Source organism: Aedes aegypti, chromosome 1, assembly GCF_002204515.2.
Source record: "Aedes aegypti strain LVP_AGWG chromosome 1, AaegL5.0 Primary Assembly, whole genome shotgun sequence".
NCBI lineage: Eukaryota > Metazoa > Arthropoda > Insecta > Diptera > Culicidae > Aedes > Aedes aegypti.
Window position 1 is genome coordinate 285230177 of NC_035107.1, and position 72089 is coordinate 285302265.

The 72089-nt window shown below is 39.9% G+C and overlaps 4 protein-coding genes across 10 annotated transcripts in view; 3 read left to right on the forward strand and 1 right to left on the reverse strand.

Annotated features, from left to right (window-relative positions):
- Positions 1-13260: 13260 nt before the first annotated feature.
- On the forward strand, positions 13261-14778 carry LOC5576518 (probable phosphoserine aminotransferase). The gene is made up of 2 exons (XM_001662660.2): positions 13261-14304; positions 14362-14778. Exons 1-2 carry the CDS (start codon positions 13586-13588, stop codon positions 14729-14731), a joined length of 1089 nt encoding a protein of 362 aa, XP_001662710.2. The 5' UTR covers positions 13261-13585; the 3' UTR covers positions 14732-14778.
- LOC5576534 (guanosine-3',5'-bis(diphosphate) 3'-pyrophosphohydrolase MESH1) lies at positions 14725-21384 on the reverse strand. 5 transcript variants are annotated; one of them, XM_021838040.1, is made up of 4 exons: positions 19963-20309; positions 19782-19890; positions 15256-15409; positions 14725-15195 (listed from the first exon to the last, which is right to left on the reverse strand). In XM_021838040.1, exons 2-4 carry the CDS (start codon positions 19782-19784, stop codon positions 14771-14773), a joined length of 582 nt encoding a protein of 193 aa, XP_021693732.1. In that variant the 5' UTR covers positions 19785-19890; positions 19963-20309; the 3' UTR covers positions 14725-14770. The 5 variants fall into 5 exon arrangements, with proteins under 5 accessions (XP_021693732.1, XP_021693731.1, XP_021693735.1 ...); XM_021838039.1 differs by having other exon boundaries at positions 15256-15427; positions 19963-20306; XM_021838043.1 differs by lacking the exons at positions 19782-19890; positions 19963-20309 and adding an exon at positions 21347-21384.
- Positions 21385-21593: 209 nt separating this feature from the next.
- LOC5565629 (pyruvate kinase) lies at positions 21594-53295 on the forward strand. Of its 3 annotated transcripts, XM_001649933.2 has the most exons (5): positions 39037-39258; positions 39362-39402; positions 50968-52348; positions 52407-52563; positions 52660-53295. In XM_001649933.2, exons 2-5 carry the CDS (start codon positions 39364-39366, stop codon positions 52670-52672), a joined length of 1590 nt encoding a protein of 529 aa, XP_001649983.1. In that variant the 5' UTR covers positions 39037-39258; positions 39362-39363; the 3' UTR covers positions 52673-53295. The 3 variants fall into 3 exon arrangements, with proteins under 3 accessions (XP_021693730.1, XP_021693729.1, XP_001649983.1); XM_021838038.1 differs by lacking the exons at positions 39037-39258; positions 39362-39402 and adding an exon at positions 21594-21808; XM_021838037.1 differs by lacking the exons at positions 39037-39258; positions 39362-39402 and adding an exon at positions 27813-28010.
- Positions 53296-72050: 18755 nt separating this feature from the next.
- The window catches only part of LOC5576522 (dimethyladenosine transferase 2, mitochondrial), a 2391-nt gene continuing 2352 nt past the window's right edge, over positions 72051-72089 (forward strand). Inside the window, exon 1 of the mRNA XM_001662665.2 lies at positions 72051-72089. This exon is cut by the window's right edge and continues 821 nt beyond it. The gene's annotated coding sequence lies outside the window, so the exon portion shown is untranslated.

The window sequence follows — 72089 nt, forward strand, 5'->3', positions numbered from 1 at the left end:
GGAATTTGAGGCTGTCCGTAATATGAATCAAAACGGTAGTTGCAAGAACATACCCAGACAACCAGAAATCGCATAACAGCTTACGAACAAAGTCGTTTACTCATACAAATTGCATCACATCCGTACTAAATGGTGGATGAAATCGTTTGTTTGATGAATTTCCTCGCATAGAACGCTATTTTCTGAGTTCATATGTACATTTTGTTTTGTCCCGTATACTAGCACAAAGTGAATCGGATAAATCCGTAGCAGCTGTCAAATAAATGTTGTTATCATAAATTAAGTCGCATAAGAGTCCTGATAAGTTCGCAATAAAATCTACACACTCGCATTGCAAGCTATTTTTCATCATATAAAATATGCACGTATATCGCCTCCACTTTTGTATGCATAATGCCTTTTGACGACATCTTATACGGAATCTTTGCACATATAAGCATCGCATTACGCAAAAAGTGATTTCATTATACGTATATTCTGGTTGTCTGGGTAATCTTTCGTGTTATTAAACAAAAACAAGAATTTTAAGTAGGCTGTAATTTAAGATTGTTGATTGAACTGTCAAGAATTTTCACTATTTACATTTGTTTGTACATTCCTTAGTAATTATAGGAGTATCATTATGTTAATTTAAAACATATTGTGTATTTTTTTCAGCACTGAACTGCGAAGTGCGGCCTCATAAGTGCAAAAGTGTGAATGAAAGTGCGGGATCGCATTGAATCCTGTTGGTGTCTTCAGAGCGCTTAATCTTTGATTTACGAAGAATAAGTCCCCTGAAGACACCTACCCGATTTGATGCAATTGCGCACTTTTATTAGCGTTTCCGCACTTGTAAAAACTTCTGCGATAGTCCAGTGGTGAAAGAAATGTGCAATATAACCAAAGACAAATTAAAGACCTCCATGTCCCTTGCAGTTGCCCAAAATTTTATGGCTCATAAGTAAATCTAGAATGCCGTGAAAAGTGTACTGCGATCTGTCAAACTTGGGTACCTTTTACACTACCGAGGGACGAAATGCAGTACTAGAAGTGGTACCCAATCTGAGCCCGAGTGTGACGGACCTGATATAACTGTCTTTATTTTTAGGAATACGAAGTGAGCAACCGTGAAAATGTTCATTCTACAGGAATACGCCAAAAGAGACGTTATTTTGTTTCTTATTTTATAGTGTCTACATGGTATGGAAATTCGGGTCCCTCCGTGGGTCCGCCCTCTTCAGGTGCAGATGAATCGAAGCCAAAGTTCAATTTTTGAAGAACAAGGATCTGGAGAACCGAACACCCGTTTGAGCTGACAACCTAATCGATTGGTCACCACCAGCTAATGATCAATCGATTAAGTTTTCAGCTTAAGGTGAAGATGAATCGAAGCCAAACGTTAAATTTTCAAGAGCACAAATCTGGAGAACTGAACAATTGTTTGATCTGAAAACTTAATCGATGGGTCACCACCAGCTAGTGACCAATCGATTAAGTTTTCAGCTTTAACATATGTTTGGTTTTCCTGATTTGTGCTCTTGAAAATTTGAGGTTTGGCTTCGATTTATCTTCACCTTAAGGCGAAGTAGGCCGTCATTGAAATTTGTACGCTTCGTTGATGATTGTTGCTAATTCACCTCACGATTTCTAATCAAAGAAAATCAGTTGGTTTTGTACTGACACAGCTGGAAAAGTATCAGCATGCTTTATGCATGTAAGCGTGTACAGTGATACTTTTATAAACTATCAAGAATGAGTTTTATCACTTTGAAATGCAAGCTGAAAAATCATCATTGGTGCCAAAACGAATGACGGGCTACTTAGCCTTAAACAGATGTTTGGTTCTTCAGATCCGTGCTCTTGAAAATTTGAAGTTTGGCTTCGATTCATCTTCACCTTCAGTTTCAGCCAGCAAAGCTCTATATTTTATACAAATTGTTTAAAATTGTAAGAAAAGTACTAGGAAATGTGATTTAAAATGTATAATGAATAAATGTCAAGTTGTACGATTTCCTTGAACCATACATGACTGGTTTGGCTATGATAAGAATCTAAATTATGCCTGATCGGAATAATATTGTAAGCTTATTAATTATCAAAGGGATGTCTATGGAAATTTAAAAGGTTGATGCGTGAATGTTCGTTCGAAGTACGAACATTAGCAGAATCCCGTAGAATGAAAGCAATCGGATTACAAAAATTGCCATGCAAACGCTATGACTGCGTCCTAATCGTCTCTCATTTTGTTTATGTTCAGATGGGACATCGACTTATAATGTCCTCTAAACTCATTACTAAAGCAACAGAACGTTCAGTACAGATGAAAAATCCGTTTGAAAGTCTCGCTGGAGAAACAATTTCCGCAGCTTGTTTAGGCCCGGTTCGTAAAGCTTTGTAAACTCTATTTAAACTTCGTTCCCAAGTTGCCATTGTTAACACTTTCCATTAACCTAAATAATAGAAATAAATTCAATTGTAAAGCTAGGTATGCTATTCCGCTCAAGAAAAGTAAAAAAATTTTGCTCAAGAAATGGCCAAGAAATTTCCTACAGTGAGCTCCATTTGAAATGACATTTCTTTTCAACTGCGTACTGCGATCAAAGAAAAATGCTTTTCTTGAGCATTAAGAATTATTTTTCAATTTTCAAAAACCAAGAGTGAGGACATCCAACGTTTTAATGTCAGCAGAAAAAAATATGAAGCTTACTTTGATCCGGCCATAACAAAATTATAGTGTAGACAAACAATGTCAGAAGGGGGTGATTCAAATGTTATGACATCCCAGCGTAAAAAGCTGGATAAAAGAACGGTAAAGCCTGATTTGCTTCTGAACAGGAATCGCTTAAGAATTTTCTCGCCGATTCCTTGCAAAAAAATTCTACAGCGACTCCCATTTGAACTGACATTTCTTTTCAACTGCGTACTGCGAACAGAAAAAAGGGCATTCTTGATCGATTCCTTACAGAAATTTTCCATGCATCAAGATAGGCCGATAAATTACTTGTCAGCAGCGAATCCGGCTTAACAGTTTGTCCTATACTGAACATTGAATCATAAGCAATGCTTAGAATTTTTAATACGTTTGGTTGTGCTACTTCTCGCCGAGTGGCAATTCACCGAATGTCGTTTCGACAAACGTCAATTAACCGAATGCAAATCCCCCGTATATCCATTTTTCTAGAATGGCCTATTCCGGATCATCTGATATTCACCCTTCTTTCTTTGGTTGGTAGTTCTTTCGAGTTCCACCAATCTTTTCAATTTTGGCAAAATGTGTTTTGTCGAAAATGAACAAAATGTTCTATTTTTGCATGCTTATTGTTCTTTCTAGTGTATTACCCTGGAATTAAATTCGGGGTACAGGCAAATAGAAACAAATTCAAAGGACAAGTAGATCTATTGAGGTTCAATATTTTGGAATCCAAAGACGGACGTCACAAAAGCCGAACGAAGAGGGGATGACGAAAATCGATGTCCGACGCCATTTTGAAATCCAAGATGGCGGCCACTGGTTTTAGAAAATCATTGAAAACCCATGCAATATGGGTATTGTCGGAACGGGAACAAAGAGGGGATGATACATTTTTCTTAAAGTTACATGTGAAATTCAACAATATATCACGTTTTTGTTTAATTTGTAAGCATTTCCGATGATTTTATTAACGAATATGCACAGATAAATGAACGTAACACTCGAATCATTTACGTCGCACAGCTGAATAGCGAACATCACAAGTTACCAGAAGCATTATAATATTGCACGTATTCTACTGCATATCAATAACATTAATGCAATATTGCTTTTGTTCGCCAAAGTTCAGAAGCTGTCAAGCAATAAAGCATTAAACCTGCATTACAAATGTATCAATGCACTAATATCACTTTATGGATTGCACTGCTGCCCTTAGACTTGAGCTTATATTATATTATGTAACTAGTGGTCCCGGCAAACTTCGTCTTGCCATCAAGTAGGCTGTTAAAAAACGCCATGGAACGCTCCGTGCAAAATGGAAGTTCTGTTAACACCTGTTTTTTCAATTTCCCCGTTAAATATCCCTTGCTTTTTTATATACACAAACATGTCGGAACACTTCAGGAACATAACTATGGAAGAATCATTCTAATCCGTCGAGCCGTTCTCAAGCCATTTCGTGACATACAAACACCACTCAATTTTTATTTATATAGATATAGGCTTCCTTGATATCAGGTATCATACATCTAGTTTTCACTGAAAATAACAAGTATATGCTTAGATTTTATTACCGAAGTCGGTAAAATTTTATTGGATTTTTGAACAGCAGTGTTATCTCAGTAATTTTTTGATCGTACCGAAAACTCCGTAATTCTAAAAGCTCCTGGAATTGTTAAAACATACCGAAATAATCAGTACATTTTAAATCGTATATATTACTGGCATTTTCAGTAAATGTTTGTTTATTAATGATTGCTGATTTTTCAGCTTCTAGGAGGGCTAACCAAATTCCGAAAATACCTTCTAATTTGTTTTACTTTTCAAATAATATCCAAAACAAAATCCAAGATTCATAAAACAGTCATTCAGTTATGGTGTATGTTACTTTCAGTAAAATTCTCCACTCTTTTTTGTCTCCATCTTGAGCATGTTGGGCAGATCTTCATGATAAGGTTCTTTACAGAATGAGAAATTGAATATTTGCGACAAATAATTTACATTAAATCAGGCCTGCCCAACCTTTTTGGCTATTTTTCGACATAATTGGTTGGTGCGTTCGCAAGAACAGACCAATATGAACAAAATTAGTCTCAATTGAAAGCTTTGTATTATATCTGTATAATCCATGCAGAAAATTTTAAATTTATATCAAACTCTTCGCTAGCGATGCAAACGAAGGTAAATATCAGTCCGGCCCACGAGCCGGTTCAATTTTTGGACTTAATTGCATCGGTAGCAAAGACGTTGATATAAATTTTAAATTTGCAGCATGGATTAGACAGATACACTACATAGCTTTCATTTGAGACTAATTTCGTTCATATTGGTTTATTCTTGCGAACGCACTAACCATCTATGTTGAAAAAGAGCCAAAAAGGTTGGGCAGGCCTGCATTAAATCAAACAATCTGGAACTGGGAAGACTTTCCTTAGCTGGTCAGCTTGTGGAGTTCCAAGTCTCAATTAACTTCTGTCTCAATATTACGTTGAACATGCAAAATGAGGTGCAACTTAACCTCAAGCATTATGCGGCACTCACTTAAGTGAGTCCAGTTCTGCTTCCAACAAATTTCACCGGACTACGTCGCAGATATTCGATTATTCCTACTTACCATGAGCAGCTGACCTGATAGGCAGTGTTGTTCAGACTCATTTCCCCGAAAATAACATGTTCCGAACTACGAAGCCACGAACTACTACAACCATGCTCTATCCTCCTAAGATAGAAAAGCAGATGGTTAAGCTTGAGTACTGCACACAAAATCGATCAATTTTGATCCCAGAGAGCCACAATTCAAGTTTCGGTGAAATGAAATGAGTGAGTGAGTGAGTGCGAATCATTTCACCGAAACTTGAATTACGGCCCACCGAGATCGAAACTGTCGGATCCCATGTGCAACACTCAAGCCCAACCACCTCCCCCTCCATCTCAGGAATACAACGCACAGTTATAATAGTTCATGGCTTCACAATTCGAATTTCGGGGAAATGAGTCTGGTCAACACTGCTGATAGGTGCTAGATTTGGGTAACAAATCTGTTACGGATCTGAAAATATTCATCACCGTTGAAGCTACGTCCGTTTTTTTCTGACATGTTTTGCAGAACAATGTTTTTATTGTATTTTAACGATATCTCAGTAGAAATTGTTTATACGGAAATCTCGTTACTCAACATTACTGGTTTTTTACTGCAAGTGAGTTAGTTTAGTAAAGTTTGAATGTTACGATGTGTTCAGTACAAGCGACTATTGTTTTTAGTAAAATACGAAAAAGCTTCGCTGAATCTCAATGATTTTCACCGAAAAAGCTGAAAACTCGGTATTTTTTGTATTTTACGGTTCGCACACCCGAAAAAATACCAAACATAGAAAGCGCGATTAAGTGTGATGGCATTTGATATCAAGTTAACCTGTATTACTAAAGCTCTAGACTGAACGTAGCATTATATTACTTTATAAATTGCTTGATTGTTTTATCGACGTTCTTGCATTACTTCAACTGTAAAAGTGCCCATTTCCACTTTAAGACTACTTTAATGGTAGCCAGCTGCATTATATATGCAATGATATAATGCTCCATGGTTACTTGGGGTGGCTAACGACACACTTGGGGTGCTCGCATCGCTTTTGTTCGAGTTTGACGTTTGCGCACTACCGCCATCTAGTCCACGTTTAGTGAAACACGATATGTCTAACGTTTGGCGTGAATGTTCGCGTGATTATGTTTTAAATTGATAAAATTCTAGCTATTACGTCTGCTTCCATACAACATAGTAAAATCATGGGGAAGCTTGGTTGCTGGCTCTTTGTTATGCAAACTAAACGGCGTTTTACCCCATCCATTCAGTCTTTTTGACCAACTTTTTTAACCAACTTTTCGACAAGATTCAAAACCGCAGAGTAGCCCAAATTTGGGAAATGTTTTCAGCTTTACAATCAATTTACTCTTCGAATGGCCTCAAAATGTGGATCTTATTACGAAAAAAAAAGACACAAGTGGCATCTTGCACCATTTTACCATATCTGCTCAAAATTGCTTTCAGGCTTTATTGAAAAGATTTCTTCGGGACATCATTCAGTGATTTAGCATTTAGGAATTTCATTTAAGATATATATTCATATTCGACTGGCCGTGGTACAGTTACCTTGAACGTCTGACAGAGGAAATCTTTTTTGGCGATCGAAACCTATGGCATGAGGACTTATCCGATGAAGCACGGAAGCCTGACGGCTTCACGGCCGAACCGTATGCTGGTCGGCGGAACCTGATTGAAGATCCGAAACAAAACAGGACAAGAGGTTCTAAAGAACAGCGAAGAGTTAAAGAAAATTCTGGTTTCGTGTAAGGTTTTCCATTTACCTCAGCTGTATCGTTCCCCAACACACACTTAGGGGAAAGTGGGGCAGTTTGGCCACCTTAAGAAAAAGTAGATAAAAGTGCTGAAAATATTATGTACTTTTCGAATGTTTACATAATTTCCAACAATTTTTAGATGAATACACTAGATCCGCATGATTTCCTTTGTCTAATAAAGTTCACGGATGAATGATTGATTTTTCAAAATTTGTAATTTTTCGAGTCGATTTTTTACTGATATGAGCACCCCATTTTTTATTGCAAAATAATCTCATGCAATCTAAAAATTCAATTATTCTGTTACCACACTTGAAAGTTATTAGTACCTATTTATAAACACTCCGTGCAAGAAGACGTAATTTTTTAAGAACATTCTAACAGTCAAACTTCATCATTCTGAAATGATGAAATTTAAAAAAGCCATTCGGGGCAATATGGGCAGTTTTTTCGAACATCATTTATTTATTTTTCTTTGAGTTTTGAACACTGACTTATAACAGGCCTATTGCTTCATTTCCTCATAGGCTTTGGGGTTGCATGTTATTTCAGATTGAATTTCAAGAATTTATGCAGTTTTCAAGGGGTGCTCATTCCACCCTATTGGCCAAACCGCCCCGACTACCCCTATGTAGCTCCTGTTGAGGGCTAAAGGTATTCAATGCATGATTTGACTCAACCATTGAACTTTAAAACCACGTCCTTAGCACAAAGACGGCTGATTGAAATCAATCAACATGTATAAGTCACTAAATGTTGAATGTTTCGGCAATTTTGAATAATGCATTGAAAACCATCCAATAAAATTACCATAACATCTATTGTTTGGTTCAGAATTTAGTATGGAATGTTTTCTAATATTGTATTGTTAAGATAGATGAGGTGCAGAGCTACTTGGGCACTTCCGTGATTCGCATTGGTATGTGGGGTTTTTCTCGGCCAAATTGTCTGAAACTTTGCAATTACATAGGAGCACTTGAATGCTACGCATATTGTGGCCAAATATGAGCTCAGTAGCTTTCGAAAAACCCCACTGCCAAAGTGAACCAAAAGTGCCAAGAATTGAATCTGACTCCCTACGATCTTTGATTTTATTGTAACAGTCATCAGTAATTAACTCATTGATTCAAATTGGAATAGATGGTAAGTGAATCGGAAAAAATACATTTCGTGTTATGATAAACCTGTTGGAATATATGGTATTGTAACAATAAAACCTATTGTATTTCAGTAACATTATTATCAAAGTGTCCACTCAAAGAGTTGAATAAAATCCTATATCAAATGGATTGGTTTCAAATTTTGGATCAAACCACAAAATTGCGAAGGATTGTTGAGGTTTTGGCCGCCTTCGAACCACTGCGCTCCGTGTGGATGGAAACTTACGGGGCTTGCCATCATCGTAGCCAAGAAGGCTGACGTCACCGATTGTATGGGGCTTGCTTATTTTTTTTTCCTCGATGAATCTTCGCCACCTCTGGCTGGCTGGAAGGCGAGATGCTGTCTGGTGCTTCGGCTCGTTTCATTTGCATTGCCAGCGACCTTCAGGGTTTCTTTTGACACGCTGCCAAATGCGGTTCGGTGATGGCGAAAGGTTAGATTTCGACGAAGAAGGGTAAGGTGATGGCTTTGGCGTTGGGTATCTATTTTTTCAACGGTTCATACATATATGCAAATACTATAGTCGAAATGTAATTCCAGATTGCGGGGAGAATAAGCTCCCGAAAATATGGAATAATTTGTTTCGAAGCGCTGATGCGTTGAGATAAGCTCCAAATCAGGCTTAGGTAAAGGTATTGGCTTGGAACGCCTGTTTTTGATGTCAATTTATTCATTACAATGGGAAATATGTAGCGGAAAGAGTAAAGTGTACAATCATTCAAACCTAATTGAAATATCAGATCTAAAGAAAATAGAGAATAAAAGTAGATTAAAAAACCAAATTTAATACGATACCATTTAATTCTACTAGAGTTTGTATCTTTTGACGCGTATTTCGACCTCAACTGTAAGGCCGTCTTCAGTGGCGTGTACTAGACTCGACTTATAGGTATTCCATTAAACAGCTCGAAGATTCATTATCAGAGAATAATAACTAATACCGTGTACGAACCATATTATGTGCTCTTTTTCTTCTTCTTATTCTTCTTCTTCTTCCTATTTTTCTTCTTATTCTTATTCTTCTTCTTCTTCTTGACATTACGTCCCCACTGGGACAGAGTCTGCTTCTCAGCTTAGTGTTATTATGAGCACTTCCACAGTTATTGACTTAGAGTTTTCTTTGCCATTTTCTCAACTGTTTATCTGTGGCAGGTACGATTATACTCTATTCCCAGAGAAGTCAAGGAAATTTCCATTATGAAAAGATCCCGGGACTAGACTTAGGAAGGCCGATGCACTTATCATGAGAACACAGTCAATCTTTGTTTAAGGTGAAGATGAATCGAATCCAAAGTTCAAATTTTCAAGAGCACGGATCTGGAGAACCAAACATCCATTTGAGCTGAAAACCTAATCGATTGGTCACCACCAGCTAATGACCAATCGATTAAGTTTTCAGCTCAAACGGAAGTTTGGTTCTCCAGATCCGTGCTCTTGAAAATGTTTACTTTGGCTTCGATTCATCTTCACATTAAGCTCTTTATTAATTCATTAACGCCCAAGGTATCATTCCACATGAGCCCGCAAAACTTGATACATACTTTATTCATATACTTTTGAAATATATTTTAATTGCATCAACCATTACTTGTGGTATAGGAGGTGCACGGATCCCGAGCCAAATTTGCACGAGAACGCAGTAGTCAATGAACTTACGAGCAAGAGCCTGCCGTTGCTCAAGAACGACCCGTTCGCGAAAAAACATACATCCCAAGATTATTATGCCTAGCTAAAACATAGATCTGGTATAGATTTTTGTCGTAAATTGGACAACATTTATTGGGTTCAATTTTCAGCTCGCACAAATTCATATTTTTGAACTGAACAAGCCTACTTGATCGCTGGAACTGGAACACGAACTGAACGCGTTCAAATGCATCAATGCGATGTTCGCACTGTTGAAGATTTTGTCATTTTAGCGCTCTTAATAGGGTAACGACTGTTTATTTCGTTCTTAAACGCTAAAGGTTGGCGCCAGCGGCAAAAAGGGGAGGAACAACCTTTCGAACATTCAGTTTCTTTCACTGGCCGCCGAGCGACGACACTGTTGTTTGTATTCCACTCACTGATCGCGCTACGCTGGATTCTCAAATTTCTTGTTATTTACGTGACCATGGCAACGAGTGAATTCGGCACTGTTCAAACGTCAAATTAATAAACTTGTGAATTGGTCCATGGTAGTCGGAGTTACAAACGTGTCAAAACGTATGGAAAATAATGAAAAACGTAAATTACTTGCAATTAGGAAACTGGATCAAAAAATAGTGACTAGAAATCAAATGTAAAGTAAATACATAACTTTTTGTGTTTGGTTCATCTTCCGTGGTGCTTTCTTTGCATCAGGATTTCATTTTTACTACCACTGAAAAAGATCCATCTAGATGCATCTATTTTCATTTTTGAATATCGCCCTATTGATAGCGCATCAATCTTAGTTCCTAGCGTTTTGGTGTCTTCTAGAAAGTTTTTCAGTAAGTAGCTAAACGCGTTTCTTTTGATGTATTCATTTGAAAATTTCAATATACAATGTTGGTAATTGTAGAAAATTTTGTTTTGAACAACTTTGTCGAAGACACGTTATTCGAAACATCAATAGTTTAAAGATACATATAATATATTTTTTGACAATAACCCCTTAAATAGTTATTTATGCAACAAGTTGAAAAATGAAGATTTTTCCGCACACAATACTGTTAAAATTTCAAGAATGGATTAATTGAGTCAAAAGATATGAGCAAAAGAGTACAAAAAAGTCGTCCACGTCATTTAAGGGTTAACCCAGCCATTTCTACGGTTTTATCCAGGAATTGTCCTGAAAACTTCTTCACAGATTATTCTAGGAAATCTATCAAAAATTGTAACAAAAATCCCGCAATCATTCTAACATTTCTCAAGGTAAATCTCCATGAATCCTTCAAAATTTTATTTAAGTTTTCACACCAGCAAATACAACAGCAGTTATTCCAGTATATCCACCGATCATTCTAACAAAATGCTTCATAAATTCCGTCCAATGTTTTTCAGGGAATTCTTTTAGAAAACCCAGCATGATGATATCCAGCAATAATTGTGTAAATTCAATTCAGAATTCAACAAGAATTCATGGATATTCTGCTATGAGAAATTTCTCAATGAATTTCTGCACTCCTGAAGGAATCACAAAAGAAATTTGTGATTTGAATCTAAAAGAAATCCTTAACGAAATTTTGGAAGAAATCCCAAAAAATACTTGGAGATATGGGGGGGGGGGCATGCCACTCCCAACATGGAGTACAAACGCTCTAAGTTAGCAGAAGCGAACCCCCCAAGTTCCCAAAGGGTCCATACCAGTATTTGCCAACCAAAATGATCTGAGAAATGAATATTTAAATTACAGTTAATACGACTGAGAGACTGTTAAAATACTGTCTTCACCGATCTCGTCACCTAATTTAAAAATAAATATGACTTCGTTTGATGATTATTTAACTAATTTCTCACTTTACCGATCAATTAAAGGAAGATACAGTTAGTTTTAAAACAACTTGCGGCCCACCTGGAGAATTGCTACGGCGCAACAGGGCACCGTGACGCACAGTTTGGGAAGTACTGCATAAATGTCTTGAAATTACAATTAAGTTTTATTTGTTTTAACATTCCATCTACCAGTCAATGTTCGTTATCTACAACGTCTTGAACATAATTGAAGCTATATCGTTATTTGAATACTAAGTAGTGGACCCGGCAAACGCCATCTTGCCATCTAGTAGACTGTTCAAAATTCTCATGCAACCTCCCATACAAAATGACTGATTAGTTTTCTCCCGTTTTTTCGACTATTTTGGAGACTTTCCTAAATTTTCTACGCACGAGCAAATCGCAGCCCATAACAATAATAACAGTAATAGTGAAAGAATAGTGTAAAACTGTTGACCCGTTTTCACGCCACTTCGTGACATACAAACACCATTCTATTTTTTATTTATATACATATCATGCGCTTTAAAATTATGGCAACTAAAAGGGATAAGAACGTTTTTAATTCTGTCATCTTTGATGCTATGTCATGCAAACTACAAGTCCAAGTCGAAATCACCCAACCTACCCTATTCATCTTGCATTACAATTATCGCCAATGCACCAAAATGGTGAACTCTCGTAAATCAATCCAAAACATTCCACAGTGAAGATGGCAAACACTCGAACCACTTGCGGCTTCGAAGATAATCCCACTGAAACCTGTTCTGCCTCTCTGCTGCTAGTCGATCCGATCCAGCTGACTTCCTATCAGCAGCGACAGCCTTATCGCTGTCTGCAAACAAGCAACACACTTGCACTTGGAATAAAAATAATCCAAAGATGAAAACAAAAGTAGGGTACGGGTCCTTACTGAAAATAATTATCATGAAATCTTACTCCTATAATCATGCATAAAAAACAGAGTAAAAGCTGACATGAAAAATCCGAGATGGATAAAACAGAAGATGGTGACTAAAACCGGTACATCTACCCTAAAATTGAATCGTTGCGTGTAACGCGCGGCGTGCAATGATTGGTCGCTTAATTGAATGCACTGCCGAGCATATCCAGCGATCGCTCGCCTGCTTTGTCCAATCGACCGGTTCTAGAATGACATGAATGCAAATGGGATCCGAAAGTAAGTAACTGTCTTCCTGGCGATGGTTGCTGCGCAACGCAAGACTTGTTTACCCGCCTCTACTAGTTCCCCGGCTTCAACCATGTTGATAAGCGCAAAACTTTGCGCTGCAGCACAACAAAGGGTCAACGACGTCATACTCACTAGGCCCTTTCAATTGAAAACTATTTTCCGGACAAATCCAGATCGTTGTTTGTCCCTTTCGAACTAGATTAGATAAATTCAGACAGATTTGTACTCTGGAGGCTTGTTTGTCTCGAAAAAATCCTACGTCATTCGAAGGGCTGATCACAAACAAATTTGTTTTTCGACAGCGAAACCTTACAGTCATTCCAACATTAGTTCCCTCACGCGGCACACAGTTCTCTCCATTCTACAATCGAACGAAATAGATCCAAGCAATCGTTCAATTAAAGATCACCCGCCACACCGCCTACTGCGATCTGCGGGCGTATTACACAGTTGCATCCACCGTGCATCGCGCTTTCTTCGATGTGTGCAGCAGAGTTACTTACCACAGAGAGAAGCGAACCGTCGAAGAGCCAGACAAGTTCTTGACCCACGACCACCAGCGCAACGAGCTCGACGACAGTGACGACGAGTGCAGCGCAAAATTTACAATTGGTAATTAAGCACTTGTAAGTGAATCTCCATCGGGATCAGTCGCAATCGTCCCGTTGTAACCGATAAAGCTATACGTATACTCGTTGGTAACAGTTCGATCTGAGTTAATCGAGAAGCGGTTAATCTAGTGCACAATGGTGATCAATTTTGGAGCCGGTCCGGCCAAGTTGCCCCGCGAAGTCCTGCTCGAGGTCCAGAAGGAACTCGTCGAGCAGGGATCGAGCGGAATGAGTGTGATGGAGATGTCCCATCGGGGATCTTCGTACATGAAACTGCACAACGATACGGTTGACTTGGCTCGGGAACTTCTCAAGGTTCCCGACAACTACAAAGTTCTGCTGATGCAAGGCGGTGGCACTGGATTGTTCGCCGCCGTTGCCATGAACTTGATCGGTCGAACCGGAACGGCTGACTACGTGGTGACTGGATCTTGGTCGGCCAAGGCGGCTAAGGAAGCCGCAAAATACGGAAAGGTGAACCAAGTTGTTGCCAAGCCAGACAAGTTCACACGTGTTCCCGATCAGAAGGAGTGGAAACTGGACCCGAAGGCTTCGTACGTCTACTACTGTGACAACGAAACAATCGAGGGCGTGGAGTTCAACACCGCTCCGGACACGAATGGAGTCCCTCTGGTGGTGGATATGTCTTCCAACATCATGTCCAGACCAGTTGACGTGAAGAAGTTCGGCGTTATCTTTGGTTGCGCCCAGAAGAACATCGGCCCTGCCGGAATCACTCTGGTCATCGTTCGGGAAGACCTTATCGGACATCAACTGCCTATCACCCCCACAATCCTCGACTTCTCAATCGTGGCGAAAGACAACTCCATCAACAACACTCCACCGACCTTCATGTAGGTATTCTTCGGTTAACTCAAACTCAACTTACCCCCAAGCCTTCAATCTTTCAGCATCCACGTGGTTGGCCGAGTGTTCGCCTGGATCAAACGTCACGGCGGAGTCGAGAGCATGTACAAAGCATCTCTCACCAAGTCCAACATGGTCTACGACGTGATTGCCAACTCCAAGGACTTCTACTACTGTCCGGTCGAGCGCAGCGTACGCAGCCGCATGAACGTCCCCTTCCGCGTCGGCGGACCCGGCGGCAACGAAGCGCTGGAAAAGGAGTTTCTCAAAGGAGCCGAGGCCCTCGGAATGCAGCAACTGAAAGGTCATCGCTCCGTCGGAGGCATCCGAGCGTCCCTCTACAATGCCGTCTCCGTCGAGGAAGCGAAAGCCCTCCAGAGTTACATGCTGGATTTCCTCGCGAAGAATTCGTAAAACCTAACCTCATTTATTCCAATCAATAAAGACTCAAAACTATTCTACCCCTTCCTGTTTGAATATCTCGTCAAGAATGCCCTCCAACGCTTGATTGGTCCCCCTCAGACCCTCGCAAACGCGCTTGGCCCACGTAAAGTAATCCCGACAGCGCTCCTCAGTCCACCCCTCCGGCCTACACCGCTGCAGATCCCTCAGATTATAGATCTTGTCCGCCAGCTTGACCAGCTTCGCTTGTGGACTAGTCCCAGCAGCGTGCTCGATCTGCAGCCGCTTCCGCTCGGCTTTGGGGAGCGTTTTGTCGTCCGTTACCTCTTCCACCAATCGCCGCACCGCGTATCCGAACTCACGTTCCAATTCCTCAAACGTCGTATCGGTGTCTTCCACAGTGTCGTGCAAAATGGCCGCCTGGATGACTTCGAAATCGGTGATGTCACCCTCGGCCGTTAGGATTTGTGCCACCCCTACGAGTATTGGGAAGAATTGTTCAAAGATCTACGAAGCGCTTAGACGAACGAACTTACCGATAGGATGGTTGATGTACGGTGTCTTGTCCGAATCTAGTCGGCGTTGATTGCGATGTTTGACAGCTGCGAAGTTGATGCATTTCGTGTAAGTTGTCAGTACGGAGGATACATCGTTAGAGGAGGACATTGTTTCCGGTAGTTTTTTGGTGTTCTGAAACGAGTTGTACGACTAACAAGGATTGATAGCGGGGACATAAAATCAGGTTTGTGGAAACTTCTTATGTATCACCAATGAAATCGTTTAAAATCGACTAAAATTATAAGTATTTCAAGTGATTATAATTGTCTAATACATTCTATAGACCAGTATTGACCTTCCAAGGCTCGAGAGAACACAGCTCAAAAATTTTTGAGAAAACTTTGCTTCTAAGTATTAGAAATAAAGTTTTTCATGCTTCAGAAAAAGCCTACCAAGCTTCTGAGAAAAAGTCCATCACTTTTATTTAAAAAGCTTTGCAAGCTTCTGGAGGGAAGCTTTCTTAGCTTCTGCTGAAAGTTCTCCAAGCTTCTGGGGAAAAAAAGTTTTCATGCTACTAGAACAAAGATTTCGAAGCTCTGAGAACAAACTTTGATCTTCTGGAAAGAAGCTTTCAAGCCTTTGAAAAGAAGCTGAGAAGAAGCTTCTGAGTTACTGAAAGAAAGCTTGCGAGCTACCGAGAGAAAGCTTTCGATCTTTTGAAAGGAAGCTTCTCAGCTTCTGAAAGGAAGCTTTCGAGCTTCTGAGAAGAAGTTTTCGAGCTTCTGACAGGAAAAGTTTCGACCCTCTGAGGGAAAGTTTCCGAACTTCTTGCTAAAAGAAAGCAGTCGAGCTTCTGATAGGAATCTTTCATGTTTCCGAGAAGAAACTTTTTAGCTTTTCAACATCTGAGAGAAAGCTTTCACGCTACCGGGAGGAAGCTTCCAAGTTTTGAGAGGAAGCTTTCAAGTCTCTAAGTGGATGATTTCGAGCTTCCGCAAGGAAGCTTTCGAGGTTTTGAGAAGTAGCTTTCGAGGTTCTGACAAGAAGCTTTCGAACTTCTGAGAGGAAGCTTTTCAAAAGAAGTTTCCGAGCTTCTGAGTGAAATTTTCCGATCTTCTAAGAAAAAGCCTTTAAGCTTCTGAGAGGAAGCTTCCAAGCTTCTGATAGGAAGCTTCCAAGCTTCTGAGAGGAAGCTTCCAAGCTTCTGAGAGGAAGCTTCCAAGCTTCTGAGAGGAAGCTTAGAAGCTTCTGAGAGGAAGCTTCCAAACTTCTGAGAGGAAGCTTTCAAGCTTTTAGAACGAAGCTTTCAAGCTTCTGGAACGAAGCTTTCAAGCTTCTGGAAGGAAGCTTTCAAGCTTCTGGAAAGAGGAAGCTTCCAAGCTTCTGAGAGGAAGCTTTCAAGCTTCTGAGAGGAAGCTTTCAAGCTTCTGAGAGGAAGCTTTCAAGCTTCTGAGAGGATGCTTTCAAGCTTCTGAAAGGAAGCTCCCGAGCTTCTGAGTGAAAACTTTCCAGCTTCTGAGAGGATGCTTTCCAGCTTCTGAGAGGAAGCTTTCAAGCTTTCCAGATTTTGGAGGATGCTTCTCAAGCTCTCAAGCTTTTTTTACTTATCTCGTTTATTTGGCAGGCTCGGACACCGGAGCTCTCAAGCTTCTGCGATGAAGCTTTCAAGCATCGAAAACGAAGCTTCCAAACTTCTACGATAAAGTTTTAAGGCTATTCAGGCTATTTAGAGTATGCTTTCTATGCTTCTGAAAATAAAGTTAAACCGCTGCAAAAAAAATCTTCCAAAGCTTCTGGAAGAAAACGTTTCTAAATTATTGAAGGAATCATTCAAAGCTCTATGAGGAAGCTTTACAAACTTCAGAGCGAATGTATTCTAAGTATTCTGTAGGTAGCTTTTGAATCTTCGGAGGGAAAGCTTCTGGCACAGAACTTCATGTTTCTGACGGAAGCTTCTGAGATGAATATTTTCAAGCTTTATAACAAATGCTTTTCAAAATGGTTTCGAAGCTTGTTAAAGAATGTTTCTTAAGCATCTGGGGAATTGCTTTCCAAGCTTCTGGAAGAAATCACTAAAAGCACTTAGGGTAACTGTTCCATAGTTTATCCTTTCCAAATATTGGAATGCAATTTTGGTGCTATGTTCGATTTCGATCTTTCTTTTTGTCATGCAAATCTACATTATTCCCTCAGATATCGATAACCCACATAAATATATCAGTGTTGAGTAAAACACAGATTTTGTATACAGCTTCTTAATCAATCATTATTGACTTAAAAATGTTGTTTGTCAGTTGGAAATAAAATGTTAACTCAATTCCTAGAACCTTTGAATCATAACTGCAAAGTATCTTTGACATATAAATCAAAGAAAAGGTGATTTTGACATAAGTTCCTAAACGTATGTTTTCTTTAATACACCTTTCTCTTAGGCTGTGAGCCGTTTAACCAATTTGTTTAACTTTTAGTTAAAATTTGACAGCTGGATAGTTATTTCTCCTCCGGTTAAAAATAACCCTGCTCTGGAGCATGGTTAAACTTGACAGTTCGAAAGTTATCTTCTGCTCCCGTGAATTTGAGAATAACTAACCATCTGTCAACTTTGTTCTGGAATAACAACTCGACTGTCAAAGCTTAAATGGGTCGACCGCGAGATTCAATTCAACCATTTGAGGTGAAAATAACAATCGAAATGTCAAATTTTAACTAATAGTTGAAGGAATTGGTGAAACGGTTCACAGCCTTACTTCGCCAATAAATGGCTGTTTGATTCATAATAAGTATCCTCCTCTTTCACTGATGCACATCTGGGATAGATAACTTTTGAAATGTATAACTGTGGTAGTTTGGGTTTAAACTGAGCAGGCCGAGCGTTTGATAGAATTCATTATTACTCAATCTGTCAAGTCAACAAGTACCACATTGGCGACGAGCAAGAACCCACGGTGGAAAAATTGTACCGGAATGCAGTTGAAACGGATCTCAAGTTAATCATAAACTCATCGATTAAGGGTAACTATAAGATTCCTGCATTTCCGACGGATAACATCTGATAAGATCAGGTATTAGGCTAAACGAAAAGTCTCACCTAGAAATAGGGAAAATCCGACCGGAGAAGACAAAAAATGTCTCGCCTCATGAGAGGGAGACGCCCTAACGGTTAAAAAAACTGGCGAGGCAAGAAAGTCTCGTCCTAAAAAAAGAGACGCCGAAATGGTGGATGAAAATATAACCAGAGAAGGCAATAAGAATGTTTCGCCTCATGAGAGGGAGACGCCTTAACAACGGTTGAAAAACCATCTCTTAGAAAGGAAAACTGATCGGAAAGGCAAATGGGAGGAAGACAAGTGAATTAAAATCCAAACGAAAAAAGCAAACTTCAGAAAAAGGCCTTTGTATTGAAAGAACCGATTTCAGAATACTGAACAAAATTTTCTTTTCTTTAAATTTGTTAACATTCAACAAAGACAGGCACATAAGAAAATTGTTGTTGTTTGATGAGTAGAACTTTAACCTGAGCGTCATTCGTCCCTATAAATAAGAAAGTGACGGAGTAGTCCCATCTAGGATAGGAAGGCAAGTTTAACAAACTCACATATAAACATGGAGTCATGAATGAAACAAATATTTACGCAAATACTTGTAAAAATAATTAGTTGCCGACGGCAGACGTAGCGACAGTTTTGAACTGTCAGATCTAACGGCAAAAATACGCTCGCCTAGGAAGGGAGCAGTTGTAACGACAGTTTTGAGCTATCAGATTATTTGAAGGGAACACTAAAAGCAACGGATACGATCCGTTGGGTCCAGCGGTAAAATTCAAATGCTTACTTCAAAAGGAATCAGTCGTAGTGAACCGATTAAAAAAAACTGTGAACTCTTGAGAAATTGGTCGAAATGACCGGAATGATACATAGTATAAAAAATAGAAAATGATGTTGCTACAAATTGGGAAAATGAAAAAGTATATTGCATCAGAAAGTGCTTTGATAGTAGTCAAGCAGGAAATTCATAATCATTTGTATGGTGCGTGTACCCACATATACGATCCGGTAGGGAATTTATTTATTACATCACACCAAAAGACAATGACAATTGGGACATTGGGACCTAAATATAATTTGTTAATAAAAAATATATCACTTAAGGTTATCACTTATCGCCATTTAAACTGGAAAATAATGTATAGAAATCACCACACATTCAACAATGTTTTTTTAAAATTACAATCAATCTTTCAATGATTATAAAATTAAGAAGAAACCTTGATCTTCCAACAGACTTTGTTAGAATGATCCAAAGTTATCTGTCAAACCGTATTGACAAGCCAAATGTAACAAATATGTAAAATGTCCTTATTCAAATAAAAGTTGTCTACTTAGAGCACATGCACATCTTCTGTCTTAGAAAAGGAGATGTGGTACATAGTTTGGCTTCAAACTTAGCAGGCCGAGCGTTTGATAGAATTCATTTTTACTCAATCTGTCAAGTCAACAAGTACCACAATATCTAAATCTATATTTTTCCACGAATAATGTGTCATTTTAGGCTTATTATAAAATACCATTATATTCTGCAGTGTCGGTTGTGTAGAGCATCACCATGACTTTCAACCATTTTTTCTTCTAAAAAGTTAGTCTTAGTTGATTCATAATTGTGAGATGACAGTACTTCTAACAAAAAAGAAACAAAGCAATGATATAAACAATGAAAAAGTTCTCCAACTTCACCTAATAATAGCTCACCTTGAACGGGGTCGATATAATCAGAGTCTACGGTATACAAATCCTAAAGTACAATGTTCAAGATTCCAAATTTAAATTGGAAACAGATACTAAATTAAACGATGTGCTGTAATTTTACAACAAAATTGCCGATCAATTTAATTGTAAACATCCACTATTGGAGAACTGTCTAAAAAGCCAGCTGGGTGCGTCCTCACTAGTGTTCCGGTGATAAGACCCCTCGGTTCGTGTCTCCGATAGACTGCAAAATCATAACGCTTGCACCACTACTACATCACCCTGTTAACACATCCAAATCGCCGATTTTCCTCTCACACAAACACCCTCCGAACCCACAGGTTCGAGTCCCATGTTTTCCTTCTAATCCCGAAAAGTAGGGAAAACGAACCGCACTTTCACTTTCAGTGGTAAACAATCCGCCATCAGCTGACAGTTTCGCCACTTACAGGAAAAGTTTCATCGACCCTAGCATGAATCCATAGAAGCACTGAATTTCATGAAAGATGACGGCAATTGCAGTTTACCCTTGCAAAGGTCATTTTACTATGCCGAGCATAGCAGGCCGGTTTGAGCATACCTAGAGGGTGACTGGAACGTGATGGCCTCGTGTCGTGACGCTATCCTCGCGGGGAGGTAGAAGATTGATAAATTAATATTGGTCAATGGACAGGACAGGCATCGTATAGGAAGTCTTGTGGGGTCTGTGCGTATTGGAATATCGAGGTAGATTTTTTGGGACACTGTTTTTAGGTGAGGGTGGATTAGAATTGGTTGTAATTTACTGATTTTTGAAGAAAGATGTTAATATCCTCATCAAAGCAAGTCAATCAAGTCACGCCTTTTGCTGTTGGGCGTCGAAATTAAGCTCACTTTCTAGTAGGGTTCAAACAATTTGACGTCTGGCTTATACCGTTTGACAATTGATTAATGTTCGTTTACTGTCAAATTACACATGCCGGATATCAGATATCAATAACTGAGCTTGATTTTGGACATAAGTACTTTTTGAATAGGTTCCAAAATCGTTTGATGGTCAAACGGTAAGATTGACATTCATTCTTATCGATCAAATGTCAACTTTCACAATTTTGACGTCAAATCCGTTAATTCCTACCAGATTTCGAATTTGACTGAGGAAGTTCGTGAAATAGGACATAGATGACTTCTAATGGGATTGATACGTCCAAAAAACGAACACAAATACCTTTCAAAACTCCGCGTTATGGAAATAGAAATATTAGTAGTAGAACGCTAATGGCGCTGTTGTCACAAAATTGATTTAACTAATTATTACCTTTAATTGTTATTTTTCATTAATTGATCGATCCTACGCAACAGAAAATGTTTTGTTTTGGCCTTTGACACTTTGAGGCCCGGTACTCACGCTGTCAAATCGCAGCAAACTAGATGTTGGTCACACGAACAGCAGCGACATTAGCATTCTTAGGTTAATGCTTCTACTGTCATGGACAACACAACTCTCCGTGAAGATAACATACATTGTATAGAATGTTTACAACCGTAGTCGCGTAGGATTCGTCTCCGTTTATCAATACAGACGGAGAAGTCCCACACTAAAATACGAAATAAGAAAAAAACGACTGGGGGACTCCAATTCGTTCCGTAACACTCGCACACGGTTCAGTTTGCTTGAGTCGCTGGAGTCGTGTGTACACACTTGAACAACGTTTCAGAGTTTGGTCCATAACCGTATAACGTTCCACCGAGTTGTCCCAGTGTATTAAGTGCACCGCCTGAGGAAGTATTCTACGCGCTGATATACCGTAAACAAGTGTCGTCCCTCGACGTTCATCACTATTCTGTAATCTCAACCTTCAACTAACGTGTAAGTGTTTAAAACTAAGTTATTTATAGGTTCGCTAAAAAAGCAGTATGTCATGGAAGTTACCCTGAGTGGGTTATCTAACCCAGGGCCGGAGTTGCACCGGCCGAAACGATGCCGAATCCATCTCCATTTTGAATCGTCTTGAGTTGATTGAACATTCTTCCGACTTTCATTCAAGATCGATCAAAGAAAAATCTATAAATTACCGCTCGGAAAAGCGTCAATCAATTTCCAGCACAAACTCGGTGACCTTTTGCGACCTTCAAAAGCGCGAGGCGTTATGCCACTGAGTGAGCAATCGGATGACGGTCAATATTTGTGACGTCGTTCGACTGTCTGCGCCTACTTTGCTTTGCGACGATGGCACACTTCGCTGTAGGTGATGCCCTTCTCCAGAGCAGTGCTCCATATTCCAGCCTACTAACACTGTATTCCAGTTTTCGGTTTGCCTCTCTTGTGACTCAGTGACATGATGTTATGCGGGTGCATAAGAGAAATCGGCCGGCGAAATCCCAGCATGCTGGAACAATTTTGTTTTTACTAAATTGACATTGAATCTCATCTACGACCGAGCAGGCTGTGGCACTCGGCTTCTCTGGTGTTGGTGCGTTAGCATCGATTTAGTGAAGAAAGTTTTTCTCCTTGCGAGTTATGAAATGTAACGCTTCAACTGGAGAAATGCATGAAGGGAAAAGTACCTACTTGAAATGTGAAGGGAAAAAATGGACACGATGTTTTTAACCCACGTGATAGAATCGAAATTTTGAATACAAGTTTGAAATTCCGAAGAAAAGGTAGCATTGATATTTCTGAATATTTAAACACTTTCAATTTATGTGTTTAAACAAAATAAGATAAATAATCATTTGAAAGGCTCTATGGCTGGGTGAAAAATTTGAAAATTCAATGCACCTCATATGAAGCATTTTATGCTTTTGAAGTAGCTGAGTGTCACCAAAATCTGACAAGGAACCTTTGATAAGCTATTACGAATACATGAAAGTAATTTTAAAAAGCTTCCAAAAACAATACAGTCATTATAAATGCGTTATATACAGTCATCTCTCCCTAACTCGTTATTGAAGGAGCCACCGAGTTAGGGAGGTATCGAGTTACAGAACACGAAACTAGTGCAACTGCGATCCAAGGGACCATCGAGTTAGCCATGAAAATCAATTTTTGGTTCTCTAACTCGACATCGAGATACGGAATATCGAGTAAAGGAGAGTTAACTGTATTTTAAAAATTTCTGAAAGCACTTTTCGTAGTATTAGAAACGTACATTTTGAAACCTATGACACCAAGACACTTTTATTTAAAATCTTGTCTGAAAATGTCCATTGGAAAAAGCATTTGAAGATTCTATTGGTGTTCTAACGCAAAGCTAAAATGCGTAGATGGCGCTTTTCTAGAATAGGCATTGGTGCATCTTAATCAACATTGCTAGTGATAACTTTGGAAGAAAAATCACCACAATCATATAACTAACAAGATTTTTGCAATTTAAGGCACAGGAAACGGTAAATATTCATTTCAATTTGAAAAACTTTTGCAACCTAACCTCACTTTTGACCGCCAATAGAGAAACTGTTTAAACTTCAGAAAGCAGCATTTGAAGCTTCGGAACATTGGCGAAAGATGAAAAGATGCTTTTATACTTCTGTCAATACCGTTTGAAACTTACGACAATACACTTTCGATACGTCTTGAACTTGGGTGTCGAAAAAACTTTAAAAGTTTCTGAGAAAGCTTCTGTCTCAATTCTCGACTACAAAGCTGCTGATGTTTTTAATTTTTACGAAAAAGTTTTTTTTTTTTAAAGTGCTGGACAAACAATGTTGGAAATTCATCAAATTTTTCGAATCAGTCTAAAATGTTTTAGTTGTTTGACCAAATTTAGCTACTTTTTCAACTGCACCCTTTTTCGGGGAAATGGCATTCCAAGAAACGGCATTTGGGGAAAAGTAGCACATCCTTAAGCTTCTGCAAAGAAGCATTTCATCTCCTGTAAAAAAGCTTTTCAGCTTCTAGAGGGAAGGTATTCAGTTTCTGAAAAAAAAACTTTTCAATTTCAAAAGAGAAACATTTCAGGTTTTTGTGGCTTCTGACGCGAAACTCTAGAAGCTTCTGTCCCTTTAAAACTTTAGACAAGCAGCTGTTGAAGCTTCTGAAGCTCATTATCCAATTTCTTAAAGAATTATTTCAGCTTCCGAAGAGAAACTTTCCAGCTTCTGGAGAGAAGCTTTCCAGCATCTGAAGAAAAGCTTTGCTTTTTGAAGAGAAGCTTTGCAGCTTCTGAAGAGCACCTTCACAGCTTCTGAAGAGAGGCTTTCCAGCTTCTGGAGAGGAACTTTTAAGCTTCTGATGAGATACTTTTTAACTTCTGAAAAGAAGTTTTTAAACTCCTGAAGAGAGACATTCTAGCTTCTAAAGAAAAGCTTTCCAACTGCTGAGAAGCTTTCCAGCTTCTGGAGAGAAGCTTTCCAGCTTCTGGAGAGAAGCTTTCCAGCTTCTGGAGAGAAGCTTTCCAGCTTCTGGAGAGAAGCTATCCAGCTTCTGGAGAGAAGCTTTCCAGCTTCTGGAGAGAAGCTTTCCAGCTTCTGGAGAGATGCTTTCCAGCTTCTGGAGAGAAGCTTTCCAGCTTCTGGAGAGAAGCTTTCCAGCTTCTGGAGAGAAGCTTTCCAGCTTCTGGAGAGAAGCTTTCCAGCTTCTGGAGAGAAGCTTTCCAGCTTCTGGAGAGAAGCTTTCCAGCTTCTGGAGAGAAGTTTTCCAGCTTCTGGAGAGAAGCTTTCCAGCTTTTGGAGAGAAGCTTTCCAGCTTTTGGAGAGAAGCTTTCCAGCTTCTGGGGAGAAGCTTTCCAGCTTCTGGAGAGAAGCTTTCCAGCTTCTGGAGAGAAGCTTTCCAGCTTCTGGAGAGAAGCTTTCCAGCTTCTGGAGAGAAGCTTTCCAGCTTCTGGAGAGAAGCTTTCCAGCTTCTGGAGAGGAGCTTTCCAGCTTCTGGAGAGAAGCTTTCCAGCTTCTGGAGAGAAGCTTTCCAGCTTCTGGAGAGAAGCTTTCCAGCTTCTGGAGAGAAGCTTTCCAGCTTCTGGAGAGAAGCTTTCCAGCTTCTGGAGAGAGGCTTTCCAGCCACTGAAAATAAGCTTTCTAACTTATTAAGCGGAGCTTTCTAGCTTCGCAGCTTCTAAAGAAAGGCTTTGCAGCTTCTGAAGAGAAGCCATGCAGGTTCTGAAGGGAAGCTTTACAGCTTCTGAAGAGAAGCTTTTCAGCTTAGCTTCTGGAGAGAAGCTATTAAGTTTTTTTTATCAAATTTCTTTGATTTCTCTGTGTTTTCCAAAATCGTACAGCTCCGGAAGTGCCTCTGGATTGTTTCTTTAGAAGGTTCCTTCAGGAAGTTTATTCAGAAAAATTCCTACAGAAAGTTCCTTTGGGAAGTTTGTTCAGGAAGTTCCTTCAGAAGTTTCCTTCGGGAAATTCCTGCAGAATGTTCTTTCGGGAAATTCCTTCAGAAAGTTCTTCCGAGAAGTTCCTTCAGGAAGTTCCGTCGGTGAGTTCCTTCAGGAAGCTCGTCCAGTAAGCTACTCTAGGAGTTCTTCCATTAATTCTTCTAAGAAGTTTCTTCGGGAAGTTCCTTCAGAAAGTTCCTCCCGGAAGCTACTTAGGGAAGTTTGTTCAGGAAGTTTCTTCGGGAAGTTCCTACAGAAAGTTCCTCCCGGAAGTTTCTTCGGGACATTTGTGCAGGAAGTTCCTTCAGGAGGTTACTCTAGGAGTTTTTCCAAGAATTCTTCCAGGAAGTTCCTTCGGGAAGTTCCTTCAGAAAGTTCCTCCCGGAAGTCACTTAAGAAAGTTTGTTCAGGAAGTTACTTCAGGAAATTTCTTCGGGAAGTTCCTTCAGCAAGTTCATACGGGAAGGAAGTTCGTTCACTATGTTTGTTCAGAGAAGTTCCTGCAGGAGGTTCATTCGAGAAATTCCTTCAGGAAGTTCTTATGGGAAACTCAGGAAGCTGGTGGAAAGGTTCGGGTTATTGTTAAAGTACTGCCTTATCTGTCGTGCCTTCTCTGGGTATTCTGTTTTCGATTTTCGGCCACTTCCAGTGCACTGCTCGATGGTCTTCCTCTCCTGGAACATCTTCACAACGCGGGACACGGTGAAATGGTGGAATTCAATCCTTTTGCTGATCCATCTGTGTGACTGACCAGGGTTATCGATCAACGCGCCCAGCGTAGCTCTTCTTGTTTCGAATTCATCTTGAAAACTACTTGACAGATCGAAATTTTGCACACATAAACAAAACACTCTAAACTAGGATTATCCAAAAATTTCATTAATTTTTACCCACGCGATGAAAAGTTACACCCAAAACTAAGTGCCGATTTTTTTCCGAGTCCAATCTTTACAAAGAAGTTCCTACAAAAAATCTTCCGGGAAGTTCCTACGGGAAGATGTTCTTAGAAGTTCTGAGGACATTTCCTTCTGGAAAGTTCTGCCCGGAAAATTTTCCATTACTACAAGAAGTTTTTCCAAAGTTTTTGCAGGAGGAATTTCCTGGAGGATCTTTCTGAAGAGATTTTTAGGATTTACATGCTGTAAGAACTTCCAGAAGGAACTTCTGGATTTGCGATCCAAGGGACCGTCGAGGTAGCCATGAAAACCAACTTTTATTATGATTCTCGAAATAGATATCGAGATACGAAACATCGAGTAAGGGAGAGTTGACACTCGGTTCCCAAGTTTGACAGATTGTAGTACACTTTTCGCAGCATTCTAGATTTTGCTCTATAACATCATGTGCCATAAAATTTCGAACAACTTCAAGAGACGTGAATTATTGAATTGAATGAATTATTTTGAGATTGATCGATCTGCTCGTAAACAGCCATCGAACATCAATACTTGCTTATCTTTAACGGGTTATCGCTAGAATTGCTTAAGTCTGGTTTTATTGTTATGAATCAAAGCAATAAATAAATTATTTGTCCATCAATTATGTTCTTCGCAACAGCGTGATAATTATTAGCGTACATAAGTGATAGCCAATGATTATCTGAAATTCAGGCCAATTCGATAATGAAAAGATTGTGAGATGTCAGATATTTTTCAACTTTTGTTTTACTTATTGACTGTCTCTAATTATGATTAGCAATACGCCAAACAAGTTAGGAATTTAATGTTCATCACAACGTGATCGAAACAAAGTTCAGACAATCTTCATGATAATCCATTCTCAACAGTACCGTCAACACTGATGCAGTGCTCAGTCCATATGATTGCACGATCATCAGATTCCACTATCGCAATGGATCATTAAAATAACCAAAACGGCCGCTATGAAAAGCACAGATAGCGCCACCATAGACTTGTGTGTTTGACACAACAGCAATGCTGTCACAATGTTAAATCCCATATACAGTGGCGCCTTTGTTTTGATGCGGTGAGCACTGACAAAAACTACCTTCAATGATCCATTTGCATCTAATGAAAATTCTATCGTTTGCACTCCAGTTAGAGCCGTGTTTAGTCAAACAAAACGCTAAATAAACAAATAACATATTTCTCTACCGCGAAAATAGTATGATCGTCGCCTACTTATCTGATCGCAAGAGAGTGAGTGCCGGATTTGGATGCGCCTGAGTTCATTTCAGTGCAGTGTGGTGACACACTCAATGCATTCGTCACCGCGCACACGCTAAAAGTGATGAGCTCAGCGTGAAACTTTGATTTTTACTGGGATCTAAATGTATTTAGTTCTTTGAGAAGTTTCTTCATCTTGTTGAATTTTGATAGATTTACTATGTGACCAATATGAGTAAAAGTACAAAAGATTTCTGGATCTGAATGAAAACTAATCCCTCGCTTCGAACGTTATTTTTAGCGTGTAACGTCGCTGACTTCTCTTTTCTTCGTCGGCGTCGCGACGCAATGCGCGGCGCGTTTAAACCTATATGGATACCGAACCGACCTCCGCTCGACCGAGTTTCCCACCAGTTTGCGGAGAACATCCCGAATTCATTTCAGTTGTATCGCACCCTTTGAGCAACGCATATCGTTCTCGTGTCAGCAATCGGGATTTTTTTGTTCGCAAACCCCTCCACGGTGTGACTAAGCTGTGATAAAAGCAAAGTTCCTTTTCCGAGAAGTTTATATCGTACGGGGAGAAAGTCAGTGAAAAGTGTTTTAGTTTCAATCAAATCCAAGAATGGCAGAGGTAATTTGAAAAACCTGGATGGAAAGTTCCACTCCACCGTCGATGATTGAATTACAGTCGGTCGATCGCCGTTCTGCGCCTGTGTATTCTGAGTAGAAAACAAAATTCGGGAAAAGTCTCCCACTTGGATAAGTCGAATGCGCGTGAAGTGAAAATGTCTGCGTCCGCAGCAGAGGTTACATGAATGTCATCGAAGTAACCTTGAAATCAAGTGCCATTTTCCTGATGCCTCCTCATTAGCACAGTAGGCCGATTAATGCGGCTGTCCGTATCTCTCCTAGATCGCAGGGGGGAATCACATGGTCCATGAAAGATAGCTCACCTCTAACTGTCGTCGTTGCCGTTGACGACGATGACGTCGGATTGTTGTCGAAAAAAAAAGTAACACAAAGTAGGTGATACCTAGCAGCTAGCGCGAATCGAACCGAGACCAGCCGGCAAAACTCATTCAGCGAAGCAGCAGCGCAGCGGCTGAATGCCGGTTTTGCGTCGTCGTGCGCGGCTCACCAATACCGGTTTGCGTCTGAATCAGCCGCACGCTCCAGCTGTTTTTCGGCGTTTCCAGGCTACAGCCATCCCACAGTTGTGGATCAACATTAAGGGTCATTTTTCACATTGGAATATGCTCAAAACTCATGGTGACGATGTACAAAACAGAATTACCTCCCTGACACTGCATGATATATTAGTTTTCAAGAAGATCTCAAATTTAACTCTCCTCAGTTGGCTCAGTAGTTGGTCAAAGTGCTTGTCTATTATACAAGACTCGTGGGTTGAACCCCACCTGACACGTGATATTTTTTTTAAACTGCACTCATAATTTACTTAACCAAACCGTATGAAAGTTACGTACGTCGATTTTAAAAAGTAGTTAAGAAATAGAAGCTTTAGAGACCATTTTATCTGAAAAATATACTTTAGAGGCCTTCCATTAAAAATAGACTTTTTGAAAATTTGCACTAGAAATAAAATAGAAACAAAGTCTCTAAAAGTGACTTGCTACCAGCACTATTTATTGCAAATCTACTTAATGATTTTTAATCCATTGATCCCATATCTGTAGGTTATCCATAACTGTGGTGCGACTGTGAATTGATATTGGTGCGCTGCGCACGCGGTCTCACATGGTCCCTCGAATCGAATCATATGTGCGATGACTCGTCGTCTACAGCGAGTTTTAAAGCCTTTGTCCAGCTGAGAGCTAAGGTTCGTCTCGTCGTCGTCTGGATGAGAATCGATCGCGTTTTTTTTTGATTTACGATCGATCATCGGTTCGGTGGAAGCAGAATGGAAAGTGAAATGAACGAAAAGCAGGCGCTGGGATTTCTGCTTTGGGGTCGGGTTCCCGTCGATATTCTTGCAAAGCAGTGCAATTTTATGGAACAGTAACCGTCTCTGTTTTCGGTGCGGCGGAAAAAGAAGAAGCAAATACAGCTTAAAGTGGCATGGGCTTATTTTCGGCTTACAGTTATAGCTGGTGGTGGTGTGTGCTCGTGTCGTGTTACAACGGATAGAGGTCTTTGACCTTTCGCGTTGCATTCGTTTGACATTGAAAATTACTGATGTGTTTTAAACTATCAGTACAAGATGTCAGATACATGGCTTGAAAATACATTGTTTGACATTGAAAAGGTTGAGTATCACTTGGAACTGAAGTTTGCATGTTGATTCAATCCTAGTCAAATTTTTAGGCAAAGCGTGTACTGCCCATAACTGCATATTTGTAACATTCGACAAAAGTAGGCATTGAGTAAATGGGATACCAAGTTTGCATTTTATTGCAGTATGGGAGGAAACTAATATTTCAAAAAATCACTTAGAATTCAAAAATGCTTATTTGAGGCTGAAATTTTGTACAACTCATATCGCATACTGGTGAATTGTCAGAAAATAATTCTGATAGAAATTTCGTTGCTACTGCATTATGAGGTTTTCTCAATGTGACTGTTATGCGGTTACAATTGCCAATGTGACAAAACAACTTGGTATTTTTTTCGAATTTTCTAGAACAATCTCACAGATTTCAGTAAGTTGATCGAAAGTATTTGCCATGTGATGACTCTCCCCGGTATTAACTCCATTTTTTTTTAAATGTCGAATGTGACTGTTTTGCAGTTATGGGCAGTGTACTGCTAGCTTAATATAGCTCACTCAATATTGAAGGGACCATCGAGTTAGGAAGGTATCGAGTGCCAAGGGACCATCGAGGTAGCCATGAAAACCAACTTCCACTATAGTTCTCTAACTCGATATCGAGATACAGAATAATGAGTTAAAGAGATTTGACTGGGGATATATGGCTTGGGTTTCTGTTCAATCCCAATAAGAATTTGCGATAGAGGGTTCAGATACAAAATTACTCACATTTTTAGAATTACCCTGAACCAATTTCAACAGTTTTAGCTCAAATAGACGTGTAAAACATTTCCATTGTTAGATATAGTGCAATTTGTTCTAATTTGTGAAAACGTTCCGAAGTTAGGGCAATTGTTCGATGTGTCGCAAGTTTTATAATCAGGTAGAGGAAAAGCACTAATTTTCTAATGTTGTGGGTTCTGAGAGAAGGACTAGCAAGCTTTTGAATGAAAACTTTTTAAGCATCTCGATCGAAGTATGCACAGATGAATCTTACAAAACTCTCGGTGGGAAACTTTAGTTCAATTGGAAGAAAATTAGAGCTTCTGGAATGGAAGCTTTCAGAAGCAAACTGAAAGTAACTTCCAACGTGGCTGGAACAAAACTTCCAAAGCTTCTTACAGTGGTCTTCAAAAGCTTTCGTGAGACTGCTTTTAAATCTTATGAATGGAAGCTTTAAAGCTTATGAAAAATGCATCCAAATGTTCTAAAAGGAAGCCTCAAAAGCTTAATAAGCAGTTTCATCCAGAAACCTCAAATCTACTGAACTGTCGAAAGGAAACTTCCAAATTTTCTTGAATAATGGTTCTGAAAAGATTTCAAAGCTTCTGAGAGCAATCTTATGAATATTCTGAAGTTTTTGACGGCGTCCTATCGTTCTGAAAAGAATATACAGCTTCTGAAACCATTAAAGCATCATACCAAAATCTACTAAAATGAGGCTTACTAAGCTATTGAGGAAAAAACTAAAGCTTCTGAAAGGAAGTTAGCTTCCAAAAATATGCTTCTAAGGCATAAAACAATATTTGAGAGATTTTCTACGGAATAATTTTAAGATTTCTAGTTCACAAATGTATTCCTGAAAAGTAGTTTGCTTGTCATCTGACAAATAAAAAACTGTGTGATGCTTTTGAAAGGAAACTTTCAAAGTTTCTAACAGGAAGCTGGTAAAGCATATAACATAAAAATTAATAGCTTCTAAAAGGAATCATCTTAGGTTTATTAGAGATTCTGAGGAGAATATGCAAAAGCTCCTGAAATAAAGCTTCTACAGTTCGATACAAACTCTCCAAACCTTCTGACAGAATAGTTCCTAAGCTTTTACGTATGTCCAAAAGTATATCAAAGTAAACTTCCGAAAGAAAGTTTACAAAGTTGCCAAAGAGGATGCCAAACTTCTCGAAAAAAGCTACCAAAACATGTTAGGAATGCTATCAAAAGAAGCTTCTTACAGGAATGAATCTTCTTAATCTCAAAGCTTCTTACAGGAAGCTTGTACTGTTTCTAAAAGGAAGCTTTCAAATTTTCTAAATAGAACCTTCAAAAGCTTTTGAATTGAAACTTCTAAAAGGGTGCTTGCAAAGCTTCTAAGAAAAGCCTTCCAAGGCTTCTAAAAAGAAGGTGTTCAAGCTTCTGAAAGAAAGCTTCCTTATAAATCTTAATCAGAGAAGAAGCTCACACAGCTTTCGAAAGGAAACTCTGTAAGCTTTGAAAATGAAGCTTCCACAACTCTCAGAGGCTTCAACAGCTTTTTTAAGCATGCTTCCCAGATAGCCGCATCTATTCAACAAGACCAAGCTGAGGTTCGAATCTCACCGGTCGAGGAACTTTTCGTAATAGAAATTTTCTCAGCTTCTCAGGGCAAAAGAGGCTCTCAGATAATAACTGTGGAAGTGCTCAAAAGAACACTAAGCTGAGAAGCAGGCTCTGTCCTATTTGAAACACAGCCCCAGCAAAAAGAACGTGTAATAATGTTCAAATTATTAGTGAAATTATGAGAAGAATCCACGTGCTCAGGTGGAATCGAAGCTTTTGGAAATAAGCTTGAAGAAATACTTAGAAAGCTTCTGGAGACTGTGGAAGAATTCAAAGCCTCATAACTTTCTGAAAAAATCTTCTGCGAAGAATCTTCCACTATTTGTGAAATGAAGCTTCAAAAGTTTTTGAAAGAAAAAGCTTTACGAGGTACTTCCAATATTTCTGATAGAGAGTTTCCGAGAGGAAGCTAACACAGCTTCTAAGGAGAAGCTTCGAAATTTTTTGGAGATTGCGAAAGCACGCATCATTATTTTCAGAAGCTTTGAAAATAAACATACAAAGCTTCTGTGGCTTATGAAAGCAAGCTTTCAAAGTTTCTGATAGGAAGCTTCTGAGAGAAAGATTCCAGAATTTCTAATTGGAAATCCTTCCGAGCATCCAGAACGTAACTTTCCAAAGTTATGAAAGAAAGCTTGAAAGACATATAACATGAAGCTTTTGAAGCGAAGCACTAAATGCAACGATTTAATAATAATAAATAAATAAAATAATAGAGATTTAATCTTCGAACGTTTCTAAACGTAGGTATTCATATATCTGAAACAAAGCTATTAATGTTTTCCCATGCTAAATTTAAGGTTTCGAAGCAATCTGTGAAAAGTTTCTTGGTAGATAGCTTTCCAAACCTCATGAAGAAAGCTCTCTCAACATCTGGATGGAAAATTTCTATGCTTCTAGGAGAAGGGCTTCTGAGAAGTTCTGTACGGAAGCCTCTCTAAGCAGAAGCTTTTAAAATTTCAAAAATAGGCTTCCTAAGCTTCTAAAACAAAGCTTCCAATCTGCTGAAAGGCAGGCTTCTGAAACTTCTGAAGATAACCTTCAAATGTTTCTAAAAGCACCTCATAAGATGTTCCCAAAGCTTCCAAGGAAGTATAGAAAGCTTCAACATAAGAGCATTCAAAGCTTTTGAAAGGCCTGTAAAAACATTTAAAGACCTCTGAAAGAAATCTTAAATTCCTGAAAAAATGCAAAGATTCCGAAAGGAAAGCGGGAAGAAAGCTTCTGAAAAGAAGCTTGAAAATCTTTAAAAAGCAAGTTTGCTAGGATTCGAAGGAAGGAAGCTTCTGAAATTTAGCACTTGATTTTGCCACCGAAGCTGCCAAAATTTCCGAAGAGCTTTCGAGATTTTTGAGAAGATTTAAAGCTTTTGAAAGAAAGTTCCCAAAGCATTCGAAAGTTAGCTTCCAAAATTCCTGAAAGAAAACCTGTAAAATAATTTCACCTGAAAAAAATATTAAACATCATACGCTTCTAAAGTTTCTGAGAATATGCTTTAAAAGCTTCAGAACTGAAATTTCTGGAAAGCAGTATCCAAAGCTTCCTTAAATAAGGTTCTAATCCTCCTCAAATCTTCTGAAAAGCATCTTCTAAAGATTCAGAAGACAACCTTCAAAAGTTTCTAGAAGTACCGCAAAAGATGTTTCCAAAACTATTCACAGAAAGCTTCCAATGAAGCATCCAAAGCTTAAACAAGGGAGTTTTCCAAGCTTTTAAAAGGAAACTTCTGAAGCATCTGCATAAAAATTCAAAAACCTCTGAAAGAAACCTTCATTTGTTTTAATGGAATGCTTTCAAAAGAATGCATTAAAAGCATCTCGAGGAATACTTCTGGATAGAAGTTTGAAAAGCTTTAAAAAGCAATCTTGTTAAGTTTCTGAAAGGAATTCTTCATAGCTTCTGTAATGTACCTCTTTTTTGTTTCCACCAAAGCTATCAAAAATTCCGAAAAGATTTTGAGAAAACTTTAGAGAGAAAGTTGCAAAAGTTAATACAAATAATTGAATGCTTATGTAAGAAAGCACTATAGAAAAAGCTCCCGAGCTTCTGATAGAAAGCTTCCAAAGCATCTGAAAATAAGCTTCCAAAGCTTCTGAACGAAAAGTTTTAAAAAATGTTTCCAATTACTCTTAAATGAAGCTTTCAAAACGTTTAAAAAGAAGCGTACAAGCAGAAATCATCCTAAGTTGCTGAAAAGAAGCTGTCGATGCTATTGAAATTAAGCTTCTAAAGCATCTGGAAGGAAGTTTCCTAAATTGAAATTATACTTCTACCGAAGCTTCTGAGAAGAAGTTTCCAACGCTTCCTTTAATAAGCTTCTAGATTCTAAATAAGCTTCTAATTTCCAGCTTCTACACAAACTTTCCCAAAGCTACTTGAGAAAAACTTCCAGAACTTTAGAAAAAAAAAACGATCTAAAACATCCGATAAGAAGCTTTCGATGCTTCTGAAAATAACGTTCCAAAGCATAAGCTTAAGCAGAGCTTAAGAAGATTGTGCAAGGAAACACCCAACGATTTTAAAAAGTAACATCCAAATTTTCTGAGAAATACTGTCAATGCTTCTCAGAGGTTGTTTCAAGAGCTGCTGAAAGGAAGCATCCAAAGATTCCTCGAAGCAGGCTTTCAAAGCTTCTGAGAGGAAGCTTTCAGTGCTTCCCTACGGGAGCTTTCTCAACATGTAGGAGGAAGCTTTACTGGCTTTGAAAAATAACTTATTAAGCTCTTCGAAGTAAGTTCTTCCATCTTTTAGTACCGTTTTGTCTCAAATTCCGAACAGACTCATATTCCGAACACTCGGCTTTTGTATGGCTATTTGGTTGAAATGTTTCGCTGAAATATGTCATAAAATTTCCAGGAAATGGCAGTCAATTGCAATTAATTTTCAACGTCTTCCAATCTATTTTATAGCTCAGGAGTAGTGATGATTCTCTAGTTCGAGACCAGTAGTATCAGTTCAGATAAATTTGTTTGCAAAATTATTCATTTGATTACAATTCAATCGTGCTGTTCGGAATTTGAATCAAGGTGTTCGGAATATGAGACAGAATAAACACAGTGTTCGGCATTTGATTCAAAATGTTGTTCCAAATGTTTACGTAGAAACAATACAAAACAAGGTTAAATAAACATGTTTATCAGCACACCCAACTGCTTACAGTTAGAATTTGCGAATAAATTTAAATTTTCACAAATATCAGCTAATTTAATCCCATCAGATGCATTTGACGGAATATGAGTTAAAACGGTATTAAATTTGCCAAACTTCTAGATTGAGCTTCCTCAAAAATCAAACTTATGAAAATAAAAATAAATATCTAAGCTCATAAGAAGAAGCTTCCAAACTTTTGAAAGGCACTTCCAAAGATTCTGAGCGGAAGTCACCTATCGGATTCTCGTTAATCCGTTTAACAAGGGCAAGTTAAGTTTCTGAAATGGTGTTTCCAAAACTCCCAAGCTACAGAAAATAAACTTCAATTCTCCTCAGTTATATTATAAGCTATCGATGCTTTTGATGTAAGCTCTTAAAACTTCTGCTAGAAAAATCTTAATTTTGGTAAAAATCTTTCGATGCTTCTCGAACAAAGGTTTTGAAAGGAAGCTTAAAAATGCCTGGAAGAAACTTCGGAAGCTCCTGAAAGAAATCTTTCCAATTTTCGGGAAGAATGTGCCATGGCTTCTGAAAGAAATTTTTTATAGAGCATCCATTGCAAGTCCAAAGCAAAGGTCGCATCTAAAAGAAGGTTTCAAAGCTTCTGAGCTTCTGAGAGAATTCCCCTGAATCAAAACTACTAACAAAAAACTTCAGTCAAAGCATCTAATGTTTCCGATAGAAAGCTTTCCATGCTATTAGAAAAGAGATTCCAAAGTATTTGAATGAGAGCCTCTGAAACAAAATTCCCAAAGCATCTGAAAATAAACTTTCAAAATACCTAAACATAAGCTTCCAAAGCACACGAAAAATATAATTAAAGCTTCTTAAAGTAAGCCTCCGAAGGTTGCTTCCAGAGCTTTTGAGAATTAGCTTCCAATGCTTCTGCAGAGACACTTCTAAAGTTCCAGAAAGAAAACTCCTAAAGCTTCTGAAAGAAGTATCCAATAAATTGAAGGGGAAAAGAAGTACTGAAAATAAATTTGCAATGATTTTGGAAAAAAAAACAAGAGCTTCGGCAATGAAACATTTAAGGCTTCTTAATGAATGTTTCGAAAGAAACCGAAAAAAAAAAAGTTTTTGAAGCCGACGAAAAAAAGCTTAAACAGGTTCGTAGGAGAAAGCTTTCATTTTTTTTAGAGTAACATTCAAGCTTTCGAATGAGAACTTTTAAGTTTTTGAGAGCAACATTTTAAGCATTACTAAGTGAACTTTCAAATTGGTTTTTGAGTTCTTTTGGATCTCAAATCATGTTTTGCATTTTCCATAGTTGTCAAAACGTGAAGATCAAAGCAACCCCAAAAAAGCAGTTCGGTGCGAAAGTTATTTTAAAACATTTCCATATTCAATATGCCAACTGACTTCGTAGAATGTCGTTTGCTCAAGGTGAAACTGCTTGGAATCCAACTTCCATTAATACTCCAAATCTTTAAAGGCGCTAATCTTGCGAAGTGGGCATTCATCAATAGTTCAATTCTTATTTCAGTGTTGTGCACTAGCAAATAGCTTAAAATAATAAGATCAGCAACGTTAGCCTACTATTTCTTTAGTTTAGTTCCTCTGAAACCGCGAGTCAGGGCACAAGTCGGTCATTGTGACAGCCATCTTCAGATTTCGAGATGTTTTACCTTCAAACTGTCTTCAGACGACCAATATATTGACAATATTTGTCAATACTTTTTTTGTCAATACTTTTCATCAATATTTTCACCGAGTTTGGTTCGGGTCAGCCACGTGGGATGGCTCAGCACAAAACACGCTTCACTTCAGCTGCTATCGGCTACCGTAGTCAAACTGAGAGGGTTGATGAGGGGAAATATTGAAAAACACGTTCAAACTTTTCTGATTTCACCTTAATGTTTGCATTAATAAATTTATGACACACATTTCTGATCGAATGAACAACAGTTGTTAATACTTTCTCTTAATAAATTTGCTCGCGAGAATATTTTAAACGGTGTTCGATGAAATGCAAAAAAAAAGACTGGAGAGGCATGGGATTCATCGAATGAGATTTGAACAAACGAATCGTACATTGATCGATAACTGTTACCGACATTTGGCTGGATGAGATATGAGCCTCTTGTGGTTTTCTTCATAAAATTTATAAAATAGGTGGGTAAATACAAAATAAATACAAAATTGATTACAAAATCGACAACAAAATTAACAACTGACAGCAAAACTAAAAACAATATTGACAACAAGCTAAACAACAAAACTAAATACAAGATTAACTACAAAAATTTCACTGAATTGCTAAAAAAAATCAACTATAGAATTAGTACGAGGCAACAAATTAAAGGTTGTAAAGCTTCATCACATGAGCTTGGACAGCTCCCTTACGGAAATTTGAAAATATTCTTCACAGAAGTTTGGAAATCATTTGCGCAGAATCTTGATATTCTTCCTCGTAGATTCTTGGGAAGCTTCGTCATTGAAGCTTGGAAAGCTTTCTTACATAAACTTGAAAATCTAATGCTCAAAAAGTCTGAAACTTAAATCACTTCAATTTGATGCTTTAGAAGCTTCAATCTAAAGCTCTGAATAAATTGTAAATCTATACTTAAAGAGCTTCAATGTAATAACAATCTAGGCTTGAGATGCAAAGGTTGAAGCTTTTCTCAAGCTTCAACAGAAATCAATCTTAAGCTGGCAAAAACCTCAATCTGAAGCATTGAAAGCTACAATCTCGACTAGTCGTAAAAACGATGAAATCATAATTAAAAAATACTACAATACAGCTAAGTGAGCTTAGATCTAAAGCTTTGAAGGCTATAATTTGTACCTAAATGCGATTCAATCTCAGCATGGGAAGCTTCAATCTGAAGCTTGGAATGAAGCCTAATAAAGGCTTAAATCTGTTTACTCTTATATGTCTAAAAGGTTCATGCAATAATTGTAATGATTTGAAGAACTTTTGGTGGTAATGCCAATTTTTAGGTTCGACTTGTGTCACTTTTACCTCGAGTAACTGAGTGTCCATTCATCGTCCATCTATTGCGCATGCCCTCGCTAAACTGTCAAAGTTCGTGAAATGAAGCACCCATCTGTCCATGCTCCTCACAACCATCTCTAAAATCGCACCGTTGCAGAAATTGTTCTCCCCCTCCGCCATGCGTAAACATATGATGTCCCCCAAACGTTGTTGTTGTTTTGACTGTCGAATGGGCGAAAATGTTCTGCACTTGATCATTCGGACTGTCACAGGGGGTACAACAACACCCCGTTCGGACATCTATTTTTATCTTCACATCTCACATGTCGCCCTGTGTGGTCGGATGAACCACGAATTTTCCCTCGGAAAATGGCACCCCAACTGAAGTGGAAGCACTTCAGTATCCAATGTTTCGTCAACGAACGCAAACAGCAGATCGGATCAGATCGAAATCCTAGTGCCTTCCGGAATAAGTTTGAGGACCCCAAATGGCCAACCCTTGAAGAGTGCGAGTGCGAGAGGAAAATCAGCGAGAGCAGAAGAGAAAAACTGGTTTTATGACATCGTGTCATCGAAATTTGGTCCCAATTAACCAAATGGCACTACAATTCGCTCTGCGTTCTGATTTAGTGCCATTATAGAGCTGACATACCCTAAGGTCCCAAAAAAACGAATGAGCCAATGGTTACTTGATTTCCGTCTCCATTCAATCCAAGCAAACAGCTGTTCCGAAATTTTCCACCCACCTCCCTTTCGTTGCTCTCGTGGAAACCGGCGTCGCGACGGCCGTCAAAACAACAACGCCAACTACAACATCCCCCTCGACCATCAAAGCAGCCGAGTGGAAGTGAGTGCCCACCCTTTTGAGAAATGAACGCCTGCTGGCGAGTGTTCATCCACCGCCAAATGCGCTCAGCGTCGTCGTCGTCGTCTTCGATGGGAATCCTTCGGGAAAGCTCGTTGCCGTTGGTGGTAAAAATTTTATCGATTAATCGCACCCTTTATCATTCAAGTTGGGCGCTGCACCGATACCGGTCGACGTCGTCGTTTTCTACTTCTATCCGTTCTATTGTTGCATCGTTGTGTAATCATCATCTGTGCGGTCGAAATTTTCACAAATCCTTCGCGTCGCGTTACGCCTCAACAGGTTCTGCTTCTGGTTTTGCTGACCAAGGACCACTGTTGCTTACCGGAATCAACGGAACCAGTGTACGGTCAAATCCTAGATTGGTTGGAAAATTCCCATCCTCAACCAATTGCTTCCCTCCCCATTCTTCTGCAACTCTACTGATAAGTACTTTCCATCGCACAGGGATGATGGTCTGGGTGTCCGATTACGACTGTGACCCAAAGGTGAGCGAACCAATCGGAAGTAATCGTCCTTCCGATGTCCGGTGAGGCATGCATCCATCCATGTGTAACTAACCGCGAATGGCTGAATCCGAAGGGGGAAGCCATTTAACTGAGTAGGCGAATAAAGCCATCGACGCCATCACCATCGTCGTCGTCACCTTGGCAGCGAGTTAGACAGGAAAAGCCGTCGAACTCATGGTCATGACTTCTTGAACCTGTGCGAATGAATGCTTGAGGTGGTCAGTTCCGGCGCGTGGCTGCAAGTTTGGCATTGATTTTCCTCTTTCGTCGCAGTAGGCATCAGGTGGTGGGTGGGGTGGCGAATTTTGAAGAGTGCCCAAAATGTCAGATTTGAGTGCCCTTGGCCAAGGACGGTCGGCGCACGTGATTGGGGATGCGTGTCCAAGGGGCACCAGTACGTGAACGTGACGACGGAAAATCATCGAAATGAGATTCTAAAAATAATACGATTCACCCTTCCCGGACGATATTGTTTAGCCAAAAGTGCTCGGCAGGGTTATAAAACTGACGATGGAACGGAATCAATTTTGCTGGTTTTGTGTAATTGTAACACCGCCACTTACACACGCGGCACTATTTGGATGCTATGCGATGTTTGCAAAAAAAAAAGACCGCTTTACGCTTTTGAAGTGACGAATCCAAGCAAGCGGAACAAATTTAGGGCCGGGAAAAGGTGATAATCTTTACCATCGGTAGGTAAACAACATCATCAAAGTAGGCGCGTTTGTTTATGCCGGGTTTGGGTTGTAATCATAAACTAAAAACCAGTACGAGGAATGGGATGTGATTTATTTTCCTCATTGTTACATCACTAGAGATGGGACTCATTCAGGTCTTTATAACGACCCTGAATAAAATGGGCCCATTATCTGTGAAATCTAATGTGAAGCTGATTAATACAGTCGAATTATGTGAAGAGTTTGTGCAACCACATCATAGGATTTGTGCATCACTACAATTGATTTACTGCAAAATCGTGTCATTAGTACCGTGATGCATCAATACCCGGACGCTTAAGCAGTGCAATGTGTTCTAATACTAATATCTATATATTTGAGTCAAATTTAATCAATGTACTACCGTGGCACGAATCGTTTTGACTTTTATCTTGATAAATATAACTAGTTTTCTTGTTAAAATAATGAATGTAATATAAAAATATTGATTCAATTACACATGTCTTGGTTTTAAATCCGGACATGTGAAACAAAAGGCCGGACATTTTTTAATCAATTTCCGGACACCTGCGCTTTAGCAAGCTGAATTCAAGTAAAATTAAGAAAATTATATTTAAAATTGGTTATTATAATTGTTGATGTTAAATTCAGGGAAGATAATATTAATGCTTTTAGAAATGAATCATCAAGATTATCTTGTGTTTCGGTTACTTACTTCTTTTGGTTGTAGTCACCCGCCTCATGTTCAAACACAAACTAAAGTTCGCCACAATTCACATACAACGTTATTAAAATCAATTATCTTCAATTTGATCACTTTTGTTTTGCTGGTGGACTTGAATCACGAAAACTGCACTGCAAACGAATGGTGTCAAACTGGGATTATAATTTTGTTTTTATTTTTAATAATTATTCAACAATGGCTACTAGATGAAAATTTGTGGAAAAATCATGAGTAAAGTTCAGATGGGAATCATTAAAGCCACATTATTATTAAAATTCACATTTTAATTAGTTGAACTTATCAGAGTGTCCGGATATTGGTGCCGTCCGGATTTTGATTCATCACGGTAAAGAGTGTGATCGAGTTAGGAACGATGTAAATAACTCGTGACTCGAAGCGTCTAGGCGTAATTTTGCACATTAGTATGTAAATAAGGTGGAAAGGTGAGAAATGTGTTGACTTAGCCGTTTGCTATGAGCGCAGTGAAGTTTTTTCTTCGATGTTTTTTCAATTATATGAGAAAAAATTATATCAATCCACAGACTGACTGACTAAAATCTTCCAAGCTTGATAATTTTGAACTTGTGAAAGGCAACTTAACAAATAATTTCCATATTCCTTTTCTTACAAGAGCTTCTAAACGCGAGGTTATCTGTGAGTATGGAATAAATACTTACTTTTATTTAACCTCAGCATCAAAACTAAAATATTCATGGCCAGGGATTGAATTTTGAGAAAATCCAGAGTATCTCTTACTTATCACTCACTGTAACAATCATGATTCGCAGCACATCATAAGAGTCTGTTCATCATCTTCTGTTATAGCTCTGATTAGATCGGGGTAATAATAGTGCACACTAAAACCTATCTAAACAAGTTCCAAACCTGGGGGCCAGTATTGTATCGGAAGTTTTGGGATTGTCTGTCACGCCTATAAAAGAAAACACCTACTCCCAAAGGTAAATAAGCAATAGAAATTAGTTTTTTCATCGCTCTCTCTTTAGGGCTCTCATTCGCTGTTGTTAAGTATTTATCAAGTTTGTTACAACTTGCGAAACATTGCTGATCATGGACAGTAGAAGCATTAACCTAATAATGCTAATGTCGCTACTGTACGTGTTACCAACATATAGTTTGCCACGCGCTGACAGCCTGAGTACCGGGCCTCAAAGTGTCAAATCAATTTTAAAGACCAAAACAAATCATTGGCATTTAAAAAAAAGCGAAAACTCATAAATGAAGGTAAAAAATAATTAAAATCAGTTTTGTGGTAACAGCGCCACTAGCGTTCTACTACTAATATTTCTATTTCATGGACCGATACAAACCGATACGCTTGCTTTGAAATCAAATGAGAAATAATTGTGCCATGCCTGTTTATTGCTTCCGAAAGGAAGTTTTCTAAACTTCTGAATGGAAGCTTGTAAGATTCTGAATGAAAATATTCAAAACTTTTGTACCGTAGATTTAAAAGCTTTAATGCATTAGTTTTAAATGCTTCTAAGAGTAAGCTTCGCCCTGGCCGCATTAAATATAGAGCTGGCAAATGTGGGTACAGTGAGTACCTTCCGCAGAAATGGTGCAGAATCGATCATCGACGTGACGTTTTGTAGTCCTAACCTTTTAGGTACCATGAACTGGCGCGTTGATGACGGTTATACTCATAGCGATCATCAATCGATTCGCTATAGTATAATACCAGGCGGGCAGAAGGCAGCGCGATGTAACTCGACCCAAGCCCGAGGATGGAAAACAGCGCGCTTCGACGGCGAAGTATTCACTGAAGCCCTGAGGCGCGAACGAAACACTCTGGACCTAAACGGTGAAGAGCTAGTTGCTATGATATCACGAGCGTGTGATGCTTCCATGCCGAGAAAAGCCCCTCCTAGAGAGAACAGGCCGCCAGTGTATTGGTGGTGCGAATCAATTGCAAATCTTTGAGCAATCTGCCTTCGGGCTAGACGAAGAATGCAACGCGCACGCACAGAAGCACAAAGAGAGGAACGCGGTGCAGCATTCAGAGAGGCAAAGTTGGCTCTCAAAAAGGAAATCAAGAGTCGAAAACGGGCATGCTTTGAAAGTCTATGTGAGAGTGCAAATTCTAGTCCATGGGGTGACGCCTACAGAGTGGTAATGACTAAGACCAAAGGAGCCATAGCGCCCCAAGAGAAATCGCCCGAGTTGCTGCGATCGATAATCGATGTACTCTTCCCGCACCATCCCATAAGCCCATGGCCCCCAGTGCCGTATGCGGCAGATGAAGGAGAAGAAGTGGCGAGAGTGACGAACGAAGAGCTGGCAGAAGTCGTGAAATCATTCGCGTCAAACAAGGCACCGGGACCCGATGGTATCCCGAATGTTGCCTTAAAAGCGGCAGTGAACACGGATCCGGACATGTTCAGAACCACGATGCAACGCTGCATTGATCAAGGAATCTTCCCGGATGTATGGAAGCGACAGAAATTGGTGCTACTACCAAAGGCGGGGAAACCACCAGGTGACCCGTCGGCGTGTAGACCTATCTGTCTACTAGATACGACGGGCAAGTTATTGGAGAGGTTGATTCTCAACAGACTAGTACCGTATACGGAGAGTGCGGACGGCCTGTCCAACAACCAGTTTGGATTCAGAAAAGGTAAATCTACTCTGGACGCCATCCAGTCGGTCGTTCAAACAGCTGAGGTGGCAATCGAGCATAAAAGGAGCGGCATCCGTTACTGCGCGGTTGTCACTCTGGATGTGAAGAATGCGTTCAACAGCGCAAGCTGGGAAGCAATAGCACACGCGCTTCACCGCCTCAAGGTACCGGTGCAGTTGTGTAAGCTTCTAGAAAGCTATTTTGATGGTAGGATTCTACTGTATGACACAGAGGAGGGGCAGAAAAGCGTTCGAATTACCGCGGGAGTACCTCAAGGATCAATCCTGGGCCCGCTGTTATGGAATGCGATGTACGATGACGTACTGAGGCTGCCCCTTCCGACGGGTGTTAAGATTGTTGGCTTCGCCGACGATATCACCCTAGTGGTCTATGGTGAATCGATGGAGGAAGTAGAGTTGACAGCAGCGCACTCTATTTCCATAGTTGAGGAATGGATGAAGTCTAGGAAACTAGGACTGGCCCGTCACAAGACTGAGGTGGTGGTGGTCAACAACCGCAAGTCCGAGCAACGGGCGCTTATCTCGGTAGGTGATTGCACCATAGAGTCCAAGCGATCCCTTAGGCATCTTGGGGTAATGATCGATGACAAGCTGAGCTTCGCTAGCCACGTTGAATATGCCTGTAAAAGGGCATCTACGGCTATAGCGGCGCTTTCGAGGATGATGTCTAACAGCTCTGCTGTAATTGCCAGCAAACGCAAGCTGCTGGCAAGCGTGGCGCTATCCATACTAAGGTATGGAGGACCAATCTGGTCAAAAGCGCTTAGAACGAACAGAAACCTAAAGCGGTTGGAAAGCACGTACAGGATAATGTGCTTAAGAGTAGCAAGTGCATACCGGACGGTATCTAAAGAGGCCGTGTGCATCATAGCCGGGATGACGCCCATCGGGCTCATCATCAAGGAAGATGTTCAATGCTTCAACCAAAGGGGTACCAGAGGAGTCCGCGACACGTGTAAAGAGGAAACGCTCAGAAGCTGGCAGCAGGAATGGGATAACTCCACTAAGGGTAGATGGACCCATCGACTAATACCAAATGTGGCAGATTGGTATGGTAGAAGCCATGGGGAAGTGAACTTCCACCTGACGCAGTTTCTGTCAGGACATGGTTGCTATAGACAGTACCTGCACAGGTTCGGGCACTCAGAATCTCCTGCGTGCCCCAATTGTGCTGGTGTAGAGGAAACAGCGGAGCATGTCGTGTTCGATTGCCCCCGTTTCATTGTTGTGAGAGGTCGCATGCTCACTACATGCGGAGGGGACACGTCCCCCGACAATATTATAGAGAGAATGTGTGCGGATACCGAGTGCTGGAATGCAGTAACTACGGCTGTCACTCACATTATGTTAGAATTGCAGCGTCTATGGCGCGCCGACCAAGAGTTGGCTGCAGAGGATTAGCCCTGCCGAGGCTGGTCCCTTGTAACATTGTTTAAGTCGGCTAGGAGAAGCAGTTTGCCTAGGCTACTTCTGCTACACGTGTTGTGCTATATGCACTGGTCCCTTCCCGAAGAAATACCGTAAGGTGGTTCCGGGGAGATGAGGGTCTGAGTCCAAGGGTCATGTCGATGCACTGTTCACCACTTGAGCAATTCTAAATGAATTGCTCATGCACAGTGCATAGGCTGGTTTTAGCGGGTCGTCGTTGGTGCGTCATCCCCGCATTCCCTGAGTTATCTTCTCAGGGGATCTGTTTGCAGATTTCCCCCTTGTAAAAAACAAAAAAAAAAAGAGTAAGCTTATAATTCCAGAGAAGCTTCAATACTTTTGAAAGGAAGTTTGCAAGCATCTGAATGGAAGCTTACAGAACAGCTAAAGGAAGGTCCTTACCCGAGCAGGTGGAAAAAGCTGACTAAGATCATATTTTGTTCTAAAATAATTTCTGACGATCATAATCAGCTATTGGTTTGTTGGAGATAAGAGATAAAAGATCAAAAATAATATCAAAAATTAATATGGAGAAGTATTAAACAATATCTTATTAAAATATTATAAGATCTAAGCAATATCTGGCAAGTTTATTGATTGACTAACTAGCGAAGAATAAAAATAATCAAAAAATCGACAATCAGTATCGAACCTTCGACCTTCTGATCTAAAGACATGGATGCTAACTATTTGACTATGCCTATCAGATGGAAGATCAAGGAAATAAGAGCAACATTTTCTTCACTTTCTAAGACTACTTTTTGCTTCTAGAGGTTGTCATGACGACACACAGTTCAGGGCCGCCATTTTGCTGTTGAATGTGTTTTGTTTCAAGTCAAAGAACTTATTTTGATTTTGTTTACATATTTTGAGATGTTGCGCTATAACGCTGAGATTTATAAAATTTTCGAACATCTTTTCAATATCAAATTGAGATATGCGATCATAATTTGTTCGTGTCGAGATGTGATTTTGATTTTTCCATCTGCTCGGGTATGCAAAGATTCTGAAACGATGCTTCATCATTTCGCGCCAGCTCGAACAAACGTTGGCAGCACCCTCACATATTTCAACAAAAATTGTGGATGTGTAGACTTTAACAAAATAAGCCACTAAGTATGCAATAGTTTTTCCCAAATTTATTGAGATCGTAGTAGACAGCTCACGGGAACGGGAATATTGAATAACGGGAATAACGGGAAGTTTCTTAATGGAAGCTTCAGAACAAAAGCTTTTATTGAATCTTATAAACGAAAGCCTTCCAAGCTTCTGAAAATGAACTTTTCAGCTACTGAGAGGAAGCCACCGAGCTTCTGAAAGGACTTTCCAAGCTTCTAAAAGGAAGGTTTCCAAGCTTCTGAAAGGGATCTTTCCAAGCTTCTGAGAGGAAGCTTTCCAAGCCTCTGAGAGGAAGCTTTCCAAGTTCTGAGAGGAAGCTTTCCAAGCTTCTGAGAGGTAGCTTTCCAAGCTTCTAAAAGGAAGCTTTCCAAGCTTCTGAAAGGAAGCTCTTCAAGCCTCTGAGAGGAAGCTTTCCAGGCTTCTTAAGCGAAACTTTCGAAGCTTCTGAAAGGAAGCTTTCCAAGCATCTGAAAGGAGGCTCCCTAAGCTCCTGAAAGGAAGCTTTCCAAGCTTCTAAAAAGAAGCTTTCCACGCTTCTGCAAGGAAGCTTTCCAAGCTTCTGCAAGAAAGGTGTTCAATCCTCTGAAATTAAGCTTTTTAAGCTTATGAACTGCGTTTTCAAGCTTCTACTTTTCAACTCGATAACGCTCACCAATACCACTTTCAGGTTATGCTAACACTAATCTTCCTGCTGGTAGTGTTGGGGCTCAACAGCAACGTATTTGAAAAAAAAGCTCAAGACCTCTTGGGCCCTTTTCAAATGTCCAGAAATCTGTCTGATATACACGCTAAGATCAGTCTACCCCAAATATGGGTAAAGTTTACCCATAATCGATGAAAAGTACACACACTCATTTTATGAGTAAAGTGGGCTTTATTCATAAATAGTTAAACTCCCAAAACCCATAAATGGGTAACTATGATTATGAGCAAAATTATTAGAAAAGTACCCAAATATCAGTACATTATTTTACTTTTCTGTGTAGATTTTCAATAATTATATTGAAATACATGTGCACTGATTTTATTAAACCATTCCTCAAGAACGCGGGTTCTTCCAAGTATTTTTATAAATCGTTGTGTTGCACATGATGCTGCTGTTAATTGAAAAAGGCTGCTACAGTTGAGTGATTTGACAATCACCTTCTAGAACATGAGATGAACCAGCCTAGGGCTGAAAATCTCAATAATAAAGAAAAAAAAAGAAGCATCTGTTGAACTCCAGGTTGGAAAGATTGAAGAATTTAGCAAAAGTTTGACGATCCAGACAAGTCGAGTCTAGTACACGACACTGAAGACGGCCTTACAGTTGAGGTCGAAATACGCGTATCTGTCAAAGGATACAAACTCTAGTGGAATTAAATGGTATAGTACTAAATTCGGTTTTTCATCTACTTATAGGTATTCTACTAAATAGATCGAAGATTTATTATCATACTTATCTTCTAAGTTACTCAAATTTTTCCTTCATATTGTTTCATAGTTTTGTAATTAAATGTATTTAGCCTATAAAATTCGAACAAAAATGTTTTAAATCGTTTTCATTATCAAAACTCCGCAATATTATCACATAATGCAGCTCACAATCTTCCGAACAAATCAAGCATTTCAGATGACTGATATATCGACTTTCGACGTTTCTGTGATTTGTCAAACTTGATGGAGAAGTTCAATCCCTTAAAACCCCACGAGTCCTTAACACCCCATTTCACGGTACATATTTGTGGGTAAACTGATCTTAGCGTGTAGGGGAAGATGATTTAAAAATGTCAACTTAAGCTCATTTTACAGAGCTATAACCAAGTTTTAATAGAAACTTGTAACGCACCACCGCGGCCGAATCAAATGTTTTTCCATAAATATAATTTATTAAAGTGCTTAAAAAAATCGTTTTTGCTCCACACCGCTCATTCATTACTATATCAAATTCTGAGTGTCCTTCCAAAATTGAGCACATTTGGATAAAAACTGAGACTGCACAAGCCCTTCAAAGTTTGTATTGGAATTACTATGGGAAATGCAAGCAATTCATTCAATCGGCTATAGTGTTTGCCCACGTGCTCTTGAAGCTAAAAGCAACGCTTATACTATTACATTCATCAGCTACAACTTTGCTGAAGATCGCTTTCAAATTGGACGCCTAATGAATTAGTGTATTCGACGTAAAATACAGATTTTTAAGAGGCATTCAAAAATAGTACTTGCTTAAATGGCAAATGAACGGTGTGAGGAAGTAATGAACTGTAATTGAATTGATAAGCTGGCTTAGAGATGTAAGAAATAAGCAGGCTTGGAAAAATAAGAAACAAACATACTGTCAGTTATTGGTCTAATCTTGGCTCGCAAAGATGCCTCTCAAGTTAACTAACGGACAAACGACAAACGGAACAGGACGAACCAAAATATTGGGGCAGGACTAATCAAAACATTGGGGTAGTATGCACTGTTAGATTGTCATCGTGCTGTGAGGGTGCTCTGATGTTTATAATTTTTCGATATTTGAGTTGCGGCGATCTTTTTTTTTATTATTCTCCATTTACTTAACTTATTGAGCTCTTATTCGCCAGCTTGGGCATCACCAGAGCGAATTCAATTTGACAGTTGTTCTTTTTAGTACATAGGCCTTTTCACGTGACAGGTCCGTCTATACTTTTGTTTACATCGGTGGAGGACCGATGCTAACACGGGTCTGTCATTTTCAAAGAAGAACTGTCAAAGACCTTCCAGATCAGCTGATTTGAAACGTCACTTGGAAAGGCCTATGGACCTATGCATGGGTTCACTATTTGACGTTTTAGCGGTGCCGTGTTATTTATGTTGCCATGCAAACCAGTGAATTCGGCACCGCTCAAACGTCAAATTAGTGAACTCGTGCATCGGTCCATTGTACGTATTCCTATCTGCTTTATTGATTAAATCTATTTTTGGATCTGATCCGACGTTACCTGTGATGTTACTTTTCCAGAGAGAGTCCAGAGAGAAGTCCATTATTCCTTGCCGTTGGTCGATCGTCATGCTATCCAGGTACATAAGAGCATGTTCGCTCAGAAGAGGGTCAGTTGTCAGTCCGCTTTCAGACGGCCATGGTGTTGGACGGCTGGAGCTCGTGTAGTTTTCAAACGGACAGGCGAAGAGTTTTTTTTTTGTTGGGGGGCTGGGAATCAAACCCATGACGATCCGCTTATGAAGCGAACGTGTAGCCAACTACGCCACGTTGCCCCCCATTGCGGCGATCTTACTAAAAGTCGATTTATCCTAATATTTTTCGAAAAGTTATATTTAAAAAATGAATTCTATTGTCAAAACTTTAAGGCCGCACGGGACGTCATCATAATCACCCTATCCATTTCAAGAAGCAAATCTCAAGAACCACTCCATATATCGATGCGAAAAATGTATCACTATGATTCTATATATGTAGTGCACAACCCGATACATTTTCAGCTTCATCGGTTCACTAAAACTCGAGATTTGCTTCCACAAAGTTTTGATGATAATTGTTAGAGTGAGACGAAAGATAAAGAAAATAACACGATCTCCCGTGTCCCCTTAAGGAATTATATAATCTGTTGCAGCCCCACTCCCCCCCCCTCCCCTTCCCCCTTACTCTTTCACTGGTATCTGGTACATATATCCCATATGAAAAATACCTCGAGTTTTCTAGAATTCGATTCTATTCACTTAATGTTGGATTCTGTAAATGTTAAATTTCTAAACAAACCTATCAACACTGCGGCCTATTAGGGCGAAGTAGGCCGTCATTGAAATGTGTACGCGTCGTTGATGATTGCTACTGATTCATCTCACGATTTCGAATCAAAGAAAATCAGTTGGTAGCCTTTCATAGTAGCCTTTCTGAATAGACCTTAAATGACTACCTTGTTGGACCAATGTAAATTACCACACAAAACCGAAGTTATTTGTTGGTATCTTGACTAGACTAGATAAAAAATCTAGCTAGCGAAGTGGATCAAAACTTCAAGTCCAGAGCTAGCAAACGTATTTGACTAAATGTAAATTCTGTACGATTCGGGGCTAGTTTCCAGATTGATAGTAGGTAAGCCCGGCAGGGGCCTTCCTTAGCCAAGTGGTTAGTGTCCGCGGCTACAAAGCAAAGCCATGCCAAAGGTGTCTGGGTTCGATTCCCGGTCGGTCCAGGATATTTTAGTAATGGAGATTTCCTTGACTTCCCTGGGCATAGAGTATAATCGTACCTGCCACACGATATACGAATGCGAAAATGGAAATTAGGGCAACGAAAGCTCTCAGTTAATAACTGTGGAAGTGCTCATAAGAACACTAAGCTGAGAGGCAGGCTTAACCAAAAACCAATAAGAATCCCGGCAGATAGCTCTGATCTTGTCTGGTCGATCAAAATTCTAGTCGAAACATTGTTTCGTTCAGTTAACAAAACATTATACTGTAATCCTCTTGTCATAAATATTATTCCATACTGCGCACCATGGGCCTTTGCGGAAACCAGTCCAAACGATTCCGAACGCCCTTTCCAGCAGCAGAATACGCGATTAAACATTACGTCACGGGACGCTCTACAATTGCATTGATAAGGCACGTTCAAGAGCGCGGCAATCTTATTGCGATAAGACACGAACTAAGCGGCAATTACTGACCTACTGATGACTTTCTTCCATAACCTTCGCCGCGGGGCTGTGTTTTCAATGAGGAATTTCGCTGTCGGAAGATCATGTACCGACATAATCAATCAATGCCAATCCAGAGCCGGCCGTCGGCACTGATTGGAGCCTTTTCGCGCTCACGTGATTTTCATTTTCCTGTTATTGTTTCCAATCGTTTCAGGGCAGTGCAACTCAGGCTCAGGTATCTGTTCTGCGAATGATGCTAACCATTATTCTTCTTCAAAACTACAATACGTTATTATAACACTTTGCATTTTCCTTCCATTCCATTCCTCAACAGGGTCGCAAGATGAATCCCGAATCGGTTTCCCACCTGGAGCACATGTGCTCGCTGGACATTGACTCGCAGACGGCATTCGTGCGTCTGTCCGGCATCATCTGTACCATCGGACCGGCCTCCGTTGCACCGGAGATGCTGGAGAAGATGATGGCCACCGGGATGAACATTGCCCGGTTGAACTTCTCGCACGGTTCGCACGAATACCACGCCAACACGATCAAGAACATCCGCGAGGCCGTCGATAACTACTCGAAGAAGCAGGGCAAGCCGTTCCCGCTGGCCATCGCTCTGGACACCAAGGGTCCGGAAATCCGTACTGGGCTGATCGAGGGCAGCGGCACCGGCGAGGTTGAGCTGAAGAAGGGCGAACAGATCCAGCTGACGACCGACAAGGATCATCTGGAGAAGGGAAGCAAGGACAAGATCTTCGTCGACTACGTTAACATCGTCAAGGTCGTCAAGAAGGGCGATAGGGTGTTCGTCGACGATGGTCTGATCTCGCTGGTGGTTGACAGTATTAGCGGAGACACTCTGACCTGTACGGTTGAGAACGGTGGTTTGCTGGGATCGCGCAAGGGCGTCAACCTGCCCGGAGTCCCAGTTGATCTGCCGGCCGTCTCCGAAAAGGACAAGTCCGATCTGCAGTTCGGCGTTGAACAGGGTGTTGATGTGATCTTCGCTTCGTTCATCCGTAATGCCGCGGCTCTGAAGGAAATCCGTACGATTCTCGGAGAAAAGGGTAAGAACATCAAGATCATCTCGAAGATCGAGAACCAGCAGGGTATGCAGAACTTGGATGCCATCATCGCTGCCTCGGACGGTATTATGGTTGCCCGTGGTGATCTGGGTATCGAAATCCCAGCGGAGAAGGTCTTCCTGGCCCAGAAGTCGATGATCGCTCGGTGCAACCGTGCCGGCAAGCCCGTCATCTGCGCCACCCAAATGTTGGAGTCCATGATCAAGAAGCCACGCCCAACCCGCGCCGAAATTTCCGATGTTGCCAACGCCATCATTGACGGTGCTGACTGCGTAATGCTGTCCGGTGAAACTGCCAAGGGCGAGTACCCATTGGAGTGTGTGCTGACCATGGCCAAGACCTGCAAGGAAGCCGAAGCTGCCCTATGGCATCGCAACCTGTTCAACGATCTGGTCAACACGACCCCCACTCCACTGGACACGGCCAGCTCGATTGCGATCGCTGCCTCGGAAGCGGCTGCCAAGAGCCGCGCTGCTGCCGTCATTGTCATTACGACCTCGGGCCGTTCGGCTCATCTCATCTCCAAGTACCGGCCACGCTGCCCGATCATTGCCGTTACTCGGTTTGCGCAAACCGCTCGCCAGTGCCATCTGTACCGAGGCATCCTGCCCGTGATCTATGAACGTAAGTTTCGCGATTGTTCTGTTTGCCATCCCAACTAACATCGATCATTCCGTTTCAGAACAAGCCCTGGAAGACTGGCTGAAGGATGTCGATGCTCGCGTCCAGTACGGCATGGATTTCGGAAAGGAACGCGGCTTCCTGAAGCCGGGCAATCCAGTGGTCGTCGTCACCGGCTGGAAGCAGGGCTCCGGCTTCACCAACACCATTCGCATTGTGTACGTATACGATGGGAAAATGATTGCCGTCTGATAGAAAAAAAACCTTCCCTCAAGAAACGTCTAATTTTGAATCCCTTCTCAAATGTTTTACAGGAATGTCGAATAAATTGGTAGGGGACTGCGCCCAGCCAAAAATCTTCATCTCTAAATATCAACAACCTTGTTGAACATATTAAAACAAAACAACAAAATAGTCATTAAACACCCTCACACATATACAGGCAGCGGAAGGCGAACAACACCACCTGGAAAGTTCCCAAAGGGCACTGAGCGGCTGCCGCATGTCGTCGACTGTCGGTCTAAGATTTAAGTTGGCATTCGGAACCAGCATTTCGATGCTTTCCATTTGCTGTTTTAAGATTTTGCCGCACGCGGGTTACGTTATTCTGAACAATTGGCTACGATTTAGGTTCTAATTTATTTTTTTTATTTAAAAAAGTCAATTATTTATCAAAATCGATCACAAACTGACATTTTTGGTTGATTGAACGTAATATGTTAGTGCTCTAAATTATCTCATTTGACCTTGTTAGGCACGCGTTCGTAGGATCGTAAGTAACTATATAAAAAATTAGTACGTTGGAAGGGTTCGAGCTGAATCAATGGGCTAGAACCAGGACGGTGTGTCCGATCAGAAATGATCATCGGAAGAAGGCGATATAACGACTTGTGAATGTATTGATCGTTGATGTTACTGATATCAATAAATAGTACACTACACTAAACGTTGATCAAATTGGATGTGCTTTGAGAGATATCACAAGATACCCATATGGTCGGGGTTTAGTCAGACTGAACCAAGTACTCTTTAGTGCTTCCAGGTAAACGTATTCCAACCATTCCAAATAACAAAATATTTGCATCATTTGCTGTAATCTCATAACTTATCTATTTGATGAAACATCTATATCAAAATCGCAACGGAAAATTCTGAATTGATGGAGTCGTTGACACAAAATTGAGTTGTTGATGGAAAAAATATCATCTAGTCCGGTCTGTCTGAACACCGACCATATTTCCTTCGAAAATCAATCACTTCGATACCGATTCGATTTTGATTCGGATTTAAATTTCATTGCAATTCGATTTCGACTCAATTTAAATTTGATTTAAATTCGATTTAGATTCTTTTCCGATTTTGATTCGATTTCTATTCGACTTCCAGTCGATTTTGATACGCGTACGGGAGCCCTAAAGCCTGTTCATTTAATAAAGTGGACACGTGTTTTTTACAGTAAACTGTTTATTTTCGAACAAATTCATGAGTTCACCTAAACTACATGGGAATCAACGTAATTTTGACCAAATTCACATAAATTTGAACATTTATTGAGCATTGCTGGAGAATGCTCTTACTTTTATCTTGATACCTCCCATAACGTTCTGCACAACTTTTTCCGTAACTTTTTGTTGCGCTGCTGACCACATTTTCTTGAAAAAAAAATCATGGAGCTTGCTTCTCTTCCATCTTTCTTAAGATGCCGTTTGATTATTGTCCAATATGTTTCAATGGGGCGTAGTTCTGGGCAATTTGATGGATTCGATCATTTTTCTACAAATCCGACTTTTTCCTTCTTGAGCATCTCCAAAGTAGCTGAAGCATAGTGAACCGATGCTAGGTCTGGCAAAACAATGGAGGCATGGTATGCTTTCAGTAGATGGGCAGAAGCCATTTTTTAATGCATTCAGTTCTGTAATTTTCGCCGTTGATTGAACCCGTCGTGAAATATGTAGTATTTTCATACCGCAGGAGCACATTGCTTGCCATACCAAATCCTCCTCAAATTTTTCTGTTGGGATGTATCGTACGTCGTCAGGAATATCTGTTTCCGCCACAGTCTTGAAAAAATTCAATCTAGACACTTCGCGATTTTAGCAAAATCTCGGAACGACAGTTTTTTTGAACACCATTTGTGCAGAAAAAAATTGCGTGTCGCCATGTCAATCCGACCCATCGCTTGGAATTTATATTTTTTTTGATGTCAACTTTTTTCTGCTGTCAAAATAAACACTTGAGTACACACTGAAACAAAATTTTATTTGTTTTTATGGAATTTTTATACCAAAATGTTTATATTTAGGTGTCGACTTTCTTAAATGAACAGTCCTTAGCAGTTGGGGAGAATGTCGACGAAAATGGATCTCTAGATTGCGAGAGACGTGGAGCAGACCTGCTGTTCAAATGACTAAAAAAGCTCAATGACATTTCCAAAATTTACAAATTTTAAGGTGAAACATTTGTCGGCATCGGCTGATAGGCACAATCTGGGAAACAGATACCGGAGGAGTGGAATGAAGGGATAATATGCCCCATCTACAAGAAATGCGACAAGTTAGATTGTGAGAACTTCCGAGTGATCACCATTCTAAATGCGGCCTACAAATTATTCCGAGTGATCACCATTCTAAATGCAGCCTACAAATCCCAGATCATCTTGCGTCGTCTGTCACCTGTAGTAAACGAGTTCGTGGGAAGTTATCAAGCCGGATTCGTTGACGGCCGATCAATAACAGACTAGATCTTTACTGTACGGCAAATCCTCTAAAAATGTCGTGAATACCAGGTCCCAACGCATCACTTTTTCATTGATTTCAAGGCGGCATGCGATAGTATCGACCGCGTAGAGCTATGGAAAATCATGGACGCGAGCTTTCCCGGGAAGCTAACGAGACTGATAAGAGCAACGATGGAAGGTGTGCAAAATTGTGTGAAGGTTTGAGGCAAACATTCCAGTTCGTTTGGATCCCGCCGGGTACTACGACAAGGTGATGGAATTTCGTGCCTGTTGTTCAATAAAAATTTGTTGAAATAGAGGCAGTGTCGCACCTCAGGTAGAAGATTCGAAGTTGCAGTTGCTGATTGAGGTATCAGTTAGAAGCTGTCTAGTTGCATGAAACATCTGCTGTATTGTATTTCCTTGTGATTTGTAATCGGATGTGGATGGACTAGCATTCGCTACACTGAAATCAAATCTCCATTATATTTTATGTGCAGAAAACAGATAGATGTTGATTTTTGCCTCAAATTTGATTTTATGTGCCCGCATGTAAATTCTAGTTGATAACAATAAATTACAATGTCAATGCACATAATCTTTACTTGCGTTCTAATGTATTATAAATGCCAGGTTGTTGTTTATGTTTCTTATTAAATTCTAGAACACTCGTAGAGTAACGGGAAGTAAAGATGTCACCTTTTGCATCATCCTGCTAGCACGATTTGTGTTTTTGAAATTAATTGCTCTTTTGTTTAAAAATATGATTTCAAGTTCTATTGCAACGACTGACTCGACGGGTTATGGAGTTTTGTTTGACTAGAAGAAGGTATGTTCCTTAAAGTGAAAATGTTTGAAAACAATATATTGACGAATCAGACATTAATTTCTTTCCAGAGATTCTGAATCTGACCGAGAATCTGACTGTACCGGATTCAAATTCTGTGACGGTGGACGACATAGACTGCAGTAAAAACAGTGCTACGCTCCTAGGTTCCTACGTTCAAGGATTTGCCTATTCCGACCAGATACCAGCACAAACTCCCACATGATCTAGCTCTACCCGTACTGCGGCATAAATGAAGATATTCTCTTCAACCCTACCGCTGCTCACTTCACCATAACCAAGGCTGCCGAAAATCCACTAAGTCCACCAAAATGATTTCATTGAAGTGCAAATAAACATGAGATTGAGTTCCGTTAACCGTATGAAGTGTTTTATTAGCTTTTAAATTATTGTTTTATTTGAAAAAATAAGAGAGGGAAATAAACATTTGATTGCAAATTAAATATATTGGCGAGATTTATAGAAATTACATGCAAGTGCATATAATTTATAAAGGCGCTCCATTTAAAATCTAAGGGTTACGGAGCATTTAATTTTATGTGCAGAATTAATACAGTCCAAATGCGAAGCTTGATTGCAAAAATATATGTGCGCTGCACATATAATCTAGTGGGAGATTCAGCTCAGTGTAGGACCTGAGTGGTCTTAGCGGACTAGCCTTTCAACAGGTTATGGGCCCAGGAACGTGTTCTTACAGCATGTATCGTTCGGGAGGAGGATTGGCCGCGTGGCCCAGCACGGGATCCTCAGGCTCGATGGATCGGCTGCAACGGAGGCGAGATCTATCAGGAACGTAGGCGATACAGGACACTGGATGGCAGCTGGCTGGTCAAAGGAGCTCGTGAACAGGATCGAAGTCAGGAGGAGCTCGGATGGATGACGGAGCATGTACGGAACGAGGAGGAGTTTCGAGACAGGAGGAGACGATCGTCAGTAGAGGTTGCGACCCTAAGGAGAAGTGTTGTAATAGAGGTAGTGTCGCACCTCAGGTAGAAGAATCGTCGGTTGGAAAGCATGCGTAGGTAAAAGTGTGGCAGATGCGATGAGAGAGATATAATATTTGTGTAGAATGATGAATTGTAAATACCTGGTTTGAATAAAGAGAGTCGCAGCTGCTGATTGAGGTATCAGTCAGTAGCTGTCTAGTTGAAGGAAACATCTACTGTGTAACCCGGCCGGTCGGAGGGACCTGGCTCAAATACAGAGACTCTTAGGGTCGGCGTAAGCTTGTCAAGGGTTCAAGTAAAACACAATATGTAACTTTTAATTCTTTTATTAGACTTACTGGGTGTGGGTGTGAGGTGTGTCGATGCGGCCGGCCGGAAGTGGAGCACGTGGGGGTTAATCGGCACGTTCTATACTGAACGCGAAGTCTACGGGGCTTGGATGACTTGGTGCGGTCCAACGGTATCCGAGTTGGAGTTGAGATCGGTACTCTAACGGGTTGTACCAGCTTTCTAGGGCGTCGGGGTTTCCAATGGTCGGCTTCAGGTATCCTTGGTTTGATCCTTAAACCTTAGGCGGGCCTCCAGGGCAGCTACAGGGGTTCAAAACGGGTTTAAACAGGTCGTGGGAGCCTCTGCCTAATTATTCAGGCAAACGATAACGGGACCTGGTAGTAGGGTTATGGGTAGGGCGTTAGGCTGACTATTGGGTATTCTTGATACCGTATATATCGGCAATACTCATACCTGATTCGAACAGTATATGCACTTAGGCAATGATGCACTTGAAACGGAATAACTTAACAACGGTCAACTTAACTTCTGGAAATATTATATCCGTGTATATAGTAGTATATCCGTGTGGTCTCACTGAGATCTACACAGTTCGAACAAAACGTGTAAATTTCTGAGACATATAATGCACATAATTGGAGCGTGGCAAATCATGGATATTTACATGTTATATCATGTAAACTTCAATTATATGTCATGTAATCCAGCAGGATTCTCTGTGATTACGTGACATATAACACATATTTACATGATTTCAGACTTAAATTTACATGACGTAATGTTTACATCGCATAAATAAAGTTTACATGACGTGTAATCTTCATTATTTTTAACTGTGTAATTTGGAATAGACCTTTTTTTAGCGCTATTCAACCCAGTAGTCTGCTCATCCTGTTCCCTTTTCCATACCGTTTCTGTAATTCCCTTTTTGACGTGGCATACCTTATGGCTGACGCTTTTCCCCTTTTTCGTGCATGATTATTGTTAGACGTGTTCAATGTGTGTTTCGTTTGTTAACAAATTTTGTTCCTAACAACTAATTCCGGAGTAATACATTTAATTACCAATTATTAACAACCTAATAACAACCATACAACAATTTTACTAACATTTCTTTATAATTCTAATAATTAATTTAATTTTACTAAACAACAAACTAACAACAAATACTAAAAATTATTCTGAAAAATAAATAAACAAATTAAGATCTTCGCAACGAAAACAACTGTATAGTATTTCTTTATGATTTGCAATCGGATGTGGACGGGCTAGCCTCGCTAGGATCTGCGTTGTCTTAGCGGACTAGCACTTCAACAAAAACTATCATGTTATTTACATTACCTCTCTTATTCCAAATACTTATGAAAAACTATTTTGGATAAAATAGCTGTTCGATCGTAAGTCAGAGATAAAAAGACATTTTTATGTATCCGGTAGAAATCAAGACCAACATTTATTTATAATTATTGTTTTCTCGGGCCCCATGCGTCGCAGCTAATATGTGAATAGTGCGCTGTGTTCATAAAAATCGTAAGAATGCAGCGCCACACTAAAAAACTGATTTCAAAATCGCGCGAGTTGAGGCGCGTCGCGAGTCTCACTGGCGCGATCCGGTTTGGTGGCGGTGCGACAATACAATTTCCATTGCCGGCAATTATGATATGACACATACTTAAAGAGAGGCCAGCGACTCACCGACGCCCTCATAGATGTTAAAGAGTTACACGGAGAAAAATAATTGTTAAATACAGGTCGAACTCGATTATCCGGAGTATCGATTTTTTTTTCACTTCGGATAATCGAATCCTCCGGATAATCGAATCACTAAGAAAAAAAAGAAATCTTCGATAAAAGAACTTAAATATAAGGCAATCCATGAGACTGCGATCAGCTGTTTTTTTTTTGTTTACCATGTGCTTTTGACGTTTCGCTATCGGAGTGACTTTCGATTACAAAGGAAAATGTAAAGCTTCGATAACACTCGCATGATTTGTTTACTCCTTCATTTCGGTCGCATTCACACTTTTAGTTGTCAGTCCTATCACGAAAAGTCCTCATGGACAGTGCTGGGAATGGTAATAGTAGTAGGCTTGAATTTCGCGAAAATCATGTGGCTTTCCCAATACAGTAGTTCAAAAACGTGAATCTCATCAAGTAGCCTATTTTGGGTGCATGAATTTTCTGAATCGTTAGTGTCATTGAAGGCTCTAAATGCGGGAAATGCAGCGGGAAATAGAACATTTTTCTACAGTAATTTTGGGTTGCCCTTAGCAACGGGTGTTTTGCAATTTTCAAGGCTCTTTGCCTACACTGAAACAAGCGTTGCAGTAATGAGAACCATGAACGTGTTTTTAAATTTACTATTCCAACCACGATTGTGCTATCATGAACGCTTTTTATTTGCGTTTCGTTCCCTCTCAATCCAACCGCGTCGATAGCCGAGCGGCTAGCGTTCGCGCTTGGCAATCACCAGATCCTCGGTTCGATTCTGGTCTGCTGCAAGTTTTTAACCATGATATAGTAATTTTTACTATACAAATGGTGCCATGGTAAAATTGAATGCACAAAATATTCTAAATAAATGCGAATTTAGTCTGCACAAATCAAGTGGCGTTGTGTATTTAATTTAACCCTCTGATATAGTATTTTCAACCGCAACGCTGTTCTCAGTGACAGCAGCGATAGGCGTGAGTTTCACTGGCAATACCAAAATATCTCAGATTTATGCATAAAAATTGAAAAACAAGAACATCAAAAAACAAATTCCGGATAATCGAGTCTAAAATTCCGGATAATCGAATCCCGGATAATCGACCCAAGTAACATCAATAGTTGATCAATGATTTTTTTCTTAAACTGAAATAAGCTTAAGAGTGATCTGTTCAGATCTTATTCAGCGAAAATGTTTGTTGGGGAGTCTCCGGATAATCGAGTCCGACCTGTACAACTATTTTTTTAGTTAATTTCAAACAATGTTTTGGGTTGACATTTGCACAAACAAAATAATGGTTTGAATCAATAAAATGCACCGTTTAAAACAAACTAAAATTCTATGTTGTTTTATCACGATTTTCTAGATAGGTTCAACAAATCTTACTTTGAAACTACCATAAAATTTGTTGCTGGATTTGACAGTTCTTGAAACAACCAAAAATGTAGGTTGATTTAAACTAAAAAAAAGTAGTTTGAAATAACCAAAAATTTTCAATGATGCAACCGAGTTTTTGGGTTTGATTATGGTATTATACTACCATCATAATTGTAATATGACACTATTATTTTTCAATGCAATTGAAACTATTACCCATAAAAAAATGGCATACAAAAATTCGCTCTTCGTAAAAAAAACGAATGTGATAGATATATCAAACTTCAAATTGTCGCTTTGTCGGATCAAGCATGAACTGTGTTGCAGTGATGAGCAAATATTGAACAGAAATAATAGTGTGTCGCGAGTGACCAATAAACAACTTATCTTACATTCAAATTTGGATAGGAAAATGAAGAAATGAAGGATGACGGAAATAGAATGATGAAAGAATTTTGATTATCATGTTTAAATATCATGAAAACTATAAAATGTAGTCATCTGTCCATAAGGCCTAAAATTGAGCTTAAAAAATATGAGTTTATTTGTTCGCAACACTCAAACTAAAGATTCAACTTTATCTGGATATTACGATATGTAGTAAGTGAGATGTGATCTCAGTAAATAACAAGTATGGTTCTGATGAGAATCGAAAAGATAGCAGTTGATAAATCATAAATAGTCGTTGTAGTACGAGCATGTTATAAAGAACATAAGTTCAAGTCTACTTATAAAAGAAATTGCTTCAAGGAATTATAGGAAATTCAAAGAATTTCAGTCTAATTCCTAATAAGAAACGTAGGGAACATTTCAAATGTTCTAGTCCGTTTCAGTATCCAAATATAGGGGATAGAGTTATCCTAGTCTATTTGGAGTAGAAATATAAAAGGAATGAAGAAGATTACGAATCCTAGTTCATTCTTGTTGTGAAGAGAGCCTTAGAAGGCCAGCGAAATCCAAAATGAAGGAGTACGACTCAGTTCATTTGGTATAAGATCTAGTCTATCACAAGATGAAGGAAGCAGGATGAGCTTCAGTCCATCTCAAACGGTGATAAAGAGATATGCGAAGCGAGCAGAAATGTTTCAATCTGCAATAGAAAATACCAGGTGTAGGAGATCCGTCTCAGTCCTTCTGGCAATCCAGTCAACTATGAGATGTAGGAAGAAAGTCTTCGGTCCATCTATGGTAAAGGGATATGCATAGGAAATGAAATATTTCAGTCTGCAATAAAAAAAAGACCAGATGTAGGAGATCTCAGTCCTTCTGGCAGTCCAGTCTATCATGAGATGAAGGAAGTATGTCTTCAGTTCATCTATGGTAAAGGGATACGCAAAGGAAATATAATGTTTCAGTCTGCACTATGATAGACCAAATGTTGGAGATTTGTCTCAGCCCATTTGGCAGTCCAGTCTACCACGAGATGAAAGAGAAATATATTCTACGTTTAATGCCCAACGATCCTTTTCATCTAGTGGTAAAGGGACGCATTTATTAACAATATTTCATATTATGGCTTTTAAATTGCATTTTTTTTTTTTATAAATATTTTTCATGGTTTTTGAAGTTGAATATGGTCAAGTATCCAGGACAAATTTTTTGGACCTAACGGAAAGTAACAATCAAGAAAGAAAACAGGCAATGAATATTACGACTGAAAGAAAAATAAATTGACCGATAATTAAATATTTGGACGCTAAGAGTATGTTACTATTTTTTTATAAAAAAAAAAGGAAAAAGTGAAATAGGACAAAGATAAGTATACAGTCAATAGTAATTACATATAGTGTTCATAAACAATTTCTAATAAATGATTCCATTTACATCTAGAGATCAAAAGAACACACTTCAAGATGGAAGAAAAGGGTGCTATTGTGGAAGGCAGATAAGTTTGAAACGTGCCTACAAAAAAAAATAAGATTCAATATAAGAATATCTTGACAGCGCATGTTACCCCATCGGATCACCTGGAACCTCCACAAACTTAAAAGAAGCGGGATGATATCGACCACTATGCAAACAATATTATAGTTTATTTATGAATTCTTATTTCGATACAATGTATATTGTACAAAAATATTGGTTAATGTTTTTAGGATCATACAACAAAGTACAATCTAATCAATTTAGAGAAAAGGAGAGATGTAGTAGGCTGATATTGGTCAAATCATGTGAAGTACGATCCACAATCCACTTGCGATCATTTGGGACCAAAATCATTGCAGTTTTTAAAGGCACGTCTAATCGCGCTAAAATTATCCAACAGACTGAATTTCTCTTTGAATCGCAGCGACACGATCAACTCGCTCTTTCTAGCTTCGCGAAGCAAGGGAGACGCAGTTTATGTGCTATCTTTTTTTTCTCACATTCTCGACGGTTACATGCCGCCATATTCTCACATTCACACTCCACCGACGCTAACTACCCAAAGCCGAACTACCGGATACGTTCGTGCCTATTTTCTCTCTCACTGGTAGGTAGTGCCGAAGCATTCGTCTCTCCGAATCATATTAGGACGATCGCTCCAGAGATCGGTCGACATTGAACAACCCGAATGCTATTTAAGCGGGAAATAGTTTTTATGGCATGTTTCGATTTAACGCAAGATACGGTAAACCTGTACTAGTCATACCTCATCATTTTGTTTAACAACGGGCATAGGCCTTTTCATGTGACAGGTCCGTCTATGCATTTGTTTACATCGGTGGAGGACCGGTGCTAACACGGGCCTGTCATTTTCATAGAAGAACTGTCAAAGAGCTTCCGGATCAGCTGATTTGAAACGTCATGTGAAAAGGCCTATAGTGCGCTGGACAGCGGATCTAGTGGACTACCCAGCGCACCTCGCCCGACGTAGCTCCGACGCATAGATTTGAGAAAAAATATCGCATGTCAAAAATTCCTTCTTTTTCTTCTTGTTCTTTCTTTTCCGAGCTGGTGGTTGTCAGCTCGAGTGTTTGGGCCAGTGTCTAGACTATATGTTCAGTTGTTTTTCTTCGATTATGTTTAATCGAAACGCTTTGTTGCGTGTTCACAAGTCTAATTTGCATTCTCTAACAAAATTTACTATTTCTTCGTATAACACCATGTTTTTCGTTTTAAACACTTCTTTCAAGTTTGCAAATGCACAATCAAAACTATACTGCATTCTCACGAGCCCATATCTTGGACATAGCAAGATCAAATGTTCTGCCATTTCATCCACCTCAGACCATTCGCATTCAGGACTGTCAACAATCTTCATCCGGGACAACCAGAACTTGGCGTAATTATGCCCCGTCATCAGCCGATTTAGTAGTCGAATATCTCTACCGCTGATTTCCTTTCCGAAATACCAGGGTTTCTCCAAAATATCCGGTTGAATCGCGTAAAAGTGTTTCCCCTTCTCTTCAGAGTACGCTGTGTACCAACTCGCCGTGTTTTGTCTCAATTGTATTTTCAAAATTCCAAAAACGTCCTTAACGAACAAGTTGTGGTCCAAAACTGTTGCCGTATGCTCCAGTCCCGCTCGTGCAAGCTTATCCGCCATTTCATTCCCAAAAATTCCCACATGACTGGGAATCCATTGGAACGTTGTTTTCCACTTATGTGCTGCATTTATTATCTCCGCAACAAGTGTTTCGGCCTTTTTCCTCATTATTGCGTCTTCGATCATATGACATGCAGTCATCGAATCCGTGAATACCACATAATACATAATAATAAAATACAGCTGAATCACCTGATTGGTTTCAATAATATCCATGGCAACTTTGATTGCTTGAAGTTCGGCAGATGTAATACTGGTGTTCCATTTAAGTCGAAATGACTGTTTTATGTTTTTCGTTTCAACGAAATTCATTACAAAAAGTGCGGCTTGCTTTAGTTTTACTGATGGTAAATCCTTTTTCGGCCCAATGATTCCTTCTAATGTGGAATGTATTTCCACATCTCCTGGAGTCGTTGCAACGTGCGCCATGATTTTAGCGTATACATTCCAGTTCTTACGGTAGGTCTTTTCTTGGTACGAAAATCCACCTTCGTTTTCTTCAGCTATTTCTGGTATGCTTTGCAGCTGATCGGCCACTACATTGCGCCTTTCAAAGCATCTGGCTACGTTTAATCCAGTCGATGTTCCAAGCGGTCTTGTCCTGCTATCGCCGTTAGTGCATTTATTGGTGTGGTTCGAGTGCATCCTGTAGCTCTCCTAAGACATCCCGCATAGAAAAATACAATTCGGCATGCTTTCCGCACAGTATATTTCTTGTATCTGTTAATGTTAGTGTATCACAAACAGTTGGTTGTATGTTAAACAATATGAATCCGAAAGATTTTTACCATAAAAACCGATTAGATTAATGTAATACAAATTGTGACAATACACTGAATGGTCTTTAATATGTTGAAATATATGAGAATGAAAAATCTTTAGAAATAGTAGCAACGTATGATCACCCTCTGCCAAATGATTCATGCATATTTTTAGGCAAAACAAATACACATGTATATTTTACTATATATTACCATTTTTAAACAGTTTAGTAAATAGGAACACGAATCGGTATTTGTGCGATGGATTTCTACACGTCCATAACATACATGCTGAATAATTTTCACGCAACAATAAACCCAACATAAAACATTATTTTGTCTTATTACACAACTTCATTTAAATATTATTTTGGTTCATATACACAAATTCAAAAGAATTTATTATATATTCTGGTGGAGAAACGCGAAAAAAGCGTGTATATTGTTTGAAATAAATTCAGTCGCATAGCATTTTTTTAGCGTGTTTGAATCCGCACGCCCAATCTGACTGTCACCGAAGTCTGAAAAAAAAACAGAAATTCATAAGTTAGAGAAAACAGGTGAAAACCTAGGACGTAAAAACTTTTAACGTGATCCTGTTAACTGGTTTGCTTGTGCGATTACAAATTCTTGATTGACGACAATAAGTGGAACTCGCCACCCCTGCTGCCTCCAATAGCAAGCTTTGGATTTCCTGCGGAGCGGATGGGACTGCAAATTGGAGATATGATGCAAATTGATATGATATGATGGCCGGATCCGAAGCAACCGAACTCATCTTCGCTGCCGCCTTTTCGTGCAACAAATTAGGTAGGTAAACTACAAACAATTTTGATCAAGACTCGACGTTTTTGTTCACCGTTGTGTTCCTTTGGTATCCTGTAGGTTGTACTGGTCATCCCTCCCAGAATCGTGGCAGTAAGAACGCGTATCTGAAGTGAGAAGTCGTGAAGCTACTGGGATTTAACGGATTTAATCCATCAACAGAAATGTCGACGGCGGCCCATACAGTGCAACCTTCGTAAGTCGATATTTATAGGAATTATCGGAAAATTGTGCGAAGAAAAAAACAACAATACAATTTATTTATAAACAAAAATAATTTACCTTTTGATAATGCAACACAATTGTTTTTTTTTTTATTTGTTTCTAATAAAAGAAAAGAACTATACGATTTAGGATTTGAATATCATACTGCACCGTAAATCAACAATTCAATAAACATTATTTGTTCTCTTTGTAATTTTATAGTTCAACTATTTTTTGACTGTTTCTTCTATTGTGAATTAGGCAAAAAATGGATAGTATGTCAACTGTTTTGTAAATTGTAAACGAAAAATATTGTTCGGGAAAATCAGAGCTTTTTTATGGTTACATAACTTAACCGCCTATTCCCTACATTGTTATTTTCCCAAATACAATTTATGGAACGGTCAAAACCGTTCCCGGTACGGTGGGTTTATTGTTAATTTTAATGTTAAATGAAACTGTTATGGTATTGTCGCATATTGTTGTGAATAGTACAGGAAACAGTACAGATATAGGTCACGGGTATGCGGAATTGGTTGTTCGTTATATCCAATTTAGTCCGATTTGTCTTTTTTGCATTACACGTGACCGTACATCCATATTCAATCACGCTTCGGATTAAGGCAGTGTAAATATTCATGGCCGTTTGAGGATGACTTCCGTTTTTCATCCCACATATTACTTTCAACATGTTCAATCTGTCGTTCATTTTTACTCGGGTCTCATTAATGTGCTGTCCAAAGCTCAGGTAACGGTCAATCGTCACACCTAGGTAACGATGGCTTTTGACCGTTTCAATCGGGCTAACATCTAGGTGAACAGTCAGTGAGTTGTTGTTATTTGTAAACAATATTATTTTGGTTTTATCCGAGTTGACTTTGAAGTTTAGTTCCTCCGCTTTTTCATTGAACTGATCAACTGGCGTCTGTACTTTTTCGTTCAGTTGGCCAGTACTTTTCGCCTTGACAATGATTCCAAAGTCATCAGCGAATTGCACCAGTATTACTCCGTCGCCTGATATACTGTGCAGTCCAACCGTGTACAAATTGAAGAGCGTTGGCGAGAGAACATCACCTTGTGGAAGTCCGTCGCTGATGGTTCTGGAAACCGCCCAAGTAACCACAAGCATTATAACATTGCACGTATTTTACTGCATATCAACACCATTGATGCAACATTGCTTTTATTCAACAAATTCCAAGAGCTGTCAAGCAATAAAGCATTAACCCTACATTACAAATGTATCAATGCACTAACATCACTTTATAAATTGTACTGCTGCATTAATATTACTTTATAAGTTGCTTCATTGCTTTATCGTCCTTTTTGCATTAATTTAACTGTAAAAGTGCCCTTTTCCACTTTAAAACTACTTTAATGGTAGGTTTACGGCAATGCAGCTGCATTATATATGCAATTATATAATGCTCCATGGTTACTTGGGCGATACCGTCCTCAACTGCATTGTCACCTTCCGGTTGCGCAAAAAAGCAGTGATCCATATATTGATCTCATTTGGAATCAGGTAAGAACTAAGAATTTCTTCTAACTTGTCTGTTTTTATCGCGTTGAAAGCGTTTGACAAATCGATACAGACTAATGCCGTTATAAATCCTTCCCTTTTATTTTTCTTGATGCAGTTCACCACGAACGACAGACATGTATTCGTAGACATACCTTTTCTGAACCCGAAAGAAGTTTTCGGTAGCAAACTCCGCTCTTCGATGAAATCTTGAAGTCTTCCAAGTACCGCTGTGTTGGCCACCTTTGTCAATGTAGGTACCAAAGAAATAGGGCGCTTTCCAGCCACACTGTTTTGGTCCTTTCCCGGTTTTGGGATCGGCACTACCTTTATCCTTTTCAACGGCTCCAATACATACCCACTTTTCCACATGTTCAAATCCGCAATGATATTGGATGTCGCCGTCGGACTCAGCTGCCTTAGCGTTTCGTACGTTAAGCTATCCTCGCCTGGCGCTGTGCATTTCTTCTTTTTGTTCAGGATATTATGCCAGCTTTCCATATCTAGCAAATCATAATTAGCAGCAATTCCGTAGCGTTCTTCTGGTCGGTAGTCGGGTTTTCCAAAATGCAGGTCCAAAAACTCCTCAGCCATTGCTTTTTCCTCCCACAACACATTGTTTTCTTTCCGATAGTTCTTCTTTCCCGTCAAACGTCCAATTTTACTCCAGAGTTCCTTCGATGTTGTGAATGGATTCACTTCGTTCGGGAATTCCTGTAGTTTTCTCGATATTTCCTGTCGTTTTTCTCTCTGGAAAATCGCTGCTTTCTTTTTATAGTTGAGTAACGTAACGTAACGTAACGATGTTCTGTTAAATTCTCTTCGAGTTCCGTTTTTTCCCGCCAAGCCTTGTCAACATCTTCGGACCACCAAAATTTTGGAGTCTTTTTATCCTTTCTTCTATTCCTTTTGTTAACCACTTTAGCGGTTTTAAACAGATCTGTTATATTTCGCAAATCGTCTCCATCTAGTTTGGACATTTCTTCATTAATCGCCTTCTTATCGTACACGTAGCGCACGTTCTGTTTCGGTACGTCCGCGGTGACCACTGTCTCAACCGCTAGATGATGGCTTCCAATGCTGAAGTCTAACACTCTCCATTTCAAATCCATATACATCGCTGGTGTGTATATAGTCAAGTCGATGGCAGTCGCTTTCTGATTCAGCTGCACTGGTTTATATGTGCAGGAACCGTCGTTCAACAAAAGCAAATTATGCCCATCAATCGCGTTCATCAACATCTCACCCCTTCTATCGGTCATTTCGTTGCCCCACGCAATGTGGTGGGCATTCAGGTCGCCTCCTATGACAATCTTCCTGAAGGATCGAAGAGAGCCGAAAATTTTTACAATATCGTCTTCGAAGATTGCATTCGGAATTGAAGGACTCACATATAATGATGCCACGACAAGATCGATTGTGGCAATCTTTATGGCTACTGCCTGAGTATAATCCGATACAGCAGGCAGCGTAATTGGGTAGTAGCAGGCTTGATAGAAACTCCTCTGCGAGGCAAAGAGGAGGCGATTTTGCCGTTTTTCTGAGGAGAAAAAAATAAACTCAAAATTTTCAACACAGATCCTCAAGCGATTCGAGTGAGAGTGCAGAAAAATGCGAGGATTTTTTCAGACACTCTCTCTCTCTCGTTGCGATGCTCACCATCACTCACACTTCAAACGAACTCTCGAGTCTGCCGCCCGAACAGACAGTCCTCGGGGAGTTGTGAGAGCACCCTTTTTTGATGGAATTTAACTCGGTTTTTTTTTTGTGCTGCTTCTTCCTCGCTCATTTTTCGTTGCCTCGCTGCTTAGCATTTTTTGGCTCCCTCGCAAAGAGGCACTGGCAGCACGCTGCTCTAGAGTATGTCACCGAACTCTGATGATGTTGAGGAGAATTATCAAGCCTGGGTAGTAGTTGAAACAATTTTTAAGCATAATAGCTGCTCCTCCATAGTTGTCATATCGGGAGCTGAATATTTGGTGGTATCCTGAGATACGGTATTTCGTCGTCATTTCTAGTTCTTCTTGGGTCCATGTCTCAGACAACAGCGCTACTTCGTAGCCATCTGCTGCCAGTACTCTTTGAAGTTCCGATTTATTACTCTTCAAGCTTTGTATATTGCATTGCACGATCTTCATTTCTGGATTTTGATGATCGAAGGCAATTAAGCAATAGTTTTCGATAAATCGAAGCATTGCCTCGAAATATCTTTGATTTTTTCTTTTACGCCGGCTGGTAAGTCCTGCTCGATGCACAAGGAGTAGAATTTCATGACCTGTTCCTGGAACCGCAGGTTCACGTTTTCGGTGGTTGTTTAAGCACACTCCATTACTTGACGGTTGCTTGGATTTCCTTGAAGACTCCTCTCTCACAGAGTCCTCCGCTTCAGAATCGCCGTTTGATTTTGGTCGTTTAGTTCCCTTCTTGTTTTTGTCTTTGCTCGACTCCTTTGGCTTCCATAATTTTACTGCCGGTTTGACAGGTTCTCGAGGTATGTTGGTTTGGTCCCATTGTTTTTTGAGATTGCCAACATTTGCTTCGACCGTTTGCGCCATGCTCGGGAATTCTTGCAGGTTCGATAGTATTTCGAATGGATTCTGACTCAGCATAGGTACTTGTTCACGTGCTTCGATGTAGGTGAGATTCCTTTTTGCTCGTAGCTCATGGATGTGTTGTTGCCGTTTCCTTTCTGGACAATTATTCTCCGCTGTCGTGTGCTTGGTTGATTTGCAGTTAGCGCATTTCACTGGATTTTCGCATCGCTCGTATTGCTGATCATCCTCATGTTGCTCGCTGCACTGGTGGCAACGGCGGGATCCTCTACAGTTCAGTGTGCGGTGGCCGAACCTCAAGCAGTGTTCGCAGAGGTCCACTTTTCGCACAAACGGTAAAATTCTCGCTGGACAGTCGAATAGCCTCACACGGTCCGGTAGTTGGTTAGCGCGAAAAGTTACACTGATGCGTGCCAACGGGATTCTGTCATTGTTAGCAAAACGATGTAGTCGACTTACCCGTAATACTGTGAATTCGGAGTCCAGTCCGTCTCGGATTTCGTCGTCTGTTAAATCGATCGGTACCCCTGCAATTACGCCTGTCATCGACACCAAATGACTGGGGACGTACGCTTTGTAGGTTGTACTTTGCGTGTTGATTTTTTCTACCAACAAGTTGGCTTTGAGGAAATTGTTGATGATCACCATGACTTCGAAGCGTCCCACATACTTCATATCCACGATATGTCCGCGGATTCCTTCAATTTCTCTTAGTGCAGCTCCGACAGAAAATTTGTTGATTTTTGCTGTTTTGTTGTTACCCTTCAGCTCGATGTACACTCGATATGGAGCCGCATCTGCAAACGTGTACGTGATGTTCTCCAAGGTTCTTCCAGGTATCCTCGCATCCTTCATTTGAGTATTTGTCCTTTCCCCATCTTCTGCTATGGAGCCACCAACAGCTCCTATTTCGGAACCTGGCGGTTCCGCCATTTTGTCCTGTCGCCGCAGTTTTTCCTTCACAACTATTTCTTCAGATCAATATTTCTCACTTTCTGGATGTGTTTCTTATTTCAAAGGCACAATTTCACTTTTTCCTCTGTATTTCGCTTTCCGTAATCAAATCACCAAGCTGAAAACACGTTCGAACACTCCTATCAAAATTCAATACGCCCGCACTTAGCAAAAGCCAACCGAACAATGGTCAAAAATTCCGGTTTTCAACTGTGAGAATAATAATACCACTTCAACCAAGACTTCAACACACTTATTTTCGTCAAATTCCGTGTAGAATGTGTGGTTGTTACTTGTTAGTCATATGACGCGAGCATCCGCTACCAGCAGTCTTTCTGCCGACCTGAGACGAGACTCGCGAAGACGGTCTTCTCTTTCTGTGATTGCTGAGTTTTTTTTCTTATTCCACTTTGTGTTTAGGGGCGATCCATTAATTACGTAAGACAATTCTCGGGGTTTTTCAACCCCCCTTCCCCCATGGTAATATTTTTTGTATGAAAATTAAAATTAAATTGTATGGCACGTAAGAAATCTCAAAACCCCCCTCCCCCCATAAACCCTTACATAATTAATGGACGGCCCCTTATACCAATTATGCGCATGCTGTTCAAATCCTCACATGAACCTCTCAGCAAAAATGATTGAGTTTGCATCACATCGAATCATAAATAGCCGTTTGAGTGAAATTTCATGCCAGCAAACGTAGCAGACATTAGAAATAATTAATCTTCTGCTTACATTTATCAGCAACTTTGGAAAAAAACTGCTCCACCGACTAAGGTTTTTAATAACAGCTCACTTTGAACACAATACTTTTCACAGCCATAAAAACGGTGGGCTGCATTTGACGTTTCGTGAGAGGGGAATCTGGGCTGCATATGACCACAGACAAACAGACGTAACAGCAAGAACAACTATCAATTTAAAACATGGTCACGTGAACATTTACGCCCAATGCTAAAAATACTTCATCTGGCCAACCGCGAACTAGATGGCGGTAGTGAGCAAACGTCAAACTCGAACAAAACCGATGCGAGCGCCACGAGTAGCCTGTCGGCCAACTACCAAATATTAGAATTGGGCGCTTTTCCGCTGTGCGATGAAAATAATTAGAGTGTTACGTATGTTTGTCTGTGATATGACGTTGATATTTTTCCTCTTCGCGAGTCTCTCTCAGCTGCCGACCATTGCCAATCATAAAGCAGATCGGATTCTATGATATAAAATAATTAATAAGCAATTGGCAATAAACGAATAGTTTCACCAATCGAAATAAAATTTCATATACATTTGATATGCATTGCATATTATGGGACCCAAATAGAACTGGAGCGAGAATTCATAATTTTCATATTTGCCCAAAGGCCAATTGTGCCAATTCCATGCACCTGTCCCCTACAGCAATGAAATATTTCAAAAGATTGAATGGGCGAAGTTTAATTTGGCAGCACTGCACCGATCAGCTGTTTGGCACGTGCGTGCGCGAGAGCCGGTTTGTTTTGTTGTTG

Bases quoted from the DNA above. Each gene is read 5' to 3' on its own strand.
- LOC5576518 (XM_001662660.2), top strand. From the start codon at position 13,586: ATGGTGATCAATTTTGGAGCCGGTCCGGCCAAGTTGCCCCGCGAAGTC. The intron at 14,305-14,361 runs GTAGGTATTCTT...TCAATCTTTCAG, and splicing joins AACACTCCACCGACCTTCAT to CATCCACGTGGTTGGCCGAG.
- LOC5576534 (XM_021838039.1), bottom strand. The intron at 15,196-15,255 runs GTAAGTTCGTTC...CAATACTCGTAG, and splicing joins GTACATCAACCATCCTATCG to GGGTGGCACAAATCCTAACG.
- LOC5565629 (XM_001649933.2), top strand. From the start codon at position 39,364: ATGATGGTCTGGGTGTCCGATTACGACTGTGACCCAAAG. The intron at 39,403-50,967 runs GTGAGCGAACCA...ATTCCTCAACAG, and splicing joins ATTACGACTGTGACCCAAAG to GGTCGCAAGATGAATCCCGA. The intron at 52,349-52,406 runs GTAAGTTTCGCG...ATTCCGTTTCAG, and splicing joins CCTGCCCGTGATCTATGAAC to AACAAGCCCTGGAAGACTGG.